General features: G+C 50.0%; 1 protein-coding gene across 1 annotated transcript; it reads left to right on the top strand.

The window, feature by feature from the left end:
• The first annotated feature begins 16,377 nt into the window (after positions 1-16,377).
• SYT13 (synaptotagmin 13) lies at positions 16,378-56,443 on the top strand. The gene is made up of 6 exons (XM_057695753.1): positions 16,378-16,560; positions 44,990-45,215; positions 48,135-48,269; positions 49,736-50,037; positions 54,177-54,306; positions 56,139-56,443. Exons 1-6 carry the CDS (start codon positions 16,378-16,380, stop codon positions 56,441-56,443), a joined length of 1,281 nt encoding a protein of 426 aa, XP_057551736.1.
• Positions 56,444-67,328: the final 10,885 nt, after the last annotated feature.

Raw genomic sequence — 67,328 nt, forward strand, 5'->3', positions numbered from 1 at the left:
CATGAACAAATAAAGACTAGCCTCGTTGGCCACTCTTAATTCATCCTCGGGGTGTCAGGCAAAGAAGACTCTAGAGAGAAATGCTAACTTCATCCTTGACAGGCAGGGAAACTGAAACCCTAAAGAGAGAGTGGCTTGCCGGAGGTCACCCGGAGACTCCTGGCATCCTGTCCAGTGTGCCCTCAACTGTACACCAAATTTTCTCTCTATCGTATTCCCCAGAGAAATATATTCCAGGAAATAAACAATATTCAAGACAGCTTAGAATACAGAGTGGGTCTGTCTTAGAAACCCAGTGGCTTCTATCTGTCTCAGGAGCTTCCTTGCTTCTACTTTTCCTTTATCTTTTTCCTTCTCTCCATCTCTACCCTCCTCAGTAAGTCATCGAGTACCTGAACCCAAGCCCAACACTGGGGTGCAGGGAGGAATAAGACATGCTGGGTGCCCTTAAGGCGCCCTCAACCCAGCAGAGGAAGGCGGGTCCTGTATGGGTGCCCAGGCCTGTCCTCTCGTTTGAGGTGGGTGAGTAGCATCCCACGGGGTGGGAACGCACGAAATAGGATTGACGCCAGTGGAGGCCCCCGAGGCTGCAGGGTAGAGGGGAGCGTGCAGAGGGGATGTAACCCCCAGGCCTGCCACTGGAGGCAGAGGCCCTGAGAGAGACGGTGAAGGTGTGGGCCGGGCTTCTGAGACTTTTCACCCCAGGGGGACTTCCTAACCGGAGGCCAAGGGGTGAAACCTGAGCAAAGCCTCGTCAAGGCTGAGGCTTTATTGGGGTCCGCAGCTGCTGCCCTCCCCTCGCCCTGGGATGGGTGCACTTAAGTATTGTGTGGCCAGCGGAGGGGGCTGCTGCTGCACGTTCAGGGTCAGACACACCGGTCCCTTGAGACCCCCGCTCCCAGCACAGAGCCCCACCTGTCCCCGGGGCAAGGCTGCTGCGCCAGGCACTGGTCAGTGGAAAAACCCGGCTGGTAGAGTCCACAACGGGGGAGCCGTTTAGGGGAGCCCGCAGGCAGAGCAGAGGGCCGGGGAGTGCTGTCAGCAGGGCCTCTGCAGGATGCTCCTTAACCAGCGCCACAGGCACCGGGAGTGAGGCCTGCTGACCAAGGGTGTTTACGGGCTGCAGCAAACAGTTATTTTATGGCTGGGGGTGCAGGCAGGAAATTGGGGTTTTACGGCTCACTGAACGTCAATAACAAGCCCAGTTAGAGACTCCACGGCCCTTCACAGGCCCAGAGCACTGAACAAATATTAAGTAAGAAACCCATCCATTCCAGCTCCTTCCTGGAGAAGTGCCTCTGCGAAACACTCCAGCCCAAGCCTTCTTCCTTACAGGGGGAGCCGGAAAGCCAAGTCCGCTTAGTTTGGTTTAGCTAGTTTTAGTTTCCTAAAGAAACAAAGCTTTAGTGATTCTTTTGGCTGGAGGAAAAAGAAAAACCTATTCCACCAAAGGGGCAACATAAAAGGATGAGTCATTACAATATCAATTGCTTGCATTTTATAGCACTTTACAGTTTTTAAAGGGTGATCACACTTGGCCTCTCACTCGGCCCTCATCACGAGCCTCCGGCGGCAGGGCTCCTCACCCTTATTTTATGGATGAGGAAGTTGAGTTTTAAAAGGTGGAAGGACTTGCCGAAGGACATTAGTTAATTGGTGAGTTACATTATTTGGGACTCTGTTGGTTGCAAGTAATAGCATTTTTTTTCAAACTGGATAAGAGAAGGAAAAAAAAATTCAGTGACTCATGTAACCAAAGGTTGGGCTGACTTCAGGCATAGCTGAATCCAGGAACTGCCATTTCCCCTCACCTCCAGATCCTACTTTCCTTTGTGGCTTGTGTCTCAAACAGACCCTCTCTACAAGGTGGCATCCGGCAAGTACTGATTTGCATTATTCTTGCAGCCGTAAATCCCAGTAGAAAGAGCTTCTTTTTTCTTTTGGTCTCAATAGAAGTTCCAGAGTTGAGTCTCATTGGACCAAGTGCCTACTTTGAAGCAATGACTGTAGCTAAGGGGATGGGATAGGCTGGCTGCCCAGGCCTGTGCTGTAGCCACTCATGGAGTGCACGGGCTCAGCACCCTGGCACTTCCCAGTCTCCCAGTGAGAACACTAGCTCCCTGCCCTTTGACAGTGAGACCAGGTTCACCAGTCAGTGAGTTAGGATACAGCTCCTCATTAGCGTTTATTGCGCCATCCTAAAAAATGAGTGAGCCCCCAAGGAGAAAAGAGAGAGAAACTTGCAGCATGGAACAGAAAGTATTGGAGGACAGAGGGAAGGAAAAGTGCTCACCAGACTGAGAAGGCATCTTGAGAATAAAAAACGAGGCAGGGAGTTCCATAGACTCAATGGATCAGTTTGTCGTAGGGTAACTTACTCACAGGGAGGGATCTGGATCAGGCAGAAGCATTTCCAGCCGCACTCTGCACCACCAAGGGGCCGTTGGGACCATTTTATAGTTAACCTAGGGTATGCTAGGAGGTGCCTGGAAACAGGACATGTGTTCCTAAGTCAAGATTTACGAATGGGTAACTAATCTGCTCAGTGCTGGGAATATGTCAGGGAAGCTTTTCATCATTGTTTGGGGACTAACAGAGCATAGAGACCACCCAGTCCTAATGATTATTAAACAATGTCTATTAACTACAAAGCCCTTGATGGCAGAGAAGTGATTTACTGCACAGTACAGTTCTAAATAGTGTCAGTGGAAGGACAGGAGAAACTGTAAGGGCCCAAGATGGCATCAGTTATGCTAACAGCCATGCAGAAAGCATACGCTAAATAAATGGTAAAGTTGACTCTAAAGGAAATGGAGCTGGTGTGAGTCATAGACAGTAGTTTTCAAAATTTCTGCAGGAAGCTTTGAGATGTTGCAGCCAAGAAAAGCAAGAGCTGCTATAAAGATAAAACAATAAAGAGCTCTTGAAAAATGAAAAGATGACTGCCAAAATTAAAATTTAATTAAAAGGTTGATTTATAAAGTCAAGGGAATCCCCAGAAGGTAGAAGAAAAAAAACAAAAGGATAGAAAATATAAGAAAAATAAGAGACATGAAAGACTGATCCAGAAAGCACAGCATCCGACTAATTGGAGTTCCAGAAAAAGACTTGAGAAAATGAAGAGAACAAAAGTATTCCTCAGGGCTATGGACCAGGTATTTAGACTGAAGGGCCCACAGAATGCCCAGCACAATGAATGGAAAGGGACCCGTATACACCGTGGTGAAACTTCCAAACCCCAAGGGTAAAGAGTAGATCTTGTAAAGAGCAGAACTTCTAAATAGAAACAAACAAAAAGATTGCTACCAAAGTAAACTCAGATTGGCATTAGACACCATATAGTAGAGAAAAAATGGTGCATACCTTTAAAATTATGAGAGAAAACAATTTCTAATCTGGAATTCTGTGTCCAGGTGGTCAGTAGCATTTATTAGAGTCTGAAGTTAAGAAAGGAGACATTTTCAGATTTACCAGGACTCAGAACATTTGTCTCTCACAATCACTTTTCTGAGAAAGTTACTTGAGGATGTGCTTAAGCAAATGAAGTCCTCTTTCTTGGACTAAAGAAAAAGAAAAATGTGGCACACAACCCAGGAGGGTGATTGAGGGAAGTTCCAGAATTCCAGCTGAAAGAGTTGGCCTGGAGAGCAATTAATCTAGTTGGAAAGAAAGAGCTGGATGATTCTAAGATGAAGATACCAGAAAAATAGGGAGTTGAGATTTTATATATTTATAGACTTTGGTACCACATAAAAGGGTATTATAAGCAATTACAAAGAAAAGAACAAGTAAGACGATGAACCAAACAAGAAGCTAAGGAATATAACCCCCTGAGAGATTTAATACAGAGGGGGAGAGAATGAATTCAGCACCAGACAGCCTGAACTGGGGAAATCCAGCTCTGGAAGCTTCTCTGTGCCTCAGTTTACTCATCTGTATAATGGGGATGACATTCATACATAATAGGACTTGCAAAAATTATGTGAATGAATACATGTAAGTAATTAGCACAGTGTCTGTCACATAACAAGAGCTCAGTAAATGTTAGCCATTATTATTATGGATTTTCCTGAAAGAATCTATTGGTTGGTGAATAAAACCAACCAATCAAAATCAAAAACACAGAATTGGAAAAACTGTAGTGATTCTTGTGTCCATGTAATTGTAGAACAAGAGTACCGGTTAAGGTCATGTAAATTACCTTAACAAACACACCCAAAATATATAAGGGCTCAAACATGACAGAAGTTTCTGTCTGGATCCCGTGCATTCCAAAGTAGTTGTTTCCTGCTTGGCAGCAGCTCTTCCTTAATTGGTGATTCAGGGCTCCAGGTGTCTGCCCCACGGAAGCCAGCATGCGTGTGCAGCTGCCCTGGGTTTGCATGCATCCAGCCAATGGGATGGGAAGGCACATGGAGGATCACCCACTGCGGTTTTCACGCGCCAGGGAGTCGGTACACAGCACTCCTGCTCACAGGCCGTCACCTAAAGCACAGGCACATCTGATCTCAAAGGACCCCGGGGAGTATGGTCCAGCTGTGAGGGAAGAAAGGGTGAAGGATTTGGTGACCACCATCTGTCACAAAAGGCTTGCAGCGTGGGAACAGAATGTCAGTGCTATAAACTTGCACAAAGTGAATAGTAATAGTATTCGGGGGGGAAGGAAAGTGGGAACATTATTAAGCATGTTAATTTCCTCCTTTCTTATCAGGGTATCAATCCACTGTGCTTCAAATTAAAACATAGAGTTTTTAAAAAACACTATAATGACTGTAATCTCCTAATTTTTCCACACTCGGTTTTTTCACCTTAAAAGAATCTCTTAAATGAATATCTTGCAGAGGAGAACAATTTATCTGAAATTCAGCAATTCGTTTAGCATAACCTCCATTTCCTTTCCTTCTGCTAAATTCAAGTAAAATTAAGTTCAGTACTTAAAGAATTTTTTTAATGCGTACACATCTTGGTCTCAAAGCTTCCTTCGCCTTTCCCAAAGCCTGAAAGTAAATCAGTTCAGACCTGCACCCCTGGAAGAGCTCACGTGGGCAAGTGAAATCCCATCACCAGCACAAAACACGCTCCGTCACTACTTGGCTGGACGATGCTCTGGGCCCACTCCCACGGCTTCTCTGTCAGTCAGTGTCACGTGGACCTGAGAGGAGGCTCGCGAGGGTATGGCTTCTAAGGACAGCACCCCTAGTCTCTGCCTTGCACCCTTGCAGTGCACTGGCTTTCACCGCTCTGCGGGAGGGAGCAGAGGATGTGGAAGGGAGAGGCTGGGACCGAGAGGACCAAGGCCTGCTTGTTTCCGTGAAAGAGATGCTGGACCAGAGTTGGGGGGTTGCTGGAATTCGCTGATGTGGATTCTCTTCTCAAATCTGCAGAAATGCTGGGAGGTAGAGCTTTCCAGAGCAGGAAGTGATCACTAGAGAAAAAAGAACAAGGGGGATTGCTGGAATCAGCTGATTCTAAAGGATTTGTCCTAAGTGCTCTGCAAGCAACCGTAGCACCACCTCCGGCCCCCATCAGGACCACTCAACCCTGCTGATGGCAAAATAACCTAACTGAGGTCTCCCAGGGACCTGCCAGCCAGAGGGCTCCCATGGACTCTGCTTCCTGGAGGCATGGAGGCGAACCTCTGCTCTTGATGGCTGCTGTGTGAGCTTTCCGATTGCTTTCCTGGAATGGTAGGCTTGGTGTAGACTGCATGAACCCGGGATCCACCAGCCAGTCCCCTGAGACACCTGCATCTCGCGGCTCACCCTAACCCACCCCTCTACCCCACTCAGGCTTGGGACCCTTTCTCCCAGGTCTTATGACTCCTCGGGCAGGGGAACAGGTCTGCCGTCAAACCACGTGTTCACCCAGCTCCAGAGACATCTCTACACCCTGAGAACCTTGATTGTCATTCGTGTATGTCAGTCAGTCATTCAGCAGGGATTTATTGAGGACCAAGGGCTTTGCTGCCATCTGGGAATACATCAGCGGACAGAGAAGCAGCCCCTGCCCTTGTGGAGCTTGTATGCTAACCGGAACAGGGATTTTTAACCTCAGCACCCTTGACATTTTAGACTGGATAGTTTTTGGTTGGAGAGTGGGGACCGGCCTGTGACTTGTAGGGGTTTAGCAGCATCTCCACGCTTTACCCAGTACCCACTCCTCCCTCCCAATAACGGCCACCGGCAATGTCTCTGGACATTGCCAACTGTCCCTGGAAGGCTAAATTGCCCCCGGTTGGGAACCACTGAATTGGAGAGACACACTCACACACACACTCACACACATGCATGCGCACCCCGCCCCCACAATACATCTAACACAAGGCTCACCATAGACAGGGTCTTAGACAAGTCCTGGGTCCCAGGGTTTGCCATCAGGACCCCAGCAAACCAGAGCTAACACTATTTTGTTGCCAGGCACTGTGCATAGATTACCTAATGTATTCCTTACAACATGACAATCCCAGTATTAACCATCCTCACCCCATATGACAGATGAGAAAACTGAGGCTTAAAAGGAGTTAAGCAACTCACCACAGCTAGTTAGTAGAATAACTGAGACTTGAACTCAAGCAGTCTGACTCCGGACCTGGCCCTGTGAACCAGGCACAGTCTGTAAACAGCAGCGTGTGTGCCTAACCTGCACCCTCAGAATGTCAAGAAGCTGAAATGGGATCGTGACAGGAAAGCACAGGGCAAACTCGAGAGAGAGGTAGACAATTGAAAGGTGAGTGTTTCCAGTTCAGGTGCTGGGCTGGAAATGACAGCAGCCACAGAAGAAACTTGAGACCAATTTGTGTTTCTCCTCCTGGTCTAATTTAAAACACGTTATTTTAGGGCCAATAAAAATCTATGGTGGACGAGAATGCAAAATCACATTACTGTTTTAGGGTGAAACTAGAGACTTCCAAGAAAGTGTATCTTTGCTCCTATCCTTAGAGAAACTCTGCTTAATGGTAACAAGAACAATATGAACAACTAGTACTCACGAGCCCCTTCACGTGCAACGATTGCTGTTCCAGGCCCTTTGCTTCTGTTACCTCACTTAATTCTTACAGAAGTCCGTTACATATGCACAGGTTTTAAATGTCAACTATACCGTAAAAAAAAAACCATTTTGAAAAGAAAAGAACTAAGATGTGGATTAAGAAATGGGGCAGTGTGAACAGATGCACATTTCTCATTCCTGAGTAATCCTTGTTATTTAACTAAAAATAAGTATTATTTTACTTTTTAAAAAAGCCCTATGAGGTTGATTAAAGCAATCCGGGGCCGGGAGAGGGAAATGACTTTGCTGTCATTTCCTGCAGTCAGACCCACAGAAACAGCGCTAGCTCAGGCCCGTGCTGGGTACTGCTCAGCCTCTGACGTCAGCGATGGAGCTCCCGAGGGTCACTTCCTCTGGATGGAGGGCACAGGGAGATGCCCAGAACGGAGCCAGGAGCGGTGGCAGTGGCAGGCAGTGGAGGGAAGGTGAAGCTTTCTGCACAGAGTGTGAGGTGTGGCCCCCAGGAGAGCAGAGAGGGTCTGGTCCTTGGTTCTCTCCTGAATCCAGGAGACTTTCCTTTGGGACAGGTAGAAAGAGGCTGGAGACAGACACAGGCAGGGATGGGGTGGTGCGCGAAGATGGAGCTAGAAAGTTGGTGGGGTGTAGGCAGACAGCAACAAGAAAGAACCTGGGACCCTGCCCTGCCCACTTCCCCAGGCACAAGCCAGCATACTGATGTTTCTCAAATTATGGTCCAGCACCACCTGATGAGTTCATGGAAAACATGTATTTCCCATGTTAATTTAAATGACAAAAGACTGTTTACTAAAATAAAAAATCTAACAGAGTCATGGGCTTGTATGTTTGTCCTATTATATACATGGGAGAAGAAAGTCCAACAGTCCTGTCCTCATCTGACAGAGCATCTTACAAGCATTTCTATTCTTTACAAATACAGAGATGTCCATTACGGCATTATCACCAGGGACATGATTGGTCCAAATTGCAGGATTCTCTTTAAAGGTTATTTTCACAGGACGTGTCAAAAAATCTCTGAAGTCTTGAGAGTTTTACACAATCCTTCTCTTCGAATTATACTTCTCCAGAAAGATTTATATCAACAGGAAGCGGAACACACTGGCAATAGGTTCACAAATGTTGACATGTTCTGGTTATCTATTGAGATGGAACAAATAGCCCCAGATCTCAGTGGCTTAAAATAATACTTTGTAATTATCTCTCATGTCTCTGAGGTTGATTGGACTCAGATGGGCAGATGTCACTTGGAGTCTCTCAGATAGCCGCATTCAGATCTCGGCTGGGGCTGCTCTCATCCGAAGGCTCGACCAAGCTGGACATCCCACGTGGCTCGCTCACAAAACAGTCTGCGTGGGCTCTTGACTGGAGCTTCTATGCGCAGCTTCTCCAAGGACTTGGCCTTCCCAGATGTAGAAGCTGGGCTCCTACAGGGAGCATCTCCAGCGAGCATTCCAAGAGGCCCAAGCAGAAGCTGGGAGGTTTCCCATGATTTAGTCTTGGAAATCTCAGAACGTCACTACAGTGCATGCTGTCGTCCAGCACATCACCAAGGCCGGCCCGCCTCAAAGGTGAGGGAAACAGCGTCCCCCTCTTGATGTGGGGGCAGCAAGCAAGGTCAGGGAGGGAAGGCATTGCTGGTCATCTTTGGAGATTATCGGTCACATCTGCCAGTCTCCACAGTGCGTGGAAATCAAGACTGATGTTTTCATAAATGATCTCAATTTTACATCGTATCAAATGGGATTATTTGCAAAAGAAACACCTCACTCTCACTGTAATTATAGAAAAGAGGGTACGTCACCGTCATTCATTTCTGAAATGCTTTTGTTAATTATGGACACTTCAAACTTTGAAGGTAAGATCTAGAATATAATTAGTGTTACAAGCAGTCGATAAATAACTCTCAATTCTGTGACAGAACCGGAGCACGAGATGGTAAGGAGTTTTCCTTATGAGCACGATGTAAGGTGGAGATCTCACGCATCTTTAGCACTGGGCGTGACAGTCACCCTGAATCAGCCTCCCTGGTAGTGATGGCACCCAGAAATCGGCATTTTTGTTACATTTATTCACGGCGCTGTATTCATAGCTGTTAATTCTTCTCCTGATTAGAATCCCTTCCAGGCCTGTTGATCAATATAAAGTATCGTGAAGATATTGATGACAATAAACATCTTGTCATTTATTTAGCACTTAACCACCTTCCAAGTACTTTTCACTGATTATTCAATTTTGTTTCATAATAATTCCCCAAACCTCCTCTGGTGTCTTTGCTCTGTGACACTGGATTGACCCTGGCTTTGCCTACAGAGCTCCTCAAATTCACCAACTTGACTTTGCCTCTGAGAGTTCTTCTCCAACATGGCATTAAGTCTCCTCCAAAACACCTCCCCACTTCCTCCTGTTCCACCTCCACCTGGAAGCCCATCGTGATTTGAATGAGGGGAAAGGAGATCATTCTTCATGAAGACCCCTTAGGCCCTTCACTAACCAGCCAAGAAATAAACCTGTGAAAGGTCTTGGGGGGGCAGCAGAGAACCTGGGGGGAATCCCTGGATGTGAAGTCACAAGGTCTAGATGCTCAGCCAAGCTCAGCTACGACATCTTGTGACCCAGACAAGGCCCTTCTCCTCTCTGGAGCTTGGTGTCCCCACCTATGACATGAGGCTGTCAGCCACCATCAGTGGATTCACAGGTGCTTAGGAGTGGCTTTGAAGCTCCTCAGGGGTGCTGCTGTGTAATGTGGGCAGAAGGGGCCCCAGGTAATTCTTCTCCCTGCTCCCCCTTCTACCAGAGCAGCCTGTCTTTTGTTTACAACTCAAATTTCCACATAAAACTGTGTGTGGGGAAATGGTTTTCAGTAACAACAATAAACAATGCTTCTCTTGGACAATATGACCTCTAGCTTCCCTTTCAGCCCTAACATTTCAACATAACTGCCAACAGTGCAGTGCTGACCACGGGGCCAAGGACTTCCCATCCGTTATACTACTTAATTCTCTCCGTCAAAAACGGAGCCTCACGAAGAGAAGATGCTTCGTGTGCTTTGTCAGGGGCCACCCCGCTGTGTCCCTGCTCAGACCCGGATTTGCTCTGGGTAGCTGGTGCTGCCCTCTGGCTTCACCACTACATGGTACTACTTTCCAGCCTGACGACTGGCCCAGACTGCCACAGACCAGGTGTCCGGGGGCTCCAGCCATGGCTCCTCCCACCCTCCTCGGCCCTGTAGAGCAGTGTAAACGCTCCAGGCCCTCTCATGGGTGGGAACAGGGCCGGGGTGGAGGGAGAGGAGTGGTGAGGAAACTTGCACAGGGCCGTGCGTGAGGGCACAGCAAAGCCTCAGGGCTTGGGTCAAAGCCCACAGGCAGGGCTGTGGGGCAGGGACAGGGTCCTCTCTGCCACTCTGCAAACTTACTGAGGTCCTATGATGTGCCAGGCACTGTCACAGGGCTGGGGATACCTAAGCGGATAACACAGACCCATATCCCTGCCTTTCTAAGGCCTATATTCCAAAGTGGAGACTCAGGCCACCAAGACAGATAAGAAAGGTAAGGAAAATTGTGTGGATCATTAAATAATGTTAGAATAACGCAGGAGGGACTACCCTGGTGGCAGTCAAATAAACAGATAAATAAGTAAATTAATAAAAGCGTTAATAAAGACACATTATTATTAAAAAAAAAAAAGGTAAGGCAGGAGTGATGGGGTGAAGAGCAGAGGGCTGGTCATTTTAGATAAAGTGAGCAGAGTGGCCTTACGCAGAAAGAGGGTGACGTAGGGAGTGAAGACCTGAAGAGGAGAGTCCATTCCCCCCTGCATCCTCTAGGTGGCAGCATCCTCCCATCCGCTGACGGCACCTGGCAGGTCCTCTTCCCAGCCCAGGTGTGCTACCTCTGCGAAGCTTGTTTAAATATGACATTATGGGAACCAGGGCTCCTGAGCCCATCTAAAAATGCTGGCTAAACTGGAGAATCCTAGAAAACAGTGCACAAAGAATTCTTGGGGTGTGAGTATTGTTCTGGTTCTTGACCCGGATACCGGATAGAACAGGTATGTTCATTTTGTAAAAATCCACTAAGTTAAACTTATGGTCTGTGCACCTATTGCCCACAGGTCACACTTCAATAAAAAGTTAAAAATGACACACACATCTTAAGGATTCTATTTTAACATGAATCATAGTTTTTATTATATATCCCATCTCTTGTTAATTAGAGCTCTGTGCCATCTTTCTTAAAGTTTCTGAAATGTATTAGCACAGATTAAATGCTCGGAGCCCTGCCTGACATGTAGGAAGCACTTCATAAGCATTAACACTGTTTTCTTTTGTACACAGCATGATGCATCCCCTGTGATATCCAGTCTCACTTTCTTTACGGTGGAGGAAGAGCTTAGATACACTTGCCTAGCAAACTGATGGCAGACTCCTAGAATTTTAGAATTTCCTCCAACCATTTGCAGGTAACTTGCTGGTACCAATTTTAATAGAAGCTCTAAAAGCAATTTACTTTTATGGGTCTTTCAAAAGTATTCACCTTAGCTTTTACAGAACTCTCTCTCCATGCCTCTATCGCATCAGCTGACATATTAATTGAAGTATGTAATTCAATAATGAGATCAACTGGCATAAAAAGATTTGGAGATGAACACAACTGGGCTGGAGAGCTTGACTGATCAGGAGAGTAGGTTCTGTAGAGGTTGGATCAGAGAGCTATCACATACCATTTTAAGTGTTAGCGTCCCCAGGATCGATTCTTACACGATAATTAATGGGCTAGTGCACCCATCAGGCTTCGCTGAAAGTGCTTGGTGAGGTTGCCTTTGGGAGCCAGGAATAATGAGCAGGACCGTTCATTCTGCGATTTCTGTGCACCAGGCCCTGTGCTAGGTGCTTTCCACACCCGCCCAGGAATTTTATGAGGGCGAGAGTATCATTTACCGCTGGAAGCTCTTGATGTAGGACAAACACTCCAAGAGTCGGTGGCTTAAAATGACCCGTGATCTTCATTTAGCTCCTAATTCTGAGCGCAGGCACGTGGGCTGGGCTCCGTCGCATGTCTGTGGCAAGGTGCCCATCCGCTGCACAGCGCTGCTTCTGGGTGTGCTTGGCTCCCGGGCCACGTGGCCGCTCATCCTCCAGCAGCCCAGCCTGGGCTGCTTCACACTGCGGCTGAGCTGGATTCCATGCCAGAGAGCGGAAGCCTCCAAGGTCTGCTTAAGCTTAGGCTTAGAATCGGCACAAGGTCATTTCCACCAGTCCAGCAGCCAAATTACGTCACAAGGCGCCCCCCAGATGAAGGAGGGACGCGAGATACCCCCACTTTTTTTGCAAAGTCACACTGGTGCAAGCATTAGGGGCACAGGAAGGGGAGTGATTGCAGCCACCTTTGCAAGTATACCACCTTCATTTTATAAATGAAGAAACTAAAGCCCAAACAGGTTAAGCTGACTAATCTATCCAGGGTCTGTCCGCTCATAAGCAACCAAGATAGAATAATACATGCTAAGCTGTTTTATGGAGAAAGGAAAGGGTCTAGAGCAAATGGGGTCATGGTCATTCTTAACATCCACTAAGTATCCTTGATTATTTATACAGCTCTAGGTCACGCTCACAACCCTCACCGCATCCTCACAAATTTCTGTGACGAATGATTGTTGTTTGTCTTCCCCATGGCAAGAGGGACCATCCCAGGTTTTGCCCCCTAACTTTATCCTCTCACTGAGCACGGTGCCTGGTACATGGCAGAAACTCAAAACATTTGTTGAGTGAATGAATGAGTTAGAGAAATATACACTAGACAGGAAGTCCTCAGCTCCGGCTTCTGTGGCAGAGACTACTTTTGCTTACGCTTCTCCTCTGTATTTCCTGGTCTCCTCTGTTATGGGATGTCATGTCATCAAATTCTGACCCATCCATGGGGTGAAAGGCATGCACTGTGTCCAGCCATGGCCTCTCAAATGTCACAAGTGGTCTTCAGTTCCCTCTCTTTTCTCTGTTGGCATGGCTGGCAGCAAAGGAGTCACAAGACAGAAAAAAGCCCAAATTCTTGAGTCACTGATTGGAAACGAGCTGCCCACACGGATCCCTGACCCTCCTTGAACTGTGATAGGAGCAAGATATGCTTTTATTGAGTTAATCCCTGAGGTTTGAAGTTATTTGTTACTGCAGCACAATCTAATCTACCCTGACCTAAAACACCTTCCCAGCTCTGCCATTAACTCCTTCTACCCTCTGGCCAGTCACAATCTCTCTGGGCCCCAGGTTCCCTCTTGGTAAAATGAAAGGATTCCACACAGTGATCTCTGAAATCCTTCCGATGTTAAAATTCAGTTGTTCTGCTTGTATATTTCCTCCCTCATGCCTAGCACAATAGCCAGACACCATAAATGGTTGCTAAAGAAGAGTACCTCTTATATCTGAAGTCCTTCCCCACAGATAAAAGCACTTTAATATCTTAGAAATTCAAAGCTATTACTCAGAATACTTAAACAACAATATCCAACATCCAACAAGTAAAATATCCATCGAAATCACAATGGTGGCATCCTCATCAAGAGGCTGGGGAACTGTCAGACATCTACTCTTCAGCCTTCTAGAAGTCCCCCCGAGCATCCTGCTCTGTCTGCCCTTGGCAGTCTGGTGGCCCCAGCGTTCCAAGTGTTTGCAAGTCTCACCCTCAGACTGTCTCTATGTTCCACTCAGCCGACTCTGTCGACTGCCTTTCTCAATAGAGATGATCTCATTTTTCAAAGGATCCCACTAATGCCTTTTCTTAGACAGTTGTCATTAAAGGCTGCTGCCTGGATATCAGTCACCAAGAAGCAAAAGTCCCATCTTTGATGAGATGTAGCCAAGGTGACCCAGAGTCCTAACGACTTAACTGGGTTTCAAATCTCCTGAGGTCTAGCCTAGCTCTGCCATAGGTTCACTGTGTGTGAAAGAGGCAGAAGGCAAGCTGCTCTTCTTGGGCTGGGGTCCCTCTTCCTGTTAAAACTGAAGGTCACTGCAGCTGCTAACATCTCAGTAACCATAGTAACAGCGGACCACATGACAGATGTCTGATTCCCATCAGAAAATGTCTGGTGTTAAGTGTCCTTCATCCTTTCCCTCACCCCCACCCCAGATCTTGTTAGGTGGCACGGAAGGTCTCCCAGGGGAGCAGCTCAGGCATGGGAAATCTGAACTGACAGCATTAATTAAACCTCTTATTCCCCCCAGAACATTTTGCATTGCCAGGCCTGGAAGCCAAGAAAACCTCCCAGGGAAGCTCTTATGAGAGAGAATGCTAAGTCTATCGCCAGGGAATGAGGTGCTTCAGCTCCACAGTCAGCAGCAAATGATGCTCAGTAGGAAAATATGCCTGGCATACAGCAGGCACAAAATAATACTTGCAGGAGAGTCATCTAATCAAAGGGAACTCCTTCAGCAAATGGGAGCCCTTTCGAGCCACTGGAAGTCCTGCGTGAGATGATCACGTGAACCATTCACCCTTTTACCGAGTGCCTGCTGTGTGCACCCGTGGGTGACAGCATGACGGCTCTAAAAGTATCCATTTGCTGAATGAATCCCATGTCCCCGGGGGGTGTCTGGGGCTCGAGGGCAGGGTGGGAAGTAAGTGGAGGGCAGGGATCGCGTCACAAGGGGCTCTGGATTCAACCGGAGCCTCTCAGGTTTGTTGCTGGAGAAACTTTGAAAACGTTTGTGCATTTGAGTGGCAGGATCAGCTCTGCATTTCAGACACATCCCTTTTGGTGCTCTGTAGGGAAAGGATTAGAGGGAGACTATTGTTATGACCAAAGACATGATGTTCTAGGACTCCTGAAGCCAGGCCTTAAGGGGACCTGCAGCTTCTGCTTCCTTCCTCTTGGAACCCGGCTGCCGTGCTGTGAGAGGCTCCAGCCACGTGGAGGAGAACCCAAGTGCTCAGCACACAGCCCGGCTGTGCCCTGGGCAGCAGCCAGCACCTTCTGCTTGCCACGCAGTATGCTGTCTTGGATATTCCAGCCCAGCAAACGGTAGTCCCAGAAGACACCAAGTGGAGCAGCTCAGCCACCCAGCGGAGCCCAGTCAATGGGAGACATCACAAAAGAATTGTTCTAAGCCACGAAGCCACGGGTTGATTCTGCAGAGGTGGATAACAAACCCTGGCAGGTACCAGGGGGTGGTCACGTCTACAGCTCAGCAGAAAAGATCTGGCTGGAATGATCACAGATTTGGGAGTCATCGCTCCATGGGAAGTTGGGAGCCCTGTTTCAAACGAGATTGCCTCTGCTCCTTCTCACGCATGTCCAGGGTGCCCGGAGCACAGCCGGCACAGCAGATGCCTGCCGAATGACATGGGACACTCCACATAGTGAGAAACACTGGAAATCCCTGTGTTGTGACTTAAGGCAGTCCTCCTCACGCCTGGAATTCTAATTGCCCCCATGCTAAGCACACTTATTTCCCCCCCTCTGAATCAAAGTGTGGAGTCCTAGCTGCTGCATTTGATACCTCATCCTTCTAAGATAAGTCCTTTCCGTGAGGCTGACATGTGAACTTGGAATCTGCAAACTTGTGTTGGGGTTCAGGATGACTGGCTTTTTCTAGCTGCCCCACATCCCCTCTGGGCCTCGGCTTCCTCATCTGTAAATAGAGATGAGAAAATCTGCAAGTCTGATTAGGTAATAAAGGTAGATTCTGGGTCACGGCTAAAGAAGTGCAGATGTGAACAGAATCACTGCAATCATCCTCACCAGGACGCGCGGCACCATCTCAACCCCAGACATGCACCAATTCCCTGTCCCCGGCTGCCAGCCCCTCTCCCTGGTAGTAAACACGCGGCAGGCTCGGGAGATGGGACATCTCCAGCTTTGCGTGTTTGAAAACGCTCCTGTTGGACTCGATTTTCCAGCCTCCTCGGCCAGAGAGAGTGAACAAAGGGTGAGCAGTCTGGTAAAATGACCCCCTACCCAGATCCGAGCCGCAGGCCTGGGTTTGAGCCCCGGTTGGCTCGCTAACCTACGGCACAGTGCGACCTTGGCCAGCTCCTGCCCTCCTGGGACCCAAGCGTCCTTCCAGGTAAAGCGTGAAGGGTGGCCTGAGACGACCCTCCGGTGGCTTCCACCCGAGCGGCTCGGGCCGCGATCGGGGTGGGGGGTCGGGTCACGTGCTGGCGCCGCGGGACGCTGGTGGACGGTGCGGAGCGCGGGCGCACCAGCCAGCTGCGGTCCAGCCTCCCGCGCTGACGTCCTCGGGCCGCCCTCCCGCCCCGCCCCTCCGGCGGCGGGAGAGCTGCCGGCGCGCCCGGATCCCAGGTCCGCAGGTGCGCGGCGGCGGCGGCACCGAGCCCCGCGCGGGGAGCGGGCACCATGGTGCTGTCGGTGCCGGTCATCGCGCTGGGCGCCGCGCTGGGCACGGCCACCAGCATCCTCGCGCTGTGCGGGGTCACCTGCCTGTGCCGGCACATGCACCCCAAGAAGGGCGTGCTGCAGCGGGACCCGGACCCCGATCCCGAGAAGGCGAGGCCCGGCTTGCTCCGGTCCGCCCAGCAGGTGAGCGGGGGCGCTGCCCCGGCCTCCCGGGCCCGTGGGGTCTCCCGGCGGCGGCGTGGGGGGGAGGCAGCGGTCGGCCTTCTTCTTTGCGCGAGGGAGCACGCCGGGGAGGGGGGACAGCGGACGTGCTCGGGGACCCTCCGGGGGGGGGGGTCCTGAAGGCCTGGGGGTGGGGGAGGGGTCTGGGAGGATCTTCAAGAGCACGATGGGGGGGTTGGGGGACAGGAGAGGAACGGGGACGTCGGGCGAGCGCTAAAGGCGCGGGCATGGGAGGGAATGGGAGAGGGGGCTTGAATGGGAATGGGACTGGAGGGGAGCTGGGGGCCGGGAGGCGAGTGGGGGGGGGGGCCGGGAGGAGTGTTAAGACAGGGATGCTGTGAGGCAGGCGGCTGCGGGAGGGGGCTGTGAGGGTTAGGGGAGACTGAGAGGGGGACTGTGGAGGATGCGAAGCTCGAAGAACTGGGGAGAGGAGGCAGGGGGGCTGTGAGAGAGGGGAGGGGGCGGTTGTGGGCTGGTGGAGGGAAAGCACCGACAGAGCTGGGGAGGGAAATCCACCAAAACCCAGCGAGGAGGTGGCGGCTGTGGCTGCCGGGGGAGCCGGGGAGGGGCAGGTGGGCCAGGCGTGCCTGGGGTCAGGAGAGGCAGGTGAATAGGAAAGGCCTGAAGGACCCTCACCCCCTCCAGCAGCCCTCAGCTCCAGCCAGCTTGAGGGAAGTAGCTGCGACCGCCCCCAAGATGTGTGTGGAGACGCCCCTGGAGACAGGAGGGCTTTGGCGGCACACATTAGCTTTTGCCAGAGCCTCTCCGGGCAGGAAATGGGTGGCGGCGTCCCCATTGTAAGTGCAGCAGAAGAGGTCTGGGAAAGGTTTGGTGGGACTGCGCTTCCCCCAGCTGTGATCTGCAGGACACATTCCCCAAAAGGCAAGTGCCAGATGTCCTCTGGAGACCCAGAAAGAAGAGCCTGGCTGGAGTGACGGGAGGAAGGCAGGCCCTGGGGCAGGGGATGACTTAATGACTTCCCAAGGCTCTCTAGATTCCTTACAGAGCTTAGAGTTCCAGGAGCAGCTCGACAAAGCTGCGATACCGCCTTCCTTTTGCCAATTAATTATTCAAAAGCTCAGACCCAGCAGTTGCTCGGGGCCTGTGTCAGTCACCGTGAGTGGAAGGAAATGGCTGCTGTCCTCGAGGCACTTACAAGCCGAGAGAAGTGACATTGACGCTGGCAAGAGAGGAGCCAGCTGGGCAGTGGGATGTGGGGTGCGGAACCATCTGAAATGGGAGTAGTGGACTCCCCACGGGTGGGCACGGGGCGGGGGAGAGGGGATGTTGGATGAGCCTTTCTCCAGACGTTGGGGCCTCAACCTCCTCTCCCACCTGGCACACTTAAGGGACGGCCATTCTTCTCTGGCACCGTCCCCTCCCCTCCCCTGAGAGAACTGCTGGGGACAGCGTCGGTTACATGACCTCCGGGATGCCTTCCAACTCTTTGTCTTATTGAGGACCAGTAGCCCCCGTGGTGGCCAGTGATCTGTTAAAGACAGACCAGCTCATGTGTCTCCCTGGCTTAAAATCCTCCACAACTTCTCACTGAGCTGGGAACAGATCACAGCAAACCGGAGCCTGGCACGTACTGTGTGCCAGGCTCCGAGCTAAGTGCTTTACACTTAATGCATGGAGCAACTCAACGAAGGACATATATGATGAGCCCAACTTAAAGATGAAGCAGCTAAGGCTCAGAGAGGGTAAGGGATTTACCCAAGGCCACACAGCTCGAGAAGTTTTAGCACTGGATTCGAGGCAAGCCAGTCTGGTTCTGGAGTCCATGCGGTTAGCCACTCCACCGCACACCCTCACCTGCTTGATGTGGCAGGTGTTTACCTTTCCAGCCAAGCTCACGCCAGGTTCCTGCTTCATGGGTGGTCTCAGCGTCCCTGGGTTTTTTGATCCTTCTTGAAGACATCAACCCGTCCCGTTTTCCTCTGGCTTTTCACACAGATGGCTCCTTCTCATCCTTTAGGTCTCTTTCTGTTTGAATTTTACCTCCTCAGGGAGGATTTTGTCTACAGCTGCATGTAACAAAGCCCCCCTCCCCCCATTACCTTCTCTGTACCGTTCCTTCCCAATTCTTTCTGTAGCACTTGTGACAATTGGATGTGCTTTTTCATATCTTCTTGCTTGTATAATATTTATTCCCAGCACCTACTCAGTGTCTGGAACCTAGTAGGTGCCCAATAGGAAACTGTTGACAAATAAAGGCAGCCGGTGCCCAGCCACTGGGGATTATTGTCTGAGTTATTTCTTCAAATGTGGTTGCATTTTGCACCCACTTTGCCACCCAGGGCCAGCTCAGAGGTGCACAATAAAAGCTTGTGGATACGTGAGACCCATCCATTCACATCCCTCACTTGGTCCCTCAGGGACAAGGATTTGGACACCTGGGGCTGAATCTATAGGTGTGAATGTGATGAAGCAGAGATCTCACAATGTCGATTCAGCTGTCATGGCGCTCAGACGGATTCAGCCACGGACACAGATAAAGTACACAGAGAAAAGACAGTACGTTGACATTTCAAAACAAGTAAAGGAGGTGGTATTAGGGGTGGCAGATGACAGCAGGGTGATGGGCGTGGCACATGTGGACAAAGAGGAGGAGAGTCTTTCCCAAGACAAAGGAAGGCTTTCTGAAGATGCTCCTTAAACAGAGAGGTCACGGGGGCTGGGGAAGAGGGCTCTATATTCCTGAAGCCATGAGAACTGGGATGTGTGTGGGATACAGAGTGACTGCCCAAGTCTCTGTAAGTTTCTGGCTGCGGTTGCTGGAAAAATTCCTTGGATTTGTTGTCCATGCCTGGGAATCCAATTTCTGGTCACGAATGGTCAGCTGAAGTTGAAGTTTGCAGTGATTTTGAAAAGAACTTTGAAATTTTCCCCGAGGGTTCTTCACCTGAGGCCCACAGGCCCCAATAAGGAGTCTGTCGTTAAAATGTAAGGGGTTATGAGCCTATTAAATCTCCCGCTAGATTCTATTATTTAATGAAAGAATACAGAGGCCCGCATATAGCCATTTCCCTCATTGACTTGATCGGATGGGCTGTTGTAGTCCTATGTCTTTCATTTGCTGCTTTTTCAAACATTCTGAGGAAGTACCTGTAGGTTTCTGAAGGAATGTATCTGGCATCTCTGCCGAGCGGGAGGTGAGTGCCAAGGCAGAGAGTGCAAACCCTCCGTCACGGCTGCTCATGCCTCCAGCTGGCTTCAATTTGTATTTTTTCTTGGCGTTTCTGAAATATACACTTTGGACCCTTTCTCCTGCCTTCTTACACAAGCCCTCACCCTCACCCGCATGCAGCCCTTCCGGGGAGGAGAGGGATTCAGTCTCACTACGCTGTCCTTGTGCTCTGGTGGTATCACCTGGGACCTCCCTCCCTGTTGTCAGCCCAGCTTTCAATGCTCGGTTGCTATGCAGTGATGACCAGATGCTTGAGCCAGGAGACAGAACAGAGAGGCAGACATGGGGTGTGTGTGTGTGTGTGTGTGTGTGTGTGTGTGTGTGTTCATCTTCACGTCACCGCTGGTGCTGAATCTCTTAGTGACAGGCAGCCAGACCCCTTGGTTCCTTCCCCCGGAATTTCTTTGTCACGCTGTCTGCACAGGCTGTCACTCAGAGCATTTCTGGGTCCTTGCAGAGGAAGCCCTCCTTTAGGAGAACCTAATAGCCACAGAGCGAGAAGGCGAGCCGCCCTTCCCCACTGGCCAGTGCCCTGACATCTTAGCACAAGTTGGGCTCCTGTTCTCAGAAAGCTTTAGTTTCAATGTATGATTTTTCTTCCCACCTGGTGCTTACCTTGTCTCCTTCCATGAATCTTTTCCAACCTCTTCTCAGAGATTCCCAGAGTAACCCTGCTGCTGTCCTCTTGACGCTAACATGTGGTCAAAGGCTTTAGTCAAGGTCCCTCAGCAGTGGTCCCCAGGCCTCTTCTATCCACATCTCTCAGCCCCCAGCGCTACTTACTACCAAGCTGTAAAGCTCTACCCTCCTGCCAGCAGAGTTGAGAAGCAAAGTGGCTTTTGATGGAGTACTGTGTTAGTTCATTCAGGCTGTTAGAACAAAACACCACAGAGTGGGTAGCTTATAAACAAAAATTTATTTCTCGTGGAGCTGGAAGCTGGGGAGTCCAAGATCAAAGCTCTGGCTAATCCAGTGTCTGGTGACGACCCACTTCCTAGACTTTTTGGCTATAACCTCACCTGTGGAAGGGACAAGGGTGCTCTCTTTTGCCACTTTTATAAGGGCACTAATCCTGTTGAGGAAGCCTCCACCCTCATGGCCTACTCACCCCGCAAAGCCCCACCTCTTAATAGCACCATCTTATGGGTTAGGTTTTAACATATGAATTTTAGGGGGGTACAAACATTCAGACTACAGCAAACACTAATAGATTTGAGGTTTTCAAGAAATAATTTAAACACATGCCGTATTTTTATCAAACAACATATGTACAGTGGAGTCCTTCCCCCTCAAGATCAAGGAGTGTATTTCATTTTCGTTGTATCCCCAATAGTATCTGGAGTGATACCAGGCACATGATAACCCTTTAATGTATATTTTGAGTTAAATCATCATATCGTGACATAACACTGAATAAGAGAGTGAAGATGCAAAGGAATGCACATGGTTAAGCTTCTATTTCCACAAGATTTGAAATCAAGCCCATTTCTGTCTGGGGTTTCCCCTGGGGGCAGGTAATGATGGGGCTGGAGTCGGGGAGCTTCCCAGCTTTTGTTTATAAGCTCTGCCTCTTGACGTGATACTGGTTACACAGCTGTGTCCACTTTATGAAAGAAAATTTATCCAGCTCTACATTTATGATTTGTGTACTTTTCCGTATGTGGTTACACTTCAGTAAAGTTTTTATTATTTGTCCGGTTGTGATGTAACGTTTGTAAACACTGATTTAGTATCAAGCCAGTATTTCTAATACCAGGATGATCTGGCAGCTGTAATCAAGAGACACAGCCCTCCGTTTTGTAGTCCATCATGCACTTCCTCCCTGGCCCTGTCTGCCTTCTGCTGCTACGCCTGTGGCCACCTCCTCCTTCAGACTAGGGCCTGGAGAACATCAGTGTGGCCTGAACAGCCCTCCCGCCTGTCTCCCTCTTCCTTAGACCACTGGAGCGACATCCTCTCAGATCACTTGTCTGGAGGCAAACTTGTCAGAGCAAGGATGGATCAGAGCCCTGAGCTGCATTTCATCCTCTAATAAGTTCATTCACTAAAGGTTAACCAACACATGCTAGGCACTGGCATACAGCAATAAAAAGACAGGTGTGTGCTCTTCCTTGTAAGTGGGGAGGCGGACGATGAAGCCAGCAGTTGCCAGGAGGCATGTTACAGTGTTACCATGACAGGTGAGGTGCAGGGGAGGGGGAGCCACGGGAAACCCTTGGGATGGGCCTGCCCACTTTCGGCCCAAAGTAGAACTTCCTCCGGTTCTTGTTGGCTGCTCTGACCAGGTCTCCCCTGTACTTCAGTGATCACAGGAAGCCAAGATGAATTACTAACCCCACTCCTGAAACTGCTTTGACTCTGGACTGCTTTAAGGTCTGACCTCCCTGGATTCTCAATCCTTTTAAAGAATTGATTTCTCAGCTGATATCCTGGCTGGTAAACTTTCCTATTCATATCAACAAACAAAAAACAGATCCGTTTCCACTGAGTAATAAAGAATAGTGATAGTACAGCTAACACTTATTGAGATCTTTAGGTGTGCCAGGCACTGTTGTAAGCTCTTTTCTCCATGTTAATTTTACCCTCACAATAGCCCTATGAAATATACATAACTATTACTTGCATTTTACACAGAGTGCTCAAGTAACTTACTCACTGGCAGAGCTGGGAATCCAGCTCAGGAAGTCTGGCTCCAGAGCCCACACCTTTGACCGCTAGGCTGGAGATTAGTGGAAGACACTAGTCAAAATGTTACTTGAGCCACTGCATTTCCCCAGATATGGCATAAAAGTGTCTACCATATATGAATCTCTGCAGGTCAGCTTCAGAAACCTTTCCCAAAGCTTTGGATGGCTCCGCCGCCTCTTGTAGCCATCATTCTTCAAGCGCTGGGTGTAGCCCTAGGCCCTCCGGAGAAATTTACACAGTAGACATGTTTGGGCTGGTCACTTAGCAACAGGGAAGACAGTATGAATTTTGCATAAAGCATTTAGCATAGATTATTTCAAGAAGATGAGCACACACCCATTGGAAACACTAGGCCCTCTGAAACATAATGCGGACCTTTGGTCTGTGTCCATCAACCTCTTCCCCGTGGCATGTCCCAGACCCATCACATCTTCTTCCCTCTCTAGTTTCTCCTCTGGTTCAGCACTCAGGTAATTCAAGTTCATGGCTCTTCCCTTCATGTGCTTGACGGTTTACTGGCACCTTTTGTTAATTCCAGCAGAAAACACTGCCGCGTCTCTCAACATTTTTAGATTTTCAGATACTAGCCCAGGTTATCTGGGGTACAGGAAGAGGAATAGAGAGCCCATCGGAGCACGATGGAGGAAATACCTGAACGAGAAATCAGAGGGGCTTAAGGTGAAGGCGGCAGGAAGGGGAGAGACTGGCAGGATGGGGAAGCAGCAGACCCAGAAGACAAAGAAGAGGAGACAAGTTAGAGTCAGGGACCAGAGGGAGAAATGAGAACACATGTACGTGACCCCTGTACTGTGCACACTACTGACCTACCATTTTCCCCAAACCAGTGACAGCTCATCACCGGCGTCTTCCTTGATGTTATTGCATTCACTACGTCCGGAGCTTATTTCTGCTAACAAAACTGGGAAACCCTACTTGGAGGATGGAAGAAAATAGCTTCACCAAGACAGGCTTTAAGAACTAAGGGACTCTGTATGTATGTGTCTGAGTCAACACATGTGCATACGAAGGGCCCCCTAAAACCAATTTGTTAAGAAATGAGTTAGTAGATTTCTAAAGGAAAACAGTTGAAAAGGGTAGATCTATTCCTTCCTCCCATCTCTCTCAATGATGTGTCCTGAGCACAGCACGTACTGTGCTGGGGTTGGGGATGTAGTAAGCGGACCCTCCTCTGACACAGTGACCTTTCTCAGCCTTCATGAAACTTACACTGAATGGGGGAAACCAGAGTTAGTAGACAGAGAGCGCAAAGAAATGAAAATGTGTGATGGCGGCAAGTGACCTAAAGAGAAAGTTCTGGTGCTGCGAGAGCGGAAGTTAGAACTGACACAGGTGAGGAGGTCAGGGAAGGCTTTCCTGGAGAGAGCGATGGCCACGCTGAGAGCTGGAGTTGGAGGGGAAGTTAACCAGGGCGGTGGGGAGGGGTGAGAGGGCCTTCAGGCAGGGATGAGGCCGTGCCAAGGTCCTGGGACAGGAGGCAGCCTAGCACGTAGGAGGGCCCAGGGAAAGGTCAGTGTGCCTGGAGAGCAGAGAGGAGGGATGCCCAGTGTACGGTGAGGCTGAGGAGATGCACAGGAGCCTGGGCGAGCAGGGCATTGCAGACCACGGGCAGGTTCCTCCATTCCTTCATTCCTTCATGTATCAAATATGTATTAAGGTACTGCCCTGTGTCCTGGCAATATGAAGGCTACAGTTATTTTCAAAGCTTTTTGAAAGTTAAGGTGAAATTCACATAAAGTTCACCGTTTTAAAGTGTACCAATCAGCGGCATTAAGTACATTCGCAATGTTGGACAATCACTACCTCCATCTGGTTCTAAAGCATTTTTATTCCCCCTGGAGGAAACGCCATCCCCCTGAAGCAGACACTACTCCTCTCTTTCTCTGCCTCCAGTCCCTGGAAACCACCAATCTGTTTTCTGTCTTTATAGATTTGCCTCTTCTGGGCATTTTATATATTTGGAATTTTAAAATATGTGACCTCTCATGTCTGGCGTCTTTCACGGAGCATAATGCTTTCAAGATCCACCCCCGGCGTAGTTTATTTCTCTTTATGGCTGAAGAATATCCCATTATATGTCAATGCCTCACTTTGTTTATTCATTCATTGGTTGATGGCATTTGGGCTGATCCCACCTTTTGGTTATTGGAAGAGTGCTGCTGTGTACATTTCTGTACGGGTATTTGTTTGTCTGGGTACTTGTTTTCAATGCTTTCAAGTCTGTACTTAGGAGTGGGTCCTGGGTCCTATGCTGGGTCCTATGATAATTCTATGTTTAACTTTTTGGGGAACCTTCAAACTGCTTTCTGCAGCAATTGCACCATTTACTTTCCCACCAGCAAGGCATGGGAGTTCCAATTTCTTCACATCCTTGCCATCAGTTGTTATTTTCCTTTTTTTGCTATTATTATTTTTTTAATTACAGCCATCTTAGTGGGTGTGAAGTACTTTCTAGGCTTTTAATTGTTAAAAAAAATCCAAACATTTAAAAAATCTTCATCTGCATCATGCACGTTTTTAATGAGCGTTTCTGCTCTGTGTTGAATTCCAATGTCAGAGACTCCACATGGGCACACCCATAAAAACATTTCATGGCTCCCGAGTCTCAGAAGAGGAGTAGAGCGCGTGGCAGTGCTGGCTCCCCTGTTCTCCCAGCAAATCCGCACCTGCTACAGCATCCTTTAAATACAGGGCATGTTATCACCGTCAGATTCCTCATCCTTTTCCCCCAGGCTTTCGTCCCTCATGGGTCCCCATCTGTTCACCTAGGTTCCTGGGGTCCCTACAAATCCAGGTCCAATTGAAGAGCTATTTACTCCCTTTCAACATCATTTCCTCACGTTGGCATCACCAGGCCAGTGCGATGCCAGGAGGAGGAGCCTTGATCCCCTACAGTGTCCATTCACTGCACACACACAAACCTTCCCGCCAAGGAGTTCCCTAAGTGATAATTAAGCAAAGGGTGTTTTAATTGATTCATATTATAGAACATTCCTGGGAGAGTTTTCCATGGTGTTTAAGAGCTTTACAGCGATATACAGTGATATTTTGGGAAGCTGATTGAGGTTTTGGGTGGACTTGGAATGTATTATGATTTTTCCCATTTAGAATAGTGGAATACAAGTGGCTGCTCTCTGAAATTCACTAGCGGGCATGTTTCTATGAACAGATTAGAGTCAAATAATGAGGGGTAGTTGAGTATACGAATATGTGGGTAAGCACAATTGAATGTGAATATGTACAATGCATATATGAATCAGAGAAAATGGAGGAGCAGCCCATAGAGGATCTGTGAAATTGAATCTTAGTCCATGTGACAAAGAGAGACTCTAGGGTACAGTGACAAATTTCGTTGACTGCCCCCACCCTCCACTCATTAAATCCAAGATGTACTTTTCCTTCATAGAAAAACTGAGCAGGCTTGGTAGAGAGCAAGAGAAGTGAGGAGCAATCTTGAATGACTGCATGAGTCATTGGACGGAGGGATAGATGAATGGGGAGGAGGTTCATGGGGGTGCTGCCTCTCCTTGCAGCCAAAATGAAAATCGCAAGGACAGAAATGCAGGGGAAGGTGCTGAGCTTGTGGAAGAGTCTCTGCGCTCACCTTCAGAGACACCGCAGGGAATCAAGACAAGCCTGGAGGGTGGTGGCTTCACTTTCTGTTGGTTTTCCTTCCTTCAAGCCTCCGTTCATGCAGCTGACACTGGAGGCAGTTTAAAAACTCTCCTGTTGCAAAGACCAAAGAGATAATACCCCGGGGGCCCACATTTTACTTGGAAAATCATTACAAACCACACAGTTTTGGACTTGCTGTTAAGAGTGACCCGACGAGAGAGACGTACGTTACTGAGGCAGGATAGTGAAGACTTTGCTTCTCAAATAGAATTAGGAATGATGTTTTGGTGAGTTCCCTGGTGGTCTAGTGGTTAGGATTCCGGGATTTCACAGCTATACCCGGGTTCAGCCCCTGGCTGGGGAAGTGAGATCCTGCACAGTGTGGCCAAACAAAGGAAAAAGAATAATGTTTTGGAGAGGACCACATTTGAAGATGAAGAGAAGGTTGGGGAAGAGCAGTTTCGGTGGGCAACTGGAAGACTTGCTAGAAACAGCTGTGGAATGAAACTTAGAATTACTTCGGGGAGCTCTAAGCTCATTCCGTGTTTCAGATCCCACCCCCCATCCTCTCGCACAGCGCACCCCCCAAGCATCTTAGAATGTGTTTTTGTTTCCAGCATAGTCAATTCACAAAGAAAGGGCAAGACTACCAGAGAAACATACATACAGTGAAGGCAGCAATGGTACGTCAAGAGATGAAACTCCACAGGAAAATAACATCATGGTCTCAGGGCATTCTGGCACATTCCCTGCAGATAATAAGCCCATCCCTTACCCTGCCAGTGGGACAGATCCTTTAAGTAGCAACAGCACTATAGCCCTTTGTGTGGCAGCCTCATTACAAAACTCTCAGAGACAAAGGACGGAAAGGAATGAACAGGAGCTTAGGTAACCCGTTGGTAACCGCTACATGGTAGACATGTGTTTGTTTTTGCATACCTACCAGTATCAGTTTTAGGTAAGAACAATCCAGTTTTTTGAGACCACTCAAAAGAGGAAATTGCCTCTCAGAATGAAAACGTTCACCTCAGCATCAAGCCACTGAGATAGGATGGGAAGCAAACTAGACTCAGACCCCAAATATGAATTTGAATTCAACCTCCAGCATCTGCCAGATAAATGACCTTGACCATTCTGAATCCCACTTTCCTCACCAACAAAACAGAGGTGATAACAGTACAGTTCTCCATGGTAATATTTTATTTTATTTTATTTATTTATTATTTTATTGGCTGTGTTGGGTCCATTTTGCTGTGTGCGGGCTTTCTTTAGTTGCGGTGAGTGGGGGCTACTCTTCCTTGTGGTGTGCGGGCTCCTCATTGCCATGGCTTCTCTTGTTGCGGAGCTCGGGCTCTAGGCACGTGGGCTTCAGTAGGTGCAGCACATGAGCTCAATAGTTGTGGCTCACGTGCTCTAAAGCACAGGCTGAATTGTTGTGGCGCACAGGCTTAGTTGCTCTGCGGCATGTGGGATCTTCCCGGCCCAGGGATCGAACCCGTGTCCCCTGCATTGGCAGGCGGATTCTCAACCACTGTGCCACCTAGGAAGCCCTCCATGGTAATATTAAAGACTATCTGAGATAATGCTTTTGAAAGCCCCCAACAGAGTCAGCACCGGTCGCTACTCAGGGTATATTTCAGCTATTTCTGAATCCTTTTCTTATTTATCCTTTACCCAAGCAATGACTTGTCTGTATGTTCATTACGTAGGAAAGAGAGAGTTTATTAAAAGTATTCCAGATGTGAAAAATGAAAGCCTTCTGTTAAGATGGGAAGGGAGGGAATGAACATTATACTTCTAGGATATTCATTCATTCAAAAAATATTTCTTGATCACCTATTATGTGCAAGTCCCTGAGTTAGCACTAGGGACACCGCAGTGAGCAAGCAGACAACATCCCTGACCTCCTGCAGCTCGTGTTCTGTGGGTAGAGATCTTTATTACACCATTGTACAAATGAATATAAATCTAACTGTATGAGGTGTGGTAAGGAAGGCAAGAGTTCTCTCAAGAGGGGATAACTCATTAGTGCTCTGATCTTAACATATTTGGAGATTCCTTTCAGTGAAAACATTCTGAGCATGTACCCCTTATACAAGTATATTTAATTCTTTGTAAAGCACATGTATGCTTGTATATTACATATACATATTGCTCTACTATTATATCCTGTACATAATAAAACATACACCAGAATAGGCCTTTTAAAATAATATAAAAACAAATTATAAAAATTATACAATTTTTTATTAAAAAATAAAAGCCTGTCGTTTTCTTTCCATACCCCAAATGCACTGTCTCGCACACCCCTGTGACATACAGGTAGTGCTATTTACTGGGTAAAGTTATTGGGGATGAGTGTTTGAAGTCTTCTAGGCATAGGGCATGTGCAAAGGCCCTGTGGAAAGAAGAAATATCACTTAGGAGGGACTGAAAGTAGGTCAAAGTGGTAGAGCACGGAGGGCAAGGGAGGGAGTGATTGCAAGTAAGCCAGGTGGGTCAGGCCAGAGAGCGTCACACGGCGCTACGGGCCACCGAGAATATTTGGATGTTTACCCCAGGAGCAATGGACGCGACCGAAAGGTCTTAAGTGAGATGTGGCATGCTCAGATTTAGGCTGTGGAAACATCTTTTTGCATGGGGGGAGGGTAGAAGCGGGGAGACCGGGGAAACCCTGGGGAGAGACCGTGATGGCTTGGGTCGCTGTGATGGCAGCCATAGTTTGGAGAGATGTTTAGGAAATAAATTGACTGGCTTTACCTGTGGGTAGGGTGTGGGCTTCAGGAAACGGGAGGAGTTAGGGATGACGCCTAAGTGTTTCGCGTAGGAAGGTGACAGCAATTAGTGAAACAAGGATGAGGCCATGGGTTTCAAGTCATGAGTTCACGCTCGTGCAGGGCCAGTGTGGGGAGCCTTCGTGCTGTCCCCAGGAAGGTCTCAGTCCTGCCGGCCTGGGCTCACCGTCTGGCTGTGATGTGTCCTGGGGAGCTGCAACCACAGCCGCGAGCAGGGCTGAGACGGCTTGGGAAGAGTGCAGGATGGGAGGCAAGAGGGCCTAGGAACACGTCCTGAGGGACGCCAACATTCCATGAGACAAGGGAGGGTGGCCAGAGAGGAAGGAGAAAAACCTGGAGAATGTGATATCAAAATAATCATAACAAGAGAAAACCTTTTTAAGATGAAGGGAATCACTGAAAAGTCAAGAAAGATAAGACTGAAAAAACCCATAGGAATGAGACCGTGAAGGTCGCCAGTGACCTTGGAGACCAAAAGTGACCTTCAGTGGGCTGACAGGGCCCTGTGGGAAAGGGTTGTAGAGTGGGTGGAAAGTGAGGAATGAGGACAGCACCAAGGTCAGGCAGTTCTTTTGAGATGCTTGGCTGCAAAAGGGTGAAGAGGGCTAGGGCCTGGCTGAGCGGAGGATGAGAGGTCCAAGAAATACTGAGCACAGTTCAAAGCTGCTGGGTGTTCTCTGGACATATGCCCAGTAATGGGACTGCTGGGTCATATGGGAGGCCTATTTTAGTTTTGGGTGTGTGTGTGTGTGTGTGTGTGTGTGTGTGTGTGTTTTAGTTTTAGTTTTTTAAGGAACTAAAAATAGAATTACCATACCCAGAGAAAACCATCATTCAAAGAGACACATGCACCCCAATGTTCACTGCAGCCCTATTTACAATAGCCAGGACATGGAAGTAACCTAAATGTCCATCAACAGAGGAATGGATAAAGAAGATGTGGTACCTATATACAATGGAATATTACTCAGCCATAAAAATGAACACAATTGGGTCATTTGTAGAGATGTGAATGGACCTAGGGACTGTCAAATGGAGTGAAATAGGTCAGAAAGAGAAAAACAAATATCATATATTAACGCATATACGTGGAATCTCAAAAAAATGGTATAGATAATCTTATTTGCAAAGCAGAAATAGAGACACACAGAGAGAACAAATGTATGGATGCCAAGGGGTAACGGGGCATGGGATGAATTGGGAGATGGGGATTGACATATACACACTAAGGATACAACGTATAAAATAGATAACCAATGAGAACCTTCTGTATAGCACAGGAAACTCTACTTAATGCTCTGAGGTGACCTAAATTGGAAGGAGATCCAAGAAAGAGAGGTTATATGTATATGTATAGCTGATTCACTTTGCCGTACAGTAGAAACTAACACAGCATTGTGAAGCAACTACACACCAATAAAAATTTTAAAAAAGAGAAAAAGCTGATGGGAAGGAACCAGTTGAAAGAGGACGACAAACATTCAGAAGAGAGGGAGAGAGAGATGGAAAATAGCTAGTGTAAGGCTCCCACGTGTGCCGGTGGGTCACAAGGCTCCAAGGGAAGGACTGGCCCTGGAGGGAGTGAGGGAGAGAGGGAGGCACCTCCTTTGGTGTCGCAGGACAGGGACGGGCACAGCATCTGTCCAGAGATGAAGGGCAGGGTTGGTGTGTCTGTTAACAGGATGCGAAGGGGCTTTGGTTCTCTTAGTTTCCTTTTCCTCCATGAAGGAAGTCAGAGGAGAGAGAGTAATTCCAAAACGTGGGCTTGAGGGAATAGTTAGGGAAACAGTAGGATTTCTGGGGAGAACTAAGCGTAAGGTTGGTGACCACGACTTTATCACGGAACCATCCGCGCTGTCCAGTGACTCCCGTGGTGCAGGACGATTGGATGCAGGCATCACGGTGCAGCAGGGCTCATCCAACACTGGAGTTTCACCACGTGGCATCAGGGAAAGGATGGGGAGGCAGACTTTAAAAGGGTATTGTTGACATGATGGCCCATGGAATCGAATCAGGAAAGTTGCAAAGAGGAAAAAGGGGAGAGAGAATAGAGAGCTCCATGATCTGAAGGTTCCCTGGGGTTGGAAGAACAGCTGTGGAGGGCTGGGTCCACAGCTGGAAGAAGCGGGTGTGGCAGTGGGTCCCCTAAGGGCAATATGCCCACTGGGGTCAAAGGTGCCAGAACCATCCTTTCCTTCTCTCACAAGGCCAGTAGGGGACAGGGTTAGGGCGCAGAGGTAAACAATGGATAGATTTCAAGTTGTTTCAGTGGCTGTCCACAGCCATGGATCTGGAAGGCTGACTGATCTATGCCATTTTATACGAGGAACTTGAGCATCTGTGGGTTTGGTTTCCAGGGGGTGTCCTGGAACCACCCCGCCGCAGATCCCAAGGGATGACAGTGTCAAGAAAGCAGCGGAGTCAGCAGCCGGGTAACTTAGCGGTCACGTGCCGTGTGGTGTTTCTGGAATTCTTCTCTAGTTTAGGAAAACAAGAGACTCTAAAGAAGGAGAACCTTGAATCTGTAACCTCTGCAGCCCACAGGAGGATCAGGCAGGGCCCTTGCTCCCGAGAGCTGCGAGCCCGGCTGTCCCAGTGGCTTAGAGTCTGGAAAGCAGGATCAGCACCTCTGATGTGTTTTCAGTTCTCTGGGCCATGGCCTGAGATCCAGGCACCGTCCACAACTGCAGGGACTGTGCCCGAGGAGGCACATCAGGGCCTCGGACTCCCCAGGAGCAGAGGAAAAGGGGTGGCTCTCTGGCGGCTGCCATAGCTAGAAAGAAAGGGGGCTCCTGTGACTCCCACGGGCGGCCTCGGGAGGATGTGCTAATTGCAACAGTGTATGAAATGGTTACTGCATTAATAAATGGTATGCATAATTGTTCTTAAAATGATTCTTTTAAATGATTGGACTTCACATACGAGATGAGTGGAGGGGATGCAGCACTGGGGTTAGGGTTCCAGTCCAATCTGCCACTTATCTGCTGTGTGATGGTGGGCTAGTGACTTAACCTTTCTGTGCCTCAATGTGTCCATCTGTTAACTGTGTCATTGTCACTGGACTGTGAGGATTCAATCAGGTAATTCAGGTAGGACAGTGCCCAGAACATTAGTGCTGGTCTGGAAATCATCCCTTTGCATCCAGAACCTCTCTCTGCATCCTTCTCCCTCCCCACTCCCCACTCCTGCCCAAACCCACCCCATTTCCTACCCCACAGGCCCTGGCCCAGAAGGCCAGGTCTAGGGGTGTGAACAGTGCCCCAGGATATTTCCTGTTACTTGTTAGTTTCCTTAACCCTCCACCTCCGTAAACATCTGCTTCATGAAACTCCCCTCAACCACCCACGGGGCATGTGCCGTCTGCTCCCGCCACAGCCCTGTTGGGAGGCACTCGATCAGTGTTAGCTGTTAGTACCAACCCTAATAATTAATAATGATAAAGGGAGAGTCAGCGAGTCAGGGAGAGTGTATACAAACTGGCAAAGGTCAGGGCCCACAGGATGAAGCCCTCTATTTGCCCAAGGCTTGATTGTTTAGAAACTACTTTCATTTTCTTGTTTGATCCAGCATGTACTACGGTGCACCTCTCGAAGCTTTGCATACCCGCTAGCCAAACAAACACACCTGTGGGTGTCGGGAGGTTCAGGGTGTTACTGTCATTTCAAAAAGCTTGAAACGAGCGGAGGAAAAATATTTGACATTTATAGTAAGTTGGAGCCAGGTATTCCGACATTACTGACCTTCCGCGATCAAATCATATTCTGTGACAACACTGTGTAGACTGCTCGAGTGCTGGCCCGTGGGATGCAGAAGGGAAATCCGATAGGTTTGGGTCCCCGTTAAGAGGAGGAACAGCTTCATCTACGGGTGACACTCAGCAGCTTGTCAGCGCAGGTGACAGCTGGGAGGAGGATGTTAGAAGACGCCCCCTAGTGGCCGCCCCTTGACATCTCCATGAAAGTCCCATGAGGAACTAAAAATAGAAAAAAAGTATATGTATGTATTTAGACCGAATCACCTTGCTTTACGGAAGAAATTAACACAACATTGTAAATCTACTCTATTTCAATAAAAAAAGTCACGTGGAAGAACCACTCTGTTGCCCAAACATTGCTGTGACTGTAGACATCCAAGGACACTCGGGGATTATGTTTTTTGGAAAAAGAAAGAGACCTGAGAGGTAATAACGGAAGTCCTTTTCCTTGATGCAGCTCTTTTGGATTCCTCCTTCTCCCTACACATCACTCCACCCCTTGGGAGGCCCTTCACAGCCTGCCTTCCATTCCTTCGCGAATCCATTCCTCAGCCCCAACCTTTCTCTTCAGCTGGTTGGCCAGTCTCACCATACCCTGAGCACGCTCCCCTCTGTACCCAGGCTGCTGCCTTTCTCTCCAGTTGAGATGCCTCTGCCTCTCCTCTCCATAGTTATCCTTGAATGTTGGGCTGAACCTCCTCCTCCAGGAAGCTTCCTCTGATCTCACTGACTTTGAGGAACTCCTCTTTAGGTCTTCTGCAGCACACAGTCTAGGCCTTTGGCCCTTTAATTCTACCTTTTATACTTATTTCTCTTTTTTAAAGTATGCTTCAGGAAGAGCAAATAGCTTTCGTCCTGCATATCGATTCTTATTAATTGGTAGCAGCTTCCTGGATCCCTGAGGTGAACAGGCTGTGTCTGATCACAGCAGGAAGGAACGCTTTGATTGATTAGTCATGTCTGCCATGGGCAGAGGATAGAAGCGTGGTAGCATCAGGGCTTCATATTTCCCTTGTGTGGAATATCTCACCTCCACCATTGGATGGTAAACTTCCCAAGGGCAGAGAATTATTCATGTGTCTTCCGTGGTACGTAGGGTGGGTGACCACATAGTTAGCAGGCAACAAGTGTGTGCTGATTTCTGTTTGGGAGGAAATCTGAAGGTTGGTTAATTGGAGGGTTTTGGCTTAAAACCAAAATATAAGAAGAATCTAGTTAAACAATCACTGTCCTATTTTGAAGACTCGCTTTACAACTTGGCAGTTTTTCACACCACCGGGTTAGAAATTGATATACTTTCCAAGTGTCTGCACATGAGTGGAAGGATGTCTTCAATTAGCGGTTCTCTGCACTTTTTTTCTGAGCTGCATCACCTTTGATGGGTGATATTCACATACTTGATGGGTTCTCCAGAATTCACCTCCTTTCTCTCCCACTCAGGAAAGCTTATCAGAATGCAAATGTGTGAAAGAAGTATTGTTGTAAGAAAAACCCTGAATGTGCTCTAATCAATTTCTTAAACGGGTAAAAATAGTATCAAATTTCAGTACTTTAGCCAACATCAGTAGTATATTGGCATAATAACAAGGTTGGAAACTGTTGCCTTTGTCAATGGTTTCATCAATTATCCAAGCATCACAGACTCCAAAAATCCTGTAACTGTTCTGAAACAAGATCCTGAATTTGATGTCAAGGAAACTGCCATGTAACCACATTTTTCAACCTTTAATACCCAACTGACTGTCTTACATTAAAAACATGGTTCCCACAAATCAGAAACTCATAAAAAAAAATCTACAGTGTTTCAATGGACGCTGTTGCTTAAGACCACCGAGACCAACACCAAGTAAGCATGTGTGTTCCAGTCTTCTCCACGTTGGTGATGCAGGGCTGAGATCCCTTCCTCCTACACGTGGACTCAGTTTACAGGAAGAGTTTTTAAGTCTCTAGTGAACCCAATACAGTGGAGGGGACTGTGGACTTTTAAAAGTTCAAGGCTGGTTAAGGGACTTGGCTCAGAGGTGAAACACACTGTCAACAGCCGTGCTATGGCAGCTGGAGACAGGACGATTAGGATGGATGGATGCAGGGGGAAGGCTAGGTTTGAGCCCTAGTGTACTGACCAGGGGAGTTTTCTGTGCCCTTTTAAAATAACCTAACTTTGCAACCATGCTTCTGACGAGGGTTGATGAGATTATAACAACGTCTTGACATGGCTGTGGCTCAGGTCGCAAGCGAAACACATTTTCTACACAAGGATTGTCAAACCCAGATTCAGGAAGGAGAGCAGTTACAAAGCTGATGCCCAAACACCCAGGCAGGTCATTACAACAACAGCCAGGTGGGCAGGGGCATGAGGTCATCAATCTAATGATGTGGGATGTGACAGCAAATCATAAGCAATGATCTGGATGTTTCCCTTTTTACCAGTTTATGGTTGGTGTCCAGAGACATAGACCCCAGGCAACCATGTCACAAAGTGTCATTTAGCGGCATTGGCTTTGCAGTGGACTCGTGGTCCAAACCTGGAGCTGCCATGCATTAGCGGTGGAATCCTGCACAAGTGTCAATCTCTCGGAGTCTCAACTTCCTCCTCTGCAGAGAAAGGAATTAAGTTATTTGTATTTATTAATACTAGTGTATAAAAAAGAGAAAATAATAGGCACTTATCTCTAGGGTTGTGTGAGGATCAAATACAGTAAAGTCTGTTGCGCTTTGCAGAGCGTGTGGTACAGAGGAAGTGATGGAGAGACGGTGGCCACATTGCCCTGTCACGCTTTGTGATGTAACTGATGGAGTCAATGCAGGCACCGCCTACAAGATTCTCTAGGTGGGATCTTGCAATTGTGTGATTTCCAGCCCCATGAAATTATTATTTTTAATATCTCTGAATTCTGTGTCCTCCAGAAGAGGCGATATGGCAACCCTCATTGTCTCTCCTCTTATCATAGGGCTTTAAGCTTTGGTGGTACCTGCTATTCTCGGGACACACGGCAGATTTTCATGCTGCTGCCTTGACCCAGAAAGCCCTTCTCCCACTTCTCCACCTGTCAAACTGCTGTCCGGGCTTCTGGGCCAGGGAGCAGCGACCAAAAGTCAGTCTCTGAATCGTCATGAAATTCTCCTCCCACTCCTCCACACCCCAGCCTCTCCCCTCCCTAGGCAAAGTTTGATGTACTCCTACCTACTCTGTCTTGTATTTCACGGGTCTCCCCTGGTTATTGTTATACTAATCCTCCCCCACCCTCCACTGCCCACTTCTCCCCATACACAGAGGGTCTGCCATGGTCTCTCCATCACGTAAAAGGTTCTCAATGCCAGACAACGATTGGTGGAGTCAATGCGCGGATGGCTGGGGTAGGAGTGTGGTAGTGGGGCGTCCTCCCCCAAGCCCCTGCAGGCTTCTCCTGAGATCTATCCAAGACCTCAGAAGGATCACAGACCATTGCGTCTTTGGTTCCTTGGTCTCTTGCAGGTCAGAAAGTGCATGGCCGAGCTGTAAATCTTGTAGGCTCCACAGTCACATACCCGGGTTTAAATCCCTGCTCTGCATCTAGTTAACTCTGTGACTTCAGACTTAAGTCCTCTGTGTCTCAGTGTCCCACTTTGTAAAGGAGAATAGCAATAACGCCTCCCTTGTGAGGCTGTGAGGTTTAAACAGAGCCTTATGGGTAGATTGCTTATGTCTGTATCTGACACATGATTAATGTTACATATGATTTCCCCTCCTCCAAATTTTAGCTCAGGAAGCCTTTACTGACCCCAAATTCTTAGTGGACACAACTTTCCCTCCCACTCACCCCCATTACCATCCTTCCCTATCTCGATAGGACTTGTTCCTACCTGGGATTGCCTTTTTGCATCTACTGGTTTCTTGCTCCGCACCCCCGCCAACTGGAAATGCACACTCCATGGGAGAAATGATTGGACAGTGTTGTTTCTGCAGCCGATATGCACCTAGAGATTTAATAAATGTTGAACAAGTGATTGAATAAGTGACTACCAGCAGAGAAAGGGTTTGCACTAGGGCTGGCTGTTATTCCCAGTTGTGTCTCATTCCTGCTGATTTGGGAGAGGTGCATTTACCTGGCTGACAGGTAGCCTAGCTGGTAAGGCTAACCCACCAATAAACCTCCTCGTCTGTTGCATTAGATGTCAGCTGGAGGGCAGGGAGTATGCTGGGTCAGTCACAGACTGGTCTTTTCAGAACTGAAAATAATCATGGAGGGGAAGGAGACTAGGGGAAAGAGGGGGTGAGTCTCAAGGGAAGGGGATTTGAGAAGGGATTGAGGGCACAGACCTGTAATAAACAGAAGAGGGGGTGTTGGAAGGGATAACAAAAGATGTGCGATGGCTGGGTTACCATGGAAACACTGCCTGGCGCCTGGACCAGAAGACAAGCTGCTTCTTCAAAGTGAATTTCGACTTTGCAGCTTGAAATATGCCCTCCCCTTGGGACCTGACCCTGTGGATTCACCCATAAGCAGCTGAGAAGTCGAGATTCTGGTACCAGCAGCTCCCCAGGTGCTGGAGACCTGCCAGATAAATAACCTTGGGGAGCTGAGAAGACTTGACAGAGGGAGGTCATGCCTGTGAGCAGCTCATCACCCGAGAGGACCTTTCTCCATCTACCCTGCCTGGAGTACTGGGACCTCCCCCAAACCAGGGCATTCCCACATGAGCCTCAGGGGCCACCTGCGTCACAGTCACCCTAGGGGGTTTCTTAGACATGCAGATTCCCTAGGATCCACCTGCGACCTCTGGGTCAGGGAGGAGGAGGCACTTGGGAACCTGACTTTTACATGCCCCCGGGTGATATTTCTATACATGCAAGTGTGGAACCGGTGCTTCAACCCTGTTCCTCTGACTGAAGGGCATGCAGGGGCGGAGTGAGGGGTGGTGGGGCCAGGCAGTGGCACGGGCATCCGTCTACAGGGCAAAAAACATGGGTGAACAGAAAATGATGATTACAGATAGGAGGAGGTGGTAAAGGGCTGGAAGCACGGCAGAGCCGGTGAACAGAGGGTTCTGGAGGGGGCCAGCCTGGGTTTGAATCTCGCCTCTACCACTCACTGGCTGACCATGCATCCTCACCTGTAAAATGGGATTGATCATAGCAGCACTTCCCGATGGGCTTAGTGTGCCTCTGGTGCTGCTTTGGAAGGAAAGTCTGAGAAACGCGGATCCAGAGAGCATTGGATCCTAGACACAGGTCCACAGACAGGCTCTGGGCTGGTCCTGTGTACGAATCACTTGGGACACTTGCTCAACATTCAGATTTCTATACCCGCCCCAGAAAGCCTCATTCAGCAGGTGGGTAGAGGGGTGTGTGTGCATGTATGTGTGTGTCTAAGTTTTACTGAGGTACAGTTGTCATACAGTGAAAGGCACACATCACAAGTCATTCGTCTGATCAATTTTGACAAATATCTCCGCTCTGGGCTGCGACCCACACTTCTACCGTGCCTCTTACCACTCACTTCTCCCCAGAAGCAACCACTGTTCTGATTTCTACCCCTGTGGATTAGTTTCACCTATTCTAGAGCTCGATCTACATCAACGTCTCTTGACCTCGGCCCTACCTACATTTGGGGTGAGAGAGTTCTGCTGTGCGGAGCTGTCCCGCGCCTTGCCGGGTGATGGCCAGCAGCAGTCTGGCCTCTGCCTGGTAACAGCCTCCACCCCAGCTGTGACAACCCAACATGCCGCCACCTTGCAGATGCCCCCTGCGTTGAGGACCACTGGCATACGTGGAATCACGCAGCACAGATGCTTATGCACTACGCCTTCTTTTGTTCACCACGTTTCTGAGACGTTTCCCTGCTGTCGAGTGGATGAACAATTCATTTCTTTACTGTTGAGGAGTATTCCATTGTAAAAATACTCTGCAGTGTACCTACCCATGCTCCTATCGATGGGCGCCGGGGCTGCTTTCTGTTTTTGGCTAGTATGCTTAACGTTACTGTAGGTATTCTTGCATAAGTCTTTTTGTCAGCATGTATTTTCATCTTCCTTGGAAAAATACCTAGGAGTGGAATTGTTGGGTCATATGTTTATGTATGTTTAACTTTTAAGGAACTACCAGTTGTTGTTTACAGTGGCAAAGACATGGAAGCAACCTAAATGTCCATCGGCAGATGAACAGATGAAGAAGACGTGGTGCATACGTACAATAGAACACTGCTCAGTGATAAACAAAGAATGAAATAATACCATGTGCAGCAGCGTGGATGGACCTAGAGACTGTCATACTAAGTGAAGTCAGAAAGAGAAAGACAAAAACCGTATGATATCACATACGTGGAATCTAAAATATAATACAAATGCACTTTTTTTACAAAACAGAAATAGACTCACAGACATAGAAAACAAATTTATGGTTACCAAAGGGGAAAGGAGGTGGGGGGAGAGGTAAATTGGGAGTTGAGGAATAGCAGATACAGACTACTATATATCAAATAAACAGCAAGGTTCTGCTACATAGCACAGGGAACTGTATTCAATATCCTATAATAAACCATAATGGGAAAAATAGGAAAAAGAATATATATATTCTTTTGTGCTAAAAAATATGAAAAGGAATATGTATGTTTACTGGCCCCGATGCATGAATCCACTTTGCATAGACACCAGGGTCAAATAAGTATTTCTAACATTCGCCAAGGGCTTGCCATGCCAGCCTCTGTGCTAAGAGAGCTAAACCCAGTGTTTTCTACTCCTCAATCCAACCTCAAGAGATAGGTGCTATTGTTAACACCCCCACTTTTATAGATGAAGAAATGGGCACAGAGAGGTTAATTAATCAGACCCAAGATCACACAGCAAGTAACTGGCTGAGCCTGGACTCCAACCAAACGGTCTTGTTTTAGAGCATGAACTCTGACCACAAGGCTGTATTTCAAATGCTTATAAGCATGTCAGTATGCATAATTACCAGTATTAGAGCCCAGAGTGACAGAGGCTGGCAGGTCCCTGGCCTCTGACCCAGCTCCCCTCTGAGGGGGACTTTGCTATGCTGAGCTGCAGGCTCCAGCCGCAATGGCCCGTGTTTGACCTCATCTGAATACTCTGTGTTCAACTCTCTCCCCTCTGCCATCTTTTTTTTTTTTAACTTCAAGTATAAAGGGCAAAGCCATCTGTTTCCATTTCCAGTTGGGACTGTTTCCCCCATCCATAACTTCCTGGATGCTGTGAAGCTTTAAGATGGATGCCCTCGTGTGAAAACCAGAATTAATAAACAGCTTTAGGTGAAAGAATTAATCATGTCACAAAAGGGGTCGCCAACATCTCCAGTAAGGTTAAATGTTTGTCTACAGATCATTAACTACATAATTAATTTCCTTTTTTCCAACATAAGCCCCACAGGAAAGGACGGCATCTGTCTTGTTCCACTTCTGTGTTCCTAACACTTAGTGTAGGACCTGGCCTGTCATAGGGGATTAATAAATATTTGTTCATTAAATGAAGGTTTGCCCCTCCTCCCATACCATCTGTCTTAGCCTGGATGACGGGAAAACTGAGCCTGCCAGAGGCCTCGGGGCTTCTCTTCATCAGCAACCGCCACCCAGGGATGCAGGAGGCAGGAGAAGCGGGTGGGGCACGCGCAGGGAGCATTACTGAACCGGCCACCAGCTTGTGTCACGGGTGACTGCTGCGTCTCGAGGTGTCATCTTCCAAAAGGCCACTGAACACTGTTGGGATGAGTCGCAAGGAGGAAGGGAGGAGCCCACAGTGGTCGAGCTCCCCCCACGGAGTTTTAGCTCTTGACACATCTGGGCTGCCCTTGGGTGGACCCAGGGTGTCCCTGGGTGTCTCGGACCTCAACAGTCACAGAGAAGCCCAGGGCAGGTGGCAAGAGGGGTGTGGCGTGGGTGTGACACAAGACGCTTTGGGGCTGTGCCCATGTGAAGCTGGTCAGTGTCCACGCAGAGCTGGCCACGTGGGTAGGAATAAGTGGCTGACGGCCCCAGAGACAGGTGAGGGGGGAGAAGCCAAGGAGACACAGCAGAAGGGGCTGGTGCTCCCGTCTCTATACCTGCGATGCCGAGCACAGCTGGGCTTTCCCTAATTGTTGAACACTCGCCTCCCTGGAAACCTTCTCTGATTCATCCCGCAGCTCTGTTTCCAGACCCTCTTCTCTGGGTTCAAGGAGCATTGAGAAAGAGAATCCCACTTCGAAATCCTGCCCCTCCTACATCCGCGGTGTAAGGCTTGAGCTCAGGTCCTTCCGTGGGGTCTGCTCCCCTGAGCACCTCCTTCCTTCCAGGCATTCATCCCCTCCACCTATAGTCCTTTCCCAGGCTCCTTCCCTCAGCTTCCAAACCTCTTTTCTGTTTCTTGGGCGTTGAAGTTTAAGCTATTTAAGTGGAAACATGGATGCATTTGAAAGATGTGGTGGAACCAGGGTTTTGAAATGCAACAAATAAGATTATACAAGGGAATGAGATAAGTAATCAGCTGCTTTCACTACTTGGAGAGGCTCTTGTAGTGGTCTGCGGACTCTGCTCCGCGCCTGGTCAAGGGCTATAAATCATTCTCCGCTAAAGGCCGCCATTGCTGTACCGGATTTTACCAAGGCAGGGCAACGGTAATGAGGATGCCTTTGGCTGGATGCAGAGGAGCTCGGGCCAATGTTTGAGCCTAGGCAGAGTTTCTCTACACCAAGGTCATGATCTCCTGTGATGCTCGATAAAAATGCACTGTGTCAGTTTGGGATGCTCTTGGCTGCAACTCACAAAGACCCCAATCCAAAGGGGCTTCAACAATAGGAATAACATTGCTCATATAGCTGGAAGTACAGAGGTAGGACAGCTTTCAGGCTCAGTTGACTTGGTGGCTTAATGACACTGTCATCAGAGATACAGCTTCCTTCTGGCTCTCCACTCCGCAGCCCACCTTGTCGGCTCTGCCCTAAGACTGGCTCACCTTGCAGTCGTGAGACAAGGCCATGTGCTTCCTATTCAGCAAGGGGGAGAATCTCTTCTAGCGCCGTGGAAAGCAAGTCCTTTCATCTGTCTGGGGTGGCTTCCCCAGGGCAGTCCCCGAGATGATGCCAAGAATGAATAGAATCAGACCAAAGAAAACCCCCCTCCCCACCTTCACTCCAGAGCTGGGTGGGACCTGGAAAGCCTGGAGACCTGGAGGGAAGGTGGAGGGAAGAGGGGATGGATATTGACAGGCACCCAAGAAAAGCCTAGCTCGTCACAGGCTCCTCAGGGGCACACAAAGTGAGACCTGCTGAGCAGGGAGGAAGGTGGACCCAGACTCTGCAGTGACTTGAGGTGACACAGACTGGACCTCACTCAGAACTGAGCCCAGTGATTATGTCCCTATGAAAATGCAAGGTCAGCGAAATTAGATCAAACTGGGAATTAACCGACATAGCCCTTTTCTAAAATGATTGAACCAGGATGAAACCAAATGTAAACGTAAAAGTATTCCCTAGACCCGCCCAACGGCCTCCGTTCTGGCTCTAACAAGTGACAGAACAAGATTACTCTGAGAAGAGGATGTGGACCAGTGGCTTTCTGGAAGCTGAGGGCTTTTAAGCTGCTGCACAGGAGGGCGTCCTAGCAGCCCGACCCCTGGGATGCGGCAACGGCTGCTTAGAATCCAGCTTCCAAGACAAACAGGGATTGTTTTTGGTGGGGTGGGGGGTGGGAAGCAGCTGCAAGGCAGTGGAAATGACACAAATTCTAAGTGAAAATATCTGGAGGCTTGATTGTATGCCACTCGCCAGTTGTATGACCTTGAACGTCCTCCATCCTCCATTTCCTTACTGTGAAACAGTATAATGAGTATAACTCAGACTTAGGTGACATATTAAAGGTGGGCACCACTCTGTGGAGGACAGAAGGACATAGGGACGTCCGTCATTGCTCTGTGTCTCCTCCCAGGGCCCAGCCTCCCTCCCTACCCCTCCCTCTCCCTTCTCCTTCAAGGTCTAGCTCGCGCCCTGGCTCCTCCCTGGCCGCAGGACTTCTCTGCTTGCCCCCTGCAGGTATTGTCTGCTCTCGGCCATCTGTTATTTACACGGGCTGTCTGCTGCCCGCTTCCGTACTGCAGTCCCAAACTGTCAAACACACTCTTATTTACTCTCCTTTCTCCCCAACGCACCTGTTCCTGCACATAAAGAACTGTGTCCCCCACTTCTTTGTAGCTCAGCACGTGGGAGTGAAACAAGCCTTGTGATCACCTGTCTCTTGAGCGATAACTCAGAGATGAAATGACCTGCCCGACGGTTGGATCAGTACAGAAGCCAGGCCCCTAGATGCCCCATGACACCCTCCATGGGGTGGAGGTGCAAAGGGGGCCTGACTTTGCAAACCATACAACTCCTCGCAGAGTGACTCGTCGAAATGTGTAATAATGACAAGCATCTCTGATGGCAAAGGCTTGAAGGCAGAAAAAAGGTTGGCAGCCACTGGGGCAATGGGGCCAGGCTGGTCTAGGCACGATCCAGTCACCACCCCCACTACCTGGTCCTGGGCAACCTCCATCCATTGACGTCAGAGGTGCTTTTCAAGCCCATACGTGCCAGAGACCAGGATAGATGTGCCCTTTCTGGGGCTGCATTAGAGCCTACTGGGCAGTGTTTCCAGGGAGGAATGAAGTGTTTTATCTCCTCTAAGCCCCTTAGGGAGTTCTGAAGAAGACACGAGGCAAGGTAGGGACTGCAGCCCTCAGGGTACCCGCGGGAATTGGGTGTTCAGGAGAGGCTGGCTCCTGCTTCTGGCCCCTTTAGCACCTTCTCACGGACTCTCCATCTGATGTCCAGTCAATGAGGATGGAGTGCCCCCGTCATCAAGTTCCAGCCTCCGTCAGGAACAGCTGTGGACAGAGTCTCAACCAAGGTAGAAGGTCCAGGAGTTGTCCTGGGGTAGTGAAATGTACAGGTGCAAACACTAAACATAAACTTTGAAACAGGGTAACCACCATCCCCCTTCCCAGCCTCTGAGTCACTCCTGCCACTGGGTAGAGCAGCCTTGACCCCTGGCCAGCCCCTCCAACAGCCGCAGAGAAGGGAGGGGCAGGAGGACAGTGTGGAGGGCAGGTGGCTCCTTGGGGGCTCTGCTGTGTGTTGGTACCTGTCTCAAACTGAGGGCTGTTTTGTGGGCTGCTCACTCAGCATCTCAAGCTCTGGATCTGTTCATCCATCCACAATTTCCTGGGGGCTGGGCAGGTCCCCAGTATTGCTGCCGGTTAAATAACTTTAAATCCCTCAAATATGAGAAATCTCAGTCCCCAATGGAGGCAAAGATAGAAGATTCCACTCATGCATGAGGCAGCCTTACTTAAGACTTGACAAGAGGTGGGTCTTTGTGTAAAGAAAAGAAGCCCTTTCCTCCAGGTGGACTAAGCCCTACTCCAGGGCACATAGCTGGGCAAGTGGTGCACAAATTGCATTTCGGCCCTCACTTGCTCCTCATCCAGGCATCTTTGTGCAGTGCACAAACCACACAACTGAATGTGGCAGCCCTAGCCACAAGTATGAATTGCATGCTCTCTGTGAGCAGACACTGCAGGAGCAAGACAAGACATAATCCCTGTGCTTATGGAGATCACACACTAGTGGAGAGACTGACCACAAACAGGCCAGGCTGTGATGAACACAATACAGAGCGAGAAGGATGCTATAAAGCAGAGCGCTAGCTGTGGTGATAAAGAGGGACAGGATTGGAGGGGGGACTTAATGTAGAGCCAGTGGAAGTGGGGGTGGGTGGTTTGGGGGGAGGGGTTAGGGACCAGAAGCCAGACCTAGAAAGAGTTCAGCCTGTTTGAGAAGCAGGTTGCTCAGTGGCTGGAGAGGGGTTTGGGGGTGATGTCCGAAAGATGAGCAAGGCCAGGCTGGCCAAGCGCTTACAGGTCACTGCAAGGAGTTTGGATTTTGGTCTAAGTGTGGTGGGACCACGGACATTTCTGAGCCATTGGGTGGAGAAGGGGAGGGGGAGAAGGAATGAGAGAGGAAAGCTAGGAGGAGAGAAAAGAAAGAGGCAGGTAGCACAGATGAGAGCAGAGGAGAGAGGACCACCGCGACAGGCCTGGGGACCACCTGTGGGCACGGCAGTAGGGAACACGGGGGATGGATGCACGGGGCACGGACCAACAGGGTTGACGTCTCAGCGGGCCTGGCATGACTCGTGATGTTGGGGATTCTGCTGCACTTGGAGATGACATTTTGCCTTCCCAGGTCATGGTCCTCAGAGCAGAAAGGAGCCACAACCCTCCCTCCTCCTCCCCTGAAATCTCAGGATATCTACTTTCATTTCTGTGGGTGGAAACAGGCAGGGGGTCCTCTTGTGGACTAATCAGAGTGATCTTTGTTTGCAGTTCAATGTCAAAAAGTCCACAGAGCCCGTCCAGCCCCGGGCCCTCCTCAAGTTCCCGGACATCTATGGACCCAGGCCAGCTGTGACGGCCCCGGAGGTCATCAACTACGCCGACTACACACTGAGGACCACGATGGAGCCCGCTGTGCCAACCAGCCCCCAGGGCCCGAATGACAGCCGCCTCAAGAGGCAGGTCACAGAGGAGCTGTTCGTCCTTCCTCAGAATGGTAGGGCCTTCCTGCTTCTCACTCTTCCCTGGGGCAGTGCTCAGCGAGGGGTGAAAGCCTCTCTGTAGATGGTGGGCATGGCCAGCCCCGTGTCCACGGCGTCGGACACTGGGCAAGCAGTGGGCTCTGGGCCTTGGAATTACAGGCCTTTATTCACCACGTGTTGCCACAGCGCGTCTCCCCAAGGCCTCCAGCTTTTCACTGGGAAACGCAGAGTCCCTTTCAAGCTGTGTGTGTGCAGGGGATAAGGAGTCCTGGTTAAACTATGGGCTTCAGAGGCATGGGCTTCAGTCTCTCACCTGTTATATACCCATCATGTGACCCTGGTCACGTTGCATCTTTTTGGGCCTGATTTCCTCGTATGTAAAATGGAATGCTACTGTCACCTGACCCGTAGGGTTCTTGTAAAGTGTAAATACAATAGTGCATATAAAGTGTGTAACTCAGGGCCTGGCACAAGGATGTAATCAAACCATCATCGTCATTATTGTTTCTGTTCTCCTTCTCCACAGCGTCAATAGCAAGAATGTAACCCCTTTCTGTTTACAGCTCTGTGCTGGGCATTGGGGCAGATACCCAAGCAAAGACAGTCCCAACCCAAAGGAGCAGGCAGCCTTTTATAAGGAGACAAAAGATCCCGCCAGGAGAATGGATTGTTCCGTGGTTTGGGGTTTTGTTTTGTGCGGTTGGAGAGGGAGATGGGGGAAGCAGAAGCAGAGAGCCAGCTCTGACATTGACCTGACTCCTAAAGCATCTCCTGGCCTGGGTCCAGCACCCAGTCAACGGCGGCCAGTGAGCAGGTGCCCCCCCAAGCCGACCCGCAGCCACAGTGATTACGCTGGCATTTCTTCAAGACCGAATTCCGGTAGTGCCTGTGGCGGGATGAATCCTGGTTGGCTTTTAGCCTCCAGGTTGGCCAGCACACGTCTGAAGTTAAAATAGACCCTTTGAGGCCTTGAGAGCTGAAGCTTGGAGGGTGGGGAACAATTTGAGGGGGAATCAGAATCGGAATCGGAGTCACAGGAGGGCTCCTCTTTCTTGGGAGCCCCAGACTTCTCAGAGCTGGGATGAAGCCGGGCTTGGACGCTCTCCACCGAGGACAGCAGCAGAACACTTCAGAGTCCGAGACTTTGAAGAATTCAGAACACGATGGTTTGTTTTCTCTTTCTGATTCCTCATACCTTTCCACACCGCAGAGGGCAACAACCAAGTTCGGATTCCACTGAAATCTGAGAGCTGATTGGTTCAGCACATAGTGACCAGAGGTGAGGGAGTGCGGGAGGAGGAGGATGCCGGGTCAGTCAGACGCTGTCCCCACCATGTGCCCAACTCGGCCCACGCCCAGCAGCAGTGATGCTCCTCAGCCCCTTGTAGAGCTCCGGCTCCCTATCCCTGAAGCTGAGTCTGCTCCTGCATTTCCCAGGGGTGCTGGCTTTGGTCTGCTCTTGGTTTGGATTTTTTTTTAATCTATCTTTTAAATTATTTACTTATTTATGCATTTATTTAGTTAGTTATTGGCTGCGTTGGGTCTTTGTTGCTGCGCACAGGCTTTCTCTAGTTGTGGTGAGCCAGGGCTACTCTTCGTTGCGGTGCACAGGCTTCTCAGTGCGGTGGCTTCTCTTGTTGTGGAGCCTGGGCTCTAGGCGTGAGGGCTCCAGTAGCTGCAGCATACGGGCTCAGTAGTTGTGGCACATGGGCTTTGTTGCTCTGAGGCACGTGGGACCTTCCTGGCCCAGGGATCGAACCTGTATCCGCTGCATTGGCAGGCAGATTCTTAACCACTGCACCACCAGGGACGTCCCTTGGTTTGGTTTTGATTTTGAAGTCTGAGGCAGTCTGAGAGCTGAGAGCTCTGGGTGCCAGACAAGCCCCTTCTGGCACTGACCCTGCTGCGGTTGTCCATGTGCTGCCCTTGGAAGCCACCCGGGTCCTGGGTGCATGTATGTCTGGCTTTACACAGTTCTGCTCACATCCTGGTCAATTCATTCCCGGCTTAGACGCACCAGGGAGATTCTTCACTATTTGCAGGAACCCAGTTATGAGCCATTTTGGAAATTAAATACTCCTTTATATTTCTGCCCTTTAAATTAGTTCTGAAAATAATGGAAAAAAAAATCTCAATTTGCTTCAAGTGGAGTCTGCTGCAGCTGGTGGATCCTTTCGTTTTTGTATTACGCTTGACTAATGAGAATCTTCCAGATGTTTGGCTCCTGTCAAAGTGAGAGGCAGAGTGAACAACATTTGTAGTTTTAGAAACTTCTGAATTAAAGATAAGGTCATTCATTCACTCAGCAAGTATTTATTGAACATGCACTAAAGTCAAATCCGCTGTCCCTAACCTTGATCTCCAGCACCACTCCTGCCTAACTAATTCTTTGACATTTATTTCCAGCCGTGAACTCCTGGGGAACAGGGATTGGACTCTGTGAGAGAGATGGAGCTTGAGATGGGCTAGGGAATGATTTTCCCCAAATAGGATGACTAGAACCACACAGTCTGTGACAGTTTCCCCCACTGAAAGCTCACCAGGGGCCAGGTCCTGGGCTAAGTACTTTTCTCACTTTGTTTCATTTAACGCTCACAGTAACGCCAGGAAGAAGGAACTGCTATCATTCGCATTGTAAAGATGAGGAAACTGATGTTCAAAGAAGTCGAGTCACTCGTCCGGGGTCACCTAACTGTTACGAAACAGCTCGTGTCTGACACCAAAGCCCATGTCTTGCCCACGGGGCCATGATGGTCCCTTGCGAGGTGATGCCCAGGACCCCAGGGGGTGCCCTGGTGCAGCCACCAGGCTTTCGCACCTGGTTAGGAAGCCTTGGGTTTGGATGCGTGGCCTAGGTGCAGAGATGGAAAAGGCGTGATCCGGAAGACAGGCCCCCAGCATGGGTGGGAGTAAGGACTTTACCTTCCTCACAGGTGTGGTGGAGGATGTCTGTGTCATGGAGACCTGGAACCCTGAGAAGGCTGCCAGTTGGAACCAAGCCCCCAAACTTCACTACTGTCTGGACTACGACAGGCAAAAGGCTGAACTATTTGTGACTCGCCTGGAAGGTAGGCTCTTAGCAGACTCTCCTGACCTCCTGTGTGCCCGTCTCCCCAGAGCATCTGTGGCTGGAGGGAGCGGAGGGGGCTGGATCGGCACTCGGTAGCAAACAAGACCCTGAGGCGTGTTGCTCAGACCCACAGGGGTGGTCCTCTCGCTCCTACACCCGTTCAGACTGGAGATTCCTGGTTGGCAGATGTCCCCTCCAACGAGTGATTCGGGGACCAAGCTCCTTTCATCGAGGCCTCCTTGTCATCTGTATCCAGCAGGTGGAAGGATGGGGAGAACAGGGAGAGGGCACAACTGTGCCTTAAAAGCTGTAACCTACACACGGCATGTGTCACTCTGGCCCACTTCCCACGGGCTGGAGCTTGGTCACGTGACCACTGACCGCAAAGGAGGTTGGGAAATGTGGCCTAGCAGGTGCCCAGTTAAAAGAAGGAATGGGTTTTGGTGAACAGCTAGTCACCTCTGCCACAGACACCTTTGACATTGGACAGGGCTTTGTGCTGGACACGTAGAGTGTTCTGAATGGTCATCAAAGCTTCTGCAGTCCTAGAACTTTGTAGTCTTTCCTACAGGGTCAGGATGCCTCTGGTCTCCCTACCCTGACAATTCACTTTACCATCTGCAGATGGTAAAAGCTAAGACTTTGCAAAGGAATCAAGGCTAAAAATGTGCTACTCTGTGGCTCCTGGAAGCTAGAAGCCAGGGACAGGATAAATTGGACTTTTGTACTTAATTTTATTTTTTTGAGGGAGTGTTTTTCCTTTTTACGTCTTGTAAGTTTTTTTTGTTTTTTTTTTTTTTAGTGTTTCATATACTTTCTTACGTTTGGTCTTCACAATAGTCCCATTTTACAGATTCTGAAACTGAAGCCTAGTCTAGCAGCATCAGGTGACTTGTCTGAGATCACTCCAACTTATTGGTGACAGGACGCAGCCCACTTCCCGTGAAGCTCAGTGGGGGGTTCTTTCTATAGGACACATGACCTTGGTTCTTTACGTTTTCTTCCTGGATAATGCCAGCTACCACTTCTCAAATTGTCATTGAGGAACCAGTCATAAAACCTCCACAGGTGCAAATGTCCACATTGGGAAGCATTAAAAACGCCAAAGTTCAGAATGTAGAATGACAGTTGTGAGGTAGTGGCCAAGTGATTTATGGCACAGGTAGTTGTGTGGTAAATATTTGGAGAACAAACGAATCCTGGAATCAGCAGCAAGACTAATAAAAATCATACGCAGTTAGTGGGCCCTGGTGGCTGGGGACATCTCAGTCACGAGGAGAATCTCCTGTTTCTAAATATCTTACTGAAAGATGATTCCATGAAGTCAGCATGGTCAGCCAGGGTGGTCAGGCACCCAAGGTCCTGACGACTAAGCCGGATGCTGCCGCTCGCAGCAGGGCCGTACCTCTCCCTCCCCTTGTCCTCCACGAGCCCTGCAGCCGTGCACTTTCTCCCTGGCTGCAGCTGTGACCAGCGACCAGGACGGAGGCTGTGACTGCTATGTCCAGGGCAGCGTGGCCAACAGGATGGGCTCCGTGGAGGCGCAGACGGCCCTGAAGAAGCGGCAGCTGCACACCACGTGGGAGGAAGGCCTCGTGCTACCCCTGGCGGAGGAGGAGCTCCCCACGGCGACCCTGACACTGACCCTGCGCACCTGCGACCGCTTCTCTCGCCACAGCGTGGCTGGGGAGCTGCGCCTGGGCCTGGATGGGGTGTCGGTGCCTCTGAGGGCTGCCCAGTGGGGCGAGCTGAAGACTTCAGTTAAGGTAGGGCTGCCTCTCCCCGGGAGAGCTGAAACCTACTTGTGGCCCAGGGGACCGCAGGCCTGGGCCGGTGCTCATGGAACAAGCTTCCGAGACCTTCCCAGGCTGGGAGTGGGGGCCCGGGGCTGGAGGCGGGGTGTAGGGCTGGAGCAGGCCCGGAGCCCAGGCTTGGGGATTCCTGCTGTCCAGTTTTGCTTCTAGCTGGCCATGCACAGCCACCCCCGCCCCTGGCCTCGCCGTCGTGGAAAACGTCGCACGGTGAGCGCACTGGCTCTGGTGCTGACTGTCTCCTCCCCATTTAAAACCGTCCTCACTCCCTGTGCACCTGCTGTGGGCCGGGCACTCCAGGGGACAGGAGCACCAGGCAGAGTCCCTCTGCCAGTAGAAGGTACAGGCCAGAGGGAGCAACTGGAGCAAGCGACGACGGCGATGATGCAGGCCATGGTGAGGATGATGTCTGACGCAAGACGTCCAAGAGGGGCCTGACCAAAGCATCCTGACGAGGACTTCTAGGAGGCCTGGTGTGCAGCGGTGCTTGTGCTGGGCTCTGAAGGAGTGGCCGGGGCTAGAGGGTATTGGGTCACGCCCGGGTGGGCTGTCCCCAACCCCCTGCTGTTGCAGAAGCCATGGGTGGGAAACAGGCATCTGTCGAGATGCCACACTGTTCAGAGAGGAGTTCCTTGGAGAGCAAACCCTCATTCCCCAGAGGCGGGGCAGGAGGGTGAGGGGGTCAAGGAGGGTGAGGTCTGCGGGACAGTGTGTGGCTGTTTAAGTCCCCGTGTCAAGGCCTCATCCAAGGGCCTGCCATGAGGGCGCCTAGAGCGAACCTTCTGGATGACCCGTCTCTCAACCAGCTGGTCAGCACCTTATCTGGAGACCGTATAGCCTACAAAGCCTACAACAGTTACCATCTGGCCCTTCACAGAAAAAGTCTGCCGACTCCCATGCTAGAGTAATAAAAATACAAAGAAGGGCACTAAGTTTTGAGCACTCCCATCGATCAGTTGCTATGCTTCAAACTTTACCTAAGTTCTGTCCCTAAGCAACCAAGTGGGAGTGACACCAGGACGGTGGCATTTACAGGCAAGAGCGCTGAGGCTTACAGTAGCTCAGTAAGCCCTGCAGGGTCACCCCGCTGGGACCTGGTGGGCTCGGCCTTGGGGCCAGGTGGGTCTGGTTGTAAATCCCAGGTTGTCCCCCCGCCGCTGTGGGATGTAAGTGCCTGGCAGAGTGGGAGATGCGGTCAGCAGACGCCTTTCCCGATGGACGCCCTGGAAGGGGAGAGTACACTTTCGCTCCCCACCTGCTCGGCTTTTCGCTGTGATCTCTTCTTTGCCTTATTTTCCTCTCTTTCCCAGGCTCAGAAAATTGACAGACATTGACAGCCAGTCTCGGTTGGAACCAGGCTGTCTCCAAGCACACTCTCTAATTAGTGTGTGATTTGGGACGTGGGTGGAATCACAGCCGGGGCCCCTGGGAAGAGGAGCCCCATGCTTTGGTTTATTCAGCTGGTAAGCCAGCTTCCTCAGGAGATGGAAGGGCTCCCCACAGGGCACTGGAGAGTTTGGTGCTGCCCCAAATGGGTGGAGATGCAGCCATTCGAGGCAGAAATCTCAGGCACCTAAACTGCTTCCATCTCTTCCCCTAGAAGAACAAAAGTTATTCATTTCCTTCCACAAATACCTTGCCTGGTTTCCACCATGTGCCAGGCAGAGTGCCCGGAGCTGGGGACACCGCGGTGTTGAGGACAAAGACCCGCCCTCACGGCCCATCCATCCTGATACTCAGCACGCTCACTGTTCCCCACATACACCCTCACATCCACTTGGACCACTGGCCTGTTTGCCACAAACGTGAACAATCTCAGAGAGCAGCGTGGGGTCCGAAGTCAGAGATGGTGCTCTCGGTGTAGGTGGCCAGAGGGAGCCCCAAGGCCAGGCTAGGGAGCTCCTTGCCCCTACTAGCCAGAGGGAGGACCTGATCTGAACAAAGTGGGTGGAGCCTCCTTTGCGGCAGCCCACATGTTTTTCTTCTCTTGCTCAGAATGGGTTAAAGGAGGTGCCAGCAATGCCCCAGTTCTCACCGGAAGACACTCAGCCAAAAGTGGCGTGTGCGTCACCGGGGACCACAGAGAGACCCACTCCAAGGGCAGCTGGAATGATTCATTGAGAGCCCAAGAGAAAGACTGGGCGGGGGTGGGGGGGGTGTCATGGGAGAAAACGGAGAGAGCATGGAGAAAGAAAGAGGGTTATTTTTGTCGGCAGGTGCTTTTTAAACAGCAGAGCCGAGGGGCAGATGCTGTTAAAACTCTTTGGCTGTGGCACAGCTGGCTGGACTTGTCCGGGGCTCTTGGCACGCTGCACCGGTTGAGGAGCCCTTCACCGTGGGCCGATGGGTCCAGGCTCCTCTCACTAGGTCGCCATGTGGCCACAGCCCAGGCCCACAACTGTGGACCTCGGATAAGTGATCTTGAAGCAGAAGGCTGGTGCCCATCTCAACTCAGCTGCCACCCCGCTGGGTGCCTGGACACGTGCTGAGCTGAGTTCCTTCACTGTGAAATGAGAGGTCTGTCCATCGAAGATGCTGGAGGACCATGGGTTTTTGGACTGGGGCTTTGCTATCAGACCAGACCCCCATTCAAGGCTTAGGTTTGCTACTTACTGGCTACATGACCTCAGGCAGTGAAGTGCCCTCTCTGAGCATCCGTGGCTTAAGCTTAAAATGGGAACCAGGTCAGTATCCCTCTTGCTCTTGCTGTCAAGATTAAACGGGGTGTCTCACAAATATGTATTGTGTGTCTGCTGTGCGCTAGGTGCTGGGGATGGCTTTGTGGAGATGAAGCCTCAGGGGTTAGATACTATAATTGCACCCAGCGCAGAGTGTGTAATGTTAGCTGCTACCCTTCATGCCATTACCAAAGTTCCTGGCAACTCCCAGAATCATCCCATCATATGACTGGCCACTTAGGGCTAGTTGAATTGTCGCGGTCGTGTTGAAGACACGTTTCCTGGATGAAAGGTGTAACCCGGGCAGACGGCTGGCCAGCTACTCCATCCAGCTTCGCTCCCTAAACCCAGACTCTCCCATTCACCCAGAAGCAGTGTTCCCACTTAATAATCTCAAGAAGTAGTGATTGTCCTTCCTTGGTAACGAATGGTAATCATCAAAGCCAGGGGACAGGTGCTGTCGTATGTGTAAGGCACTGTTCTAAGCCATTAAATAATTACTCATTTAATTTTCATAACCCCCTTGGGTGGAGATATTATTGTTCCCATATTACAGATGAGGAAATGGAAGTTTTGGAGAGAGAGAAATAACTTGCCTAAGGTCACACAGCTAGTTAATGCTGAGCTTGGAACTGAGACCCAGACAGTCAAATCTAGAGTCCATGCTCTCAGCACTGCCCTTGGACTGTGAGCTGGCCCCTGCGGTGACTCCTTTTGCTCACTTTTGTCCCTCAATGGATTTGCTCAAATTCCAAACTCTGGTAGGAGTTTCGGTGGAGACACTCTGTAAAGCTGCAGATGGGGGATAGACATGCTGTGTGCTTCTCAGAGGCACAGTTACTGCCAGTCTCTCTGGTGTGTTACCTCCCCACATATGCTGGCCTTTTGTTGACATAGTTGGCCATTCTATTACTACAGCACTTCATGGACTCTCTCAGCCCTGCAGGGGCTGGAAGGAATTATTTTTTCAAACAGAGTAACGTCTTACAACACCCCACTGCCCCAGGAACCTGATTGGTCAATGCAGTGGTTCTCAAACTGTGTGCCCTAAAACACTAGGGTTCCACACAGATGCCCCAGGGGCCAGAGGGGGTGAGGCAGGTAAGAGGGGGTCTGGGCCCTCTGTTCCTGCCACATCCTGAAGGGCATCTCTTTGATCTGTTTTACATGTTGGGTTTGAATATAAACTATTTGGAAAATTGGTGGCAAATGAAACAAACTCGTACGGAAACACATGCTATGCAGAATTCCTCTGTGCCTTCCTCCCTTCTGCAAGGGTGGAGAAAGCAGCGCTGATGGATACATGGTTTCTAGGATGCCCGTTGGATACAAGTTCGAGGGGACCCCGAACTCAGCGGTAGTGAAGGGGTCAGAAGGCATCCCTAAATGAGGCCTGCATCCCCTCTTCTGTTTCAGGAGCTGTCCGCAGGAATGGGAGAGGTCCTTCTCTCCATCAGCTACCTCCCGGCTGCCAACCGTCTCCTAGTAGTGCTGATCAAGGCCAAGAACCTCCCCTCTAATCAGTCTAAGGAGCTCCTGGGGAAGGGTGAGTGAGGCGTGAGAGGGGAGCCAGGGCCCCTCCCGCCGCCAGGCATGTGTGCAGAGGGAGGCCACACCTAGGAGGCAGTGGGGACAGGCGAGCGGGGACGGGGGACATGAGTACGTGTGTGGAGTCAGCCTCAGCTGTGTCCTCCACCCCAAACTCACAAACCAGTTCTGAAGGACACACTCACTTCTCTAAGTTCACATCCATTCACTCCTGGGCCAGTTCCACCCACTAGGGCCCAGGTCTGAGCTACCTGGGGCTCCCTGTGTTGTGGATACAGCATGAGAAGAATCCGCCTTACCCGTGGGTCATAGGAAGCCAAGGCTCAGACTGCAGCCCGGGAGCGGAGTGTCTGGGCTACAGGGGAAACTTAGCCCGGCCCTTGTCACCTTCCTGGCTGGACCCACCTTCCAGGCAGGTGTCGGGAAGCCAGGGTTCTCCTTCTCCGGTCTCAGCTAGCCACCGCTCTACTCCCCACACCCACCCTAGGTGCCTCTCCCCTCCCAGCCTTTCCCAGCCTGCCACCCCCACACCGGCTGAGTGTGGGTGACGGCAGAAGGTGTGTGGGTGCACGGGCTGAGGCGGCGTCTGTGCACATACCCAAATAAACATCTCTTCAGCACTCTGGAAGCCTCCGCTTTTCCTTCTGGATACCCCAGCACAGGCCCCGAGTCTTAAGGACCAAACAGCCTCTGTTGTCAGCGCAGGAAGTCAGCGCTGGTCAGCCGTATGATACCCGGACCCAGAGCCAAGTGCTCAGCGCAGGATATAAATAAACAGATATTTATAGCAGGAAACAAAAAAAGAATTGCCTCTTCATTCGGAAGCTGAGCATGAGCTTTTTGGCGAGTGAAATCAGAAGAGCTGATCTGGCCAACAGATTCCTGAGCCAAAGATCAGCATTCAGTGCTTGTTCCTCAAGGCCTCCAGACAATTCTTTGTCTCCTGCTCTCTTTTTTTTTTTTTTAAGTTTTATAGCTCCTGTCAGGACAATTACAGCTCAACACTTTATCTCTCAAATATCTCTGCTGAAATAACAAACTGCCCACCTGGGGGCGATAATTATGGCAATAAATACAGAGTAACAATTATTCTCACATTAGCTTTGGAAACCTGGACTAATGAAAACACAATCGGAATCCAGAGCGTTGTGATGTTAGGAGAAAGCTTGCCTAGTGACCTGTTGGCTGATTTCCTGGGACGGCAGCCCTACCGGGGGTCAAGGCAGGCTGCCCCACCCTCCACACGAGGTCAGGATCCTCCAGTAAAACTTGCAAAAGAACAGATGAGAAGAACTCAGCCAATCAGCAGGAGACCTACTATCTCAGGAATAGACAAAAATGCTTGGACGGAGAACCAAGGGGATGAAGACTTAGGGATGGCTTAGTGTTTCTGGTCTGAGGTTAAAATCAAGCTGCAAGACGTCTGAGCCGTCATCCTGGGCCCGGTTTGATGTGGGGTATGAAGGCACCCAGGAGGGCTCACGACAGAGGTTTCCTGGCTGTACTTCAGCATGACCCTGCCGTGGGCCCCCCGACGGCCAGCCACATATATGGTGCTATGGTCTGTTTTCCACACTCGAGGCAGGAGCTTTTGCTGTATCCCCATGTCTAGACCGGCGTCTGCCGTATGCTGGGCATTTAATCACTGTTGAATGAATACATGACCCGTGAGGTGGGGGGAGGGGAGGTAGAGAGGGCGTCTCAGCCCAGATCTTGAGCCAGAGATCCTGTCTCTCCATCCCCAAGAGGGAGCCTCGTCCCGGGCCCCCCCACGACCCAGAAGCTCACTCTCGGTCCTTCTCTCCCTCCCTTTCCCCTGTCCCTCCCCAGATGTCTCTGTCAAGGTGACCTTAAAGCACCAGGCCCGGAAGCTGAAGAAGAAGCAGACGAAGCGAGCCAAGCACAGGATCAACCCCGTGTGGAACGAGATGATCATGTTCGAGCTGCCCGACGACCTGCTGCGGGCCTGCAGCGTGGAGCTGGACGTGCTGGGCCAGGGCGCCGAGGGGCAGAGCTGCCCGCTGGGGCACTGCAGCCTGGGCCTGCACGCCTCGGGCTCCGAGCGCAGCCACTGGGAGGAGATGCTGAAGAACCCGCGCCGGCAGATCGCCATGTGGCACCAGCTGCGCCTGTAGCCAGCCGCCTGGGCCGCCACCCGCCTCGGGCACAGCCCGCCCCCGGCCCCCCGCTCCTCTGCCACCTCCTCTTGTGCCCCATCCGCACTCTGACACCAGAAGACAGACGTGCCTGCAGAGACCAGGAACCCCTTCCTCTCCCGTCACACTCCCGTTTCTTAAAACGGAGCCAGGCAGGGCGGGGCGGGGTGGAGACGGGACACGTGGGTCAGGAGGAGTGCGTTCTGCCTCCCTGCGTGATTGAAGACACGCTTATCGAACACGGTCCCTGTGCAGGTTGTGCAGTGGGGGTCAGGCCAGATGCAGAGAGCTTAATTTGGGGAATAATGGATGCAAAGAATGTGGCTTTTTAAAAATAAGCATGTCAAAAATGATGACGGAAATGACGTAGCCTGGGTCAACTCATAGGAATTAGAGATTGTCGGGGCAGATGGAATCCTAGCCAGCATGAAATACTGCTACTGACCCAAGGCACTCACCCAGCAGTTCTCAAACCTTAGTGTGCGAAGAATCACCAGCAGATTCCCGGGCCCTATTTTAGATATTCCAAGTCCGTAATCCTGGCTGAACCCCAGGAGGCTGCGTTTTTAACAAGCACAGAGTGGTTTGGATGCCAAGGTTGGAGTACCGCACTTGGAGAAATCCCTTTTACAACATCTCAGACAGGGTTTTACAGTCCTGGTCAGACCCCCAGCACCCCGGGGCCGCCAGTGCCATCGGTGTGAAATTTAGGAGCCTCTGTTTTTAATTTCATTATTTGAATCCTTAATGTTTTCATTTGTGCTTTTCACATCCTGTTCTTGGACTGAATTTTGTGCTTTCTCTTGAATAATTGTACTGTTTGATCTCAAAATCAGTTTTATACTAGGGGAGACCTTCCCTGAGCAGGAATAGGTGGGAGCCTCCATTACTTACTGGGCGCTAGTTGTCAAGTCTACCACAAAGTGACTGTCTGAGTCAGACACATCCCTCCTCGGCATACCAGCCACTTGAGCAGGAATTCGGTTTGGGGCACATGTTAATTTAGTCTGGCTCTGTGGAGGTGGAGAAGGAAATGAGGTCTTTTGTAAATGTGCCTCTGTCCTTCCATTTTTAGGGTCTATCACTTTCATTAGTAAATAACCAGCAGCTAGGTTTCAAACCACTATCTTAGTCCAAATAGCTGTCCACATCATTAGTAATATTATGAGCCTTGCTGGGTGGATATACTATTTGCCTGGAAACCAGGATTCCTGGATTCTGTCATTGAACCTGTGTCAAATCAGACTAGTGAGGCGGCAGCTCCATCTCCATGAATGACATCATAGATGAAACAGCGCTCAGGAGCTGTAGCACCCCTGGCTAGAAACAGACTCTGAGGCCACCAGCAGATCATCTTTAAGCTTCATGTTGGCAGCTGACCATGCCCAGAAAGTGCCAGAACCATCCCAGACATTTCCAGGACCATGGATTCTGCATCTGGACCCTTTAATACTGACCTCTAAACTCTGGGCCTTCAGATGTCACCTGGGCCTCTGATCTAAAAAAGAGTTTCTTTCCCTCAGTCCTTTAACAGGTCAAGTCATTCTTGGCCTCTCCCTGAGAATCTGAGCAGAGACATATTCCCTTTGTCATCATTTTCCCTTTCTGGACAGACGTAGAAAAGCATTTAGAAGTGACTTCCACCAATCGCCTGAAGGAACAGAAAAAAAATATCTAATTCCTCTTAAAAGGGAAAATCTTTCAGTTAATTGGAAATCTCGCCCATTAAGGCCGGCCGCCTCCTGCCAGTCTGCTTTAGGCAAGGCATTTGTTCGTGGTTTCCTGTGACATGTTTCTGAGACCCCTTCACTACTCTGGTCTCCCTTTTCTGGTTGGCAGGCTGAGGCAGAACAAAACATTCTCTGTGTGAGCAGACCAGTCCTCTGCTCTTGGTAACAACTGCTGCTCCAAGCTCCAAGCTAGAGAAGTCTGGGTTCTAGACTGAAAATCAAGAAACGTACTCCACTTCCTTATTCGTCCACGTCCCTGCCTTACAGTCACACAAAGGATGTTTGAGGTGAGCTCATGGGGACTGATCCCAAAATAGCAACTCCACCCATGGTCATTCTACCGCGAGGCGTTCACTTCTTTGGATCTCCAAGGTTTAGTTCTCCAGAACCCAAGCTGAAGGTTGCCTCTGATGGGAGTCCAGGGTCACCGCTTAACATGTTAGGTGTCAGCCATCGCCTCACTGAAGGCTGTACGGAAACGAGACAGATTTTGCAGGGGTTTTTGCTCGCTGTGTTCACTGGTATATTCCAAGCGCCTAGAAGAAAACTGGCTCATGGACCCTCAATAAATACTTGTTGAATGAATTAATGAATGAAGGATGGATAGGGAAGTAGGCAGGAAAAGACACTTTTTTAATGTAAATGGCATAAAAATCAGAGTCCTAGCTGAGTTCTCAATGGTAAAGTCATCAGACACCTCAGCAGTTGGCCTAGAAATTGATGACATTGAGTATTACCATTCACCTAATGACAATTCATAGCTCGCTATGTAAATGTAATGAACGATAGACAAGGTTATAAAAACTGTGCTTTTCTGCCAAAACTCCATCTCAGTGAATTTTAAATTACCCTGAGATATCAGACTGCCAGATGAAAAAACTTCAGTAATCTTTGCATCAGCTTACCTGGTACCAGATACACTTGCAATTTACTACCAAATTAGAGTAACTGAGTCTGTGTGAACGCATCTGACCTTTTTATTTTGAAAAGAACACCTTGTCCTTCGCCAGGGAGCATTTTCTAAAAAGTGCGTGAAGCAGAGGTGAAAATAAAGTGAGAAGCCATCTCCGACAGAGCTGTCGCCCACAAGGTGATCTGGCTCTGACATAGACACAGGGATGGGCATAGAGAATTGGGAGTCCAATCTCATTCATCTGCAACTCACTTCTAATATCAGATCTGTATGTATTTGTTGAGTGCACCTTCATCAAGACCTCGCACATGTCCGTCCACTTCGATCTGAGATGTGACTCTTGGTGTGAATCAAGCAGTGAATCACCCCAAACAAAACTGTGTAGAGAGAGCATTGTGAGAAAGCAGTTCTCTAGGCGCAATGCCTTTGGGACGTAAAGGAGTCCTGGACAGCTTACTCCGAACGGAGGAGAGGACCACCAAAAGAGAGGCCTAGTCCTTGCGGTTTGTTTCTGCTGCCTGTGTTTTCTGTTGTCAATGCTAAGTGTGTGTCTGTTTTGCAATCCTGAACTGAAAGCACAAAAAGACGCATGAGATATTGTAGTCACATGTCTGGTGTCATACTTCAGAGCAAAAACCTTGCAGTGGTAAATAAATAATTTCCAACAGGGTCCGCTGCCTGGCCTTTTTGTTTTTGTTCTTCCTTTTACTCAATATTTTAGGCATATAAAATGCAGAAAAAATAATTCGATAAACACTCATGAACCCCTGCCAAGTGTTGTAAAACTTGACAAGTACGGTTGAAATCCCCTCAGCCCTTCACTCGGGAGACCACCATCCTGAATATGGGGTTTCTCATCTCAAACCTTTCTTTATCTTTTTACTACATGTATATGTAAACCCTAAGCGCTATAGAATACTTTGTGTTTTAAATTTCAAATTGTATCACAGTACTTTTGCTCTACATTAAAATTTTGAGCTTTATCCATGCACATTACTATAGCTCTAGTTCCTTTATTTTTTGCTGCTGTGTTATTTTACATTGCATAAATATACCACAGTCCCATTCTCCTGTTGATGTAGAATATGTTTAGATATTTGTCTTTTTTTTTTTTCTGTTAGAGGAAATACTGCTGTAAACGTTCTTGGGCAAGGCCTCTTGGGAATTTAACTTTATTCTTGAGAAGAAAAATCAGGTGGAAACTAGAGACTTCTCTTTCTCTAACACCCCCCAAAGAAATACTCCCATCACTGGCAGAGTCAGGGCAGCGGCCCGGGGTTCACCTGTGCTCCAGGTGGTGGGCGGGGACAAGGGAACTGCCAGAGTCCTGTGCTCTGAGGCCCTCCTGGTGGCTGCTGCAGCCCTGGCTTCTGGAGGAAGAGGTCCAGGCATTAAGCCGGGGGCAGGGTCTGCCTGTGCAGGTCGGTAGGAAATCAGCCAGGTGACGTGGAATTCAAACCAAAGGCTCTTAAAAAAGATAAATGAGCCGTACAGAAAGGCTTCGCTTCCCAAGTGTGTGCGTGTAATACCTTGTTTTATAGTATATACGTTTGTTGTATTTTAATGACAGCCAGAATTTTTATTTCCATATTAAAATAGGAAAAGTGGGTCTTATCCCACATAGTCAAATATTGCGTAGACTGTGTTTCACAGGTGACTATGGAGGTGGCCTCTGGAGCCCACTAATATGTGAGAGTCTGGATATATATCAAAGAGAAATAGAAGAGGCAAGAAGAGGTCAGGAATGGTTTTATACCAGGCTGTCCGCTGCACTGCCTTATATAACAAACACTGCTCCTACCTATGAGACAACTCAAGTCTAGAGCACTGCATTCAGGAGCGGAGAACCTGCAGCTCAGCTGGGCTTTGTCACTGCCACCTGCATGGCCCCGGGCATGTCACTCGCCTCCGGGCTTGTGCCCACATCTGTAAAATGAATTTGGACAAAGTGATCACTCTTTAAGCTTTAACACTCTGTGATTCGGTAATTGAGACTTTTCACATGTATCTTCGGCCTCCCATCTCATGCATAAAATGAACTAAACCCACGTACACATGTACCTGCCCTCTCTGCCCCAGGCCTGCTATCTGATAGCCACCTTTTCCTCCAGACAGTATGTGATGTTACCTGAGGCTCTGAGTCAGCCTCTTCTCATTTGCTTAATTGCTAATTTAGCCCATGATAAGTTTCCACCCAAGAGTTTCTATTTTTTTAGAGCCAATGGGAAGCACTGCCATTTAAAGAGCTCAGAACCCTAGCATCTGTTCTGTCTCCCTCCCTGGGCAGATGCCTGGCAAGGATAGAGCCATGGGATGCGGCTGTGGATGGATTCAGGGGGTTGGGCATTTTCTTGGTACCAGCCTTGGAAACTGCCCCCTGTCCCCTCCCTCATCTCCTACAGGTGAGCCAGCCCAGATGGTCTCTGGTGGGGACCTCAGCAGCTTCCCAAGCCAGAGACGGAGGCAGGTGCTGACCTGGGAGGAGGGGGGAGGAAGCCAGACTTAGGACTGGAAGCCAGATGTTGCCATAGAAACCAGTCTAGTGGTGGCTCGTCCTCAGCCGGGTGAGGTCTCTTCTCAAGGTACACTCCGCTGGAGCCTGGTTTCCCATCCCAATTCCCTAACACTCTTTCTTGGTGTCTCAGGCAGCCTGTTGGCAAGTGGGTGATGGCAGAAATCCTGTCTCAGACACTCAGGGATTCAAATCAGGGACAAGCAAGGAGGAACATGTTTTCCAGCCAAAAACAAACACACAAACACTCTTGGCAGTCCCTTTTCCCTCAGGAGCCAGGTGAGTTGAGCTTTTGAGCAAAAAAAGGTGCCCCGAGTCTCTCTCTCCAGGCTGAGAAGGAAAAGATGATGCAGGCGGAGGTCTCCATGCCAGCTGTGGCATAGGTATTTGTTGCTCTGTATTAAAAGCCACAGGCAATCCCTCACCCAGGGCAGGCCCAGGAGGAATTCTGGGTGAAATAAGGGAACCCCAAACTTCCTGGCATCTACTTGTAACAGTAATGATGATGGGGACCCAAGCCACCAAGTTGGAAGTCACTGCTCTGTGCTGAGCCCTGAAGACACAGACGCAGAGAAGTCACTCGTCCAAGGTCTCACAGAGGGGGGCTTTGACTCTGCTACCACTCTAACCCTAGAGTCCAGGCTCTGACTTAGCGCCAGTGGCCAAGGATCTTTATTGGAAAGGTGCATAGGCAGTAGCTTCAAAATGCTGCCTGGAACCACGGACTCTGGGAACTGCCAACCTGGAAGGAGCCAGGAGACGTCTCTTCACTGGGGGAACTGGGAACACCTGCTTGGGTGGGGTGGGACATTATCCCAAGGACAAGTGCAAGTTGGAGTGGAGGAGACCTCAAGGAAGACCTCAGGGGCTGCCTCTGCTTTGTAGAGAAGGGGCTGGGTCAAGGCTAGATGTAGCAAGGGGTCATGTGCAGGGGCATCCTAGTCAAATGAGGAAACTGAGTCGGAGGCAGGCAAAGTGGAAGAATCTGGGATTTCCACGGTGACCAGTACAGCGTTGCCGGGATTGCACTTTTATCAGACGAATGAAACTTATACATCCATTCCTCCCTTCAATAAACACTGATTCAGTGCCTATTATGTGATAGGAACTGCACACAGTGGTATTAAAAAGTCTGCACGTTTCCCTTCTGAGCATTACAATCTAGAGGAGAAGACCAGACACAGAACACACACACACACACACACACACACACAGGATAAATACATAGTTGCAAACTGAGCTAAGTATTATGAATGAAAATATCAAGAGGAAAGATGAATAGGGCCTCGAGGGTGGCTGTTTAGGGGGCAAGGTCAGGAAAGACCCCCTGAGAAGGAGGTGTTTTAGCTGACACTTGCAAGATGAGAGGAGCTCGGCCAGGCAACCGTCCCGGAGAAACCATCCCAGGCAGAGGGCATAGGGCGCTGGGAGGTCCTGCGGCGGAAAAGAGCCCAGTGAGCTTGAGGCACAGAGAGGAGGCTAGAGAGCAGGGGCAGAGGAGGACACAGGAGGCCGGAAGGTAGGCATGGGGTGGACCACGCAGGGCTGACGGGTAATGATCAGGACTTTGGACAGAACCCTAAGAGCAATGGGAAACCCTTAGAGAGTTCTAAGCAGAGAGGATACCACGACTGGACCTGTTCTCTCAAAAGATCACTGTAGAAATTGTTACACAGCAGCCCTTTGGGTCTTCAGGCCAGTCTCCCGAGTCGTCTCTCTGGGGTGAACTCAACGTGTCTTTTGAACCTTGGAGAGGGAAGCTGGGGACAGCTGGGGAGAAGAGGGAATGGAGTGGACTAGATCTCCCCCCTTGCCACATCCTCCAAGCCTCGCTTTGGGGAGACCGAGCTCATGGCCAAGTGCAGATGGAAGATGGTTTTTTTTTTTTTTTTCCTGATTCCTAGCTGCAAATGTGGGTCCAGTCCAATGGCCGGCAGTGGGGCAGGGTTGACTGTGATTCCCCTGAGCCAGTTAGACATGGACAGCTCTGCGCCTTTGCTCCTTCCGTCCCACTCCCCCTCCCGAGAAGAGAACACGAACGCTCCGCGGAGATGTGGAACGGCCTTCCCAGCAGGAAGCCTCTGAGCGACCGAGGGGCTGGGAAGGACACGGGATGGGAGGAAGATGGCGGGAACGGAGAAGGCGGAGGTTCAGGAAAGGGGAGAGGGAAGGCCTGTGACAGGAAGCTGGGCTGGGGCAAGCAGGGGCTGAGAGCAGGAGGGCTCAGCGTCTGGGAGGAAACAATACAACCACTTTTCTATGTTTTTCTTGAATATGTGCCCATCTTTCAAAAACATCACTTATCACCCACCCCCTGACCAGTGCCATTAGTAACTACTGGGGAAGGACCCCTCCCTGGCGACGGAGTCTGACAGTGGCCAGTCATGCGAGGTAGTTGGAGGGAGAGTTCGAACACTGTTTATCCGCAATACCTCTGAGATTTTTGTGGGATAAATGCGTGGGGAGGCAGAGAGATTTACTGTAAATGGTTTTAGGGACACCTCTTTTTGGCCTGATGGGTGGGTGAGGCATGTAGGTTACCTGCTGGAAGTGGACTTGAAAGGGGGAAAAGTGAGAACAGCAGGAAGCGACTTGGAAGGACTCTTCCACTTCCTTCCAACCTGGCAGCCGGCAGGCATCTCACCTGACACCCAAGCATGGGACTCACTCTGCATGACCCTGAGCACAGGCTGGGAGAGAGGCAAGAAAGCAGAGATTCGACCTTGGTGAGTAAATTTAAATGCTTTTATTAACAATCTCCTTACATTACAAGGATAATATGACAAAAGGAAAGCTTCTGCGTACATATTATGATAAACCAACAGAGCTCTATTCGTATCCAGTGTTCTACGTCCCGTCACACAGGTACTATAAAGCGTAGTCTGCAAAATAATAACATCAAGAGGTTTTTTATTTTAAGAAAGAAAGTATTAACATATTAATATGTATGTGATAATAGACTCCTAGGTATTTCCCCCCCACCCCCACTGTATTTTTCCTTTGTGATTGAAATGAAACGGTTCAGCAGCGTGGGGGTGGAGAGGAGGAGAGAGACGGGGCTGAAAAAGACGGAATCAGACTGCTGGCTCTTCTGCAGAGACAAGACGAAACTGAAGACCGAGGGTGCCCCGAGGGCAGCCTGGCCCTTGTCTTTCTGTGAGCAGTATTGTAACCGGCTGTCCTCCCCTGGACGGAGGGCCCGGCGCCCTTGACGCCCCGTGGTCTGCTCTCTCTCTGAGGTACAGTGCATTGTGGGATTGCTACCTGGGGATGCCCACCCCCCGGCCACGGGTCTGGTCCACCGCACACGGAGGAAGGCTCGGGCCGGGCCCGGCCTCTCTTGAGCCAGGCACTGGAGGGTGTCTGCAGACCCGGTTGGCAGCTAGCTGTGGCTCAAGGAGACCCAGGTGGACGTGGAGGGGAGAAGAGGTGGGCGTTGGCGGCACAGACCTGCCCTGGACTGTACGTATGGGGGGGGGGGGGTCTGCTGGAGACTGAGGTACGTTGGCAAGATGGTAGGGAAGAGAAGGACGGAGGTCAGAGGAGGCTGGGAGATGGGCGATAAGCGCCTCTGGAGAGCCAAAAGGCAGAGGCTGGTCTAGAAAGCAGAGGACGCCGTTGCCCTCGGCCTCCCGTCATCGGTAGCCCCGTCGCCGGGCCTCCCCTGCCTCCCAGGGAAAGAAATGATCGAGAGAAACCTGGAAGTGAAGCGGTTTCCGATTCTGTCAGGGCCACGCCAGCCCTTCGTCATGCTGCCAGGGGCGTCAGTGCCCCTCAGGCCCCCAGACAGCCCGGCCATCTGGGGTGGGGGCGGGGACAAGCGCAGGAAGGCGCCCTCCCCCGCGGAAGTGGATGCGCTCGGGGCACCCGGCTCGGCCTCTGCCTCGAGTCACAGAACCAGAACAGTGTACGTGGGGCCTCCGTGCAGGAGAGGGAAGCGGGTGGTCCTGAGTGCAGCCAGCAGCAGCAGCTGTGCAAAGCGGGCCGGGCCAAAGCCCTGCTTCTGAACCTGAGCTGCTGCTGAATTTACGAGTGTGCAGATATGTCTCTCTCACCCTTCCCCATTAGCTGATGCCCCCTGCCCTGGCCGGAGAGCCTCTGGATGGCGGGCAGCGCTGGCTGGAGATGCCGCCCTGGCGGACGGGGATGGAGGGGGCGAGGGAGGCCCGGACGGCTGTACTTCCGAGGCCTGGCCTCTAGGGGGCAGCAAGAAGCATCTAAAGGGGGAGGGGCGGCATCGTCCCCGGACCTCTCCTGGTCCCGTCTGCACCTTTCCTAGGACCACCAATGCTGCTCGTTCCTGTGAGGGGGAGGGTATTTGGGGAAATTGTGCAGTGGTCCTTCCACCAGGGGTCAGAGACCACATCCTACTGCCGAGCAGCAGTGACCACCCAAGCCTAGTCTTGTGGGGGGAGACGAAGGGGGCACTTCAGGGGGAGCTCAGGGGCTAAGTGTCTCCTCCCAGCCTCAGACCAAGCCTGCGGGAAAGGAGAGAAAGTGCACGGAGAGGGCCAGGGCCTGGCGACTCTCCTCTCCAACACTCCGGGTAGGAGGCTCCGTTCCCAGCGAACCTGGCCTGCCCAGCTCCCCTGGCTCCCCTGCAAAGGCTCTGCCTCCTCCCTCTTCTCACAACACAGCGACAGGCTTTCCCGCTGCTCTCCCAGCTCTCTATAGATTCTATTTTTATATCTATTTAAAACATAGAAATGTATAAATATATAGGATATTATTTATAGATATATAGACGTGATTAATCTTACTCTGTGTGTATACGTACTGCATATGTCCGTATATACAATATATATGCTGTAGCATTTGTAATATGCACTGCACATACCCCTGCTTCCATGCACTCTCCTAGGGAGACTGGATTGCATAGGTATTTCCAGGGCGATACCACGTGAAGGGATGGGGATGGGGAGAGCCAGATGGACGAGGAGGGCCGTACCATTTTCCTCCCAAAAGGGCACTTGTTCTCCCTCTGGCTAACACACAAAGATCACCTCAAAGGCTTCTTAAACTATCACAGCTCCATCCACTCAACTAAAGCACCCTGTCCACAGAGAGTAGAGAGAGGCCTTCCTCCAAGCAGGAGAAGGGCCCTGCCTATCTCTGGACATAATCTTCCCTCCTGGAGATTGGAGGAGGAAGCGAGCCTAAAACCCATGACCCAGCAACACCTCCCCCAGGAGGCCAGCATCTGGAATGGGACTGTCCCAAGCTCACCTGCCCTCTGAACATGCCTTTCTTGTCTAAGGAGGCCTGGCCTCCCCGCTCTGGCTGTCCCAGGCTGGCCTGGCTGGGCCTGCTGCTTGAAGGGGCAAGGGGGTATCAGGTCCAGAGCCTTCTGCCCAACCTGGGTGTCGGGACCAAGAAAGAACATGAATTCTACTTGCAAATCCCCTCAGACCAGAAACCACAACCAGCTCTAGATACAGAATTCCTGTTCCTACCGGGGGTGGGAGAAAAAACAAAGGGGGAGGAAACGAGAAGTTCTGTTTCAACCCCCAAGCCACCTGCTGGATCCCACGAGGCTCCAGGGGAACAGCTAACATCATGCCCGCCCCACAGCCCAGGCTGGGCCAAGTCTGGTCCATTCCAGCCTCTCCACCCTCCTTTTCAGCACTCTACATGCTTTTGCCTGTTTTCTCCTTCTTGATAACACTTCTAAACAAATGGAAAATATTTAAACATCACCTTAAATAATTA

This window comes from Hippopotamus amphibius, chromosome 9 (genome assembly GCF_030028045.1).
Source record: "Hippopotamus amphibius kiboko isolate mHipAmp2 chromosome 9, mHipAmp2.hap2, whole genome shotgun sequence".
NCBI lineage: Eukaryota > Metazoa > Chordata > Mammalia > Artiodactyla > Hippopotamidae > Hippopotamus > Hippopotamus amphibius.

What these genes read in the sequence shown, in the direction of transcription:
- SYT13 (XM_057695753.1), top strand. Translation starts at nt 16,378, where the DNA reads ATGGTGCTGTCGGTGCCGGTCATCGCGCTGGGCGCCGCGCTGGGCACG. An exon ending in TGCTCCGGTCCGCCCAGCAG is followed by an intron (nt 16,561 to 44,989) that starts GTGAGCGGGGGC and finishes CTTTGTTTGCAG; the next exon opens with TTCAATGTCAAAAAGTCCAC. An exon ending in TAAGGAGCTCCTGGGGAAGG is followed by an intron (nt 54,307 to 56,138) that starts GTGAGTGAGGCG and finishes GTCCCTCCCCAG; the next exon opens with ATGTCTCTGTCAAGGTGACC.